The following is a 72,089-nucleotide window of genomic DNA, read 5'->3' as shown; positions in this document are numbered from 1 at the left end:
TACACTTCTGAATCTTCATTCCTCTGATACAGGAGAAGTATTGTGGGGTTTCATTTCCATTTCTCTAATCACAAATGAGTTTGTACATTTTTCATCACTTGAGAACCATCTGTCCCACTTTAATTAACATCCTAAGGAATGGCACAAAAGACACTTGGTCAAAACATCCACTCACCCCAGCTGCACGTAGGCAGAAAGTAAGGATCACAGGTTCTCTGCCCCAAAGGTAGCCCTGTTCTTCTGGCCCTCTGTCTCAGAGCCTTGGAGTGCACTCTGCTGCCAGACGCCAGGCCCCATCTTCTCCCTCAGGAAATTCTAATCACAGACTCAGAAATCAAATTAACCTGGAGTCTTTAAAGCAAATCACCTTTGGACTCTCAGTTTCCTTATTTCTAACATGAGAAAAAGTGAGTCTCTCTATTCCATACAAGAATGACTTAGACAAAGGCATGTGAAACTTCTCCTCAGTACCCAACAAGCAAGAGAGCCTCCTAAACTTCTAGCTCTCTAGGATTGCCTTCCCCACCCCCACAGGCTACCAAACAGCCCATCATGGACCCTGACAACTTCTTGTGCAAACACTCATGAAAGAAGCTTTAATAACAGGTATTTCTTGATTATGGAGCAAGTAGATAGGATGGATTCTTGGGAACCAAAATGTAGGCACTGTGTCATCTGGAGCAAGCAAATAATTGCGGTGGGTGGTGGCTAAGGTAGCCAGATTCAACCAATAAAAATCAAAGATACCTTGTTAAGAAAGACACTGGGATATAATGGTTTCCTAACCTTAGAAATCTCAAGCATTACAAATCTTAAGCATTAAACTAGTTAACGTTGCATGTTGCCTCACAGTCCCAAGTTGACATGGTCCATCACAATGAGAAAGGTATAGCAGCAGGAGCAGATGGCAGTTATATTCTATATCTAGCCCAGAAGTAGAATAAACAGGAAGTAAAGCCTGGCTACGAAAAGCTCCCGTGACGTACTTCCTCCAGCAAGACTCCACCTCCTAAAGGGTCCACAAACTTCCCCAATAGTGGCCAGCAGTTGGAGAGCATATGTTCAGATACATGAGCCCCTAAGGGAACATTTCACACCCAAGCCACAATAAGCACGCTCACAAAAGACAGCCATTCAATGAGACTAAGTTTCCCAGGTGAAATACTTGACCCTTTAATTTGCGTTTTGGGGTGAACAATTAGCTGAGGGTCCTAAACATAGCCTACATATTCAGCTATCTGAAATTCAAATTTAACTGACTTATGTTTTATCTAGAGACTTGAGCAGCAGGCCTTTCCATCTTTCCTGAAAATTACCTGCCTGTTTCCTTACACAGAAGGTAGATGTCCCAATCTGTGTAGACTCTGCATAGACTATTACAGTACCTGATATGCCAAGGCAAGAGAGAAGTGAATTTTATAGGGAATTGTACCAAATAAAGAGATGCTGCCATGATGAAGGCTTAGCAATTGTACTAGGCAGACTCTTTCAGACACAAACAGTGAAATTTAACCCAAGCACCGTCTATGTTATCCAAGATAACACGCTGAAAGTCCAGGAGCTACATTTGGCTTAGATGTGTCAAACAAAGGGGTTTAATGATGCCATTAACAGCCATTGGTGTAGTGGTATTCATCTATAATCTCAGCACTAGGAAAGTGGATACAGGAGGATTTGGAGTTCAAAACTACCCTCAGCTACATGGCAAGCCTGAAGCCAGCCTGGGACTACATGAAAATTTGTCTCTAAAAACCAACACCAAATAAGATTTGCTTTTCCTCCATCTCCTAGATGTGCTTTTCTCTGTCTTATTTAATCAAAGTTTGGTACTTAGTCACTCCTCCAGTACAAGAGAGATTCTCATTGTTAATGAGCCAAGAATAACAGACAGAAAGAATCAACACAGAGATATGATGACTCAGTCGTGATTGAACTATAATCTTCAAAATATAGCAAGCCGACCTTGCACCAGGCCGAGGAAATAAGATAAAGTCTAATAACCCCTTATTCTGTCTTCCCAAAACAACTATGTAGGAAAATATCTTTATAATTTGCTGGACATTAACAGAAAACAAAATGATCTTAAGATTCTATTAGTGCCAATAACCAAAACACAAAGGTACTATCATATTGAAGGAGGTGACTGAAGTCTGTAAAACTCCAAGAAAGAAAGCAAGTATGTGTCTGAACTCTTCAAGATACTCTTGCTTTCATAGATACGTACTCTACAGATGTCCGGTTTTTCTAAAGTGGTCTTCTAACTTAACAGTCATATCCTTTGGAGATTTGTCCAGTCTGAATGGAAGAATTCTATAATTAATAAATGCTGCAAGCCTAAAATTACTTGCTTTAATGGGGGAAGAAAAAAACATTTCCGGAGACCAGTCAGCCCTGAAAGCAAACAAATAGCTTAAAATGATGGCAGGACATAGACACTAGGATGGAGAGAAGGGAGTCATGCCTCTCAAAGGAAACATTGATGGGAACGGACAGCAGAACCCAGGCAGGCGATTATGCAAGTCTGATGCACAGATATCCCTCTAGAAGAAGTAAGGAAAGTACCCAGAGGGTCATCAGTAAAGAGCATCGCACAGAGCAAAGCCATGGTGCACAGAGCAAGCACAGGAACTCCTGAATCACCCTGGGTCTAGAAGTTCAGGTCTCCTTTGCTTCTCTATTGCTGAGAACTCTTTCTCTATAGTAGTGTTTAGGGTATATGAAATCAAACAGAAGGCAAGAGTTGGCCCAAGTTCCTGACCCCAACTGCTCAGAAAGATAGAATGTAGGAGATGCACTTTATAACCAGGAGCATAGTAATGGTTATGAAGTTCAATAAAGGGAAAAGTGGGTGAAACCACATCCCCAGGTACCTCAGCAAAGCTGTTCATAAGTTCTGAGGAGCCCTACATGGGCAAGTCTCTGCATGGAGTTGCATTCAAAGGAAATGGAAGCAGAATTGTGGTAGCATCAAAGAAAGATGCAAGTCTTTAAAGTGAGAGATGATCACAGGGGTTCCGTAGAGATTCCTCGCCCAAAACCTTCCCTGAACCGTTTGTACCAGCCATGTAGGCTCATGGCACTCTCAGTCACAAATGCCAACCAAGGCAACCAAAGTAAGAATAGACAGTTAACCACTCCCTACCTGCAAACTGGCTCTGCAGATTGAGCAGGAATGAGCCGGAGTTCAGATCCCAGTATTGGCAAGTCCCACGGGCATGCATGCTATGACACCCTAATATCCTTGTCCTCTGTGGGTTTGCAAATCAACCAGTCATGAAGACAGCAAGTGACCCTTTCATGTGGTTAATTTCAAACATTATCTATCATGGTTATAAAGAGTGATCCAAGATCTAGGTGCTGGGAGAAATCATACGGCCACTTTATTATGTGTCCTCTCACGACAGATGGAGATGCAAAGTTCTCTGGCTCTACTTACAGAGACACTAAATTCTACCGTGAAGATCCTTCTCTCCTGAGCTCCACAAGCCCTGACTGCCTCCAGAAGACCCTGTCAACAGTGACCACAGCATTGTGAGTTAGGGTTTCAACATGAGAATTTTTGTAAGACACAAATATTGTGTCTAAAAAAATATGTGTATGTGTATGTATATGTATGCATATATATACACATATATATGGTTATATATATGGCTACATATATATATGTGTGTGTATATATATGTATATACACACACACATATTGGTTTTTCGAGGCAAGGTTTCTCTGAATATCCCTGGATGTCCTGGAACTGGATGCTTGCCTCTGCCTCCCGAGTGCTGGGATCAAAGGCATGCCACTAACACTACCCCACTATAAATAATAATTTTAATTCACAAGGTGGCAGAAGTACTCATTATCCATGAAAGTCCTGACTTAATCTTTAATAGATAAGAATCATTGTAATGATTATTCACACTGTGTGTGTGTGTGGTGTTTGCAATCCCAAACCTGCATATGCATGTGGAGTTCAGAAGACAACCCTGGGTGGTGATCCTTGCCTTTAGCCTTGTTTGAGACAGGATATTTTTTTGTTGCTTGCAGCTGTTGCCTAGGACAGGCTAGGTAACCTATGAGTTTCTGAAAACTGTCTTTTCTCCACTTCCCATCTTTCTACAGGTGCCCTGAAGATGCTGATACATTGTTCCCAGCTCCTGGGTATTCGAACTCAGGTCTGAATCGGTTTTAGCAAACACTTTACCTACTGACTCATGTCCCCAATCCCATCACAGTGTTTCTATTCTTTAGCATGCTTATAGTTGATTTTCAAATAGGAGCAAGAAAGAGAACCCCATGTACAATATGGATCCCTGAAAACCCTCCAACTGGAGGCAATCAGCACATTGGTCTCTCAGACATAATATCTTCCTGTTCACATACATCTGGGGCTCAGCCCCTTCATCTATGCGTTGCCCACCCCCATTTCCTTTTTTTGTCAGCTGGGAGCTTTTGTTTCCCTTAGAACCAGAGGAATCTCACTGGATACAGGATGCTTCTTCTTCGTGTCCACTAAGGCTCCTAGACCTAAGAATGTGAGCAGAACTCGGGAGAAGCGCGCAAAGGAAAGAGTCCTTTGTCCTAGGGATGAAGGATAATCTAGTTCTCGCTTTTTCCTGAGAAACAGTGTGACGCCATATGATACCACTCAGTGTATCTCGGGTTCCTCGTCTGTGAAATGCTAAATGATTCTGCAAGGCTTTCCGATGCTGACAGCTTATAATTTTATTTTGAGCTCAGAAAGGGCTGATGGATGTGTTTATTTAAAATTGCTCTGCTCATGTTCCACTCGTACCCTGCAATCCTATGAAGCTCGGTGCCAACCCCTACGATCCAGCCAGAAACGGAGCAAAGAAACAATCCAGACATCGGCATAGGTTTGGAAAGCAGGGTGTCTGGGCTTCCTCGAGCCATGCTTCTGCCTCTCCATCCCTGTAATACATGAAGCGACCTAACTGCATAGGCAGGCCCTTGAACATCAGCGGAGAACATTTGCAAACTCAAAGCAGAATTACTCCACAGGACATAGGGAAAGACGCCCCTGACATCTTTTTTATTGAATTGCTCTGTCTTTCCCCATATTTGGAAGCAAAGGTGTCTACTCATTTCCCACTGTGCTTGCAAAGGAGCTCCTAACATCGTTCCTTCTCTGTGTACCACACCTAAGCAGTGCCCACCAAGTCCTTCTTTAGATTTAAGGTTTCCCTAGTGGGCTCTGAGTCCATTTGTCCTCTATTTGCTGGTTCCGCATACGTTCTGCAAGGTTTCCTGAAATAAATGACATACTAATTCAACCAAAATTTACCAAGGGTAATGGTTCACTTTGTCAACTTGACCCAAGGTAGAATAATATGAGAAGAGTCTCAATAAGGAACTATGTAGATCAAGTTGGGCTGCAGGGGTGAAGAGCAATGTTTTGATCAAGCTAACTGATGGGGGAGGACACAGCCCGGAGTGGCCAGTGCCTTTCTCAAGGATTTGAGTCCTGAACTGTATACAGAGAAGACAAACTGAACAGCAGGCAGAAACGCATGCGTTCTTTCTCTCTCTGCTCTCGGCTGTGGAAACAATGTGAATAACTGTTTTCAGTTCCCGAAACTTTGACCTCCCTGCTGCGGTGGGCCATGCCCTAGAAAAGGGAGGTAAAATAAACTCTCTCTCTCTCCTGAGTTACTCTGTGTCAGACTATTTTATCACAGCAATGGAAGCAAAGCAAAGACGCTGAGCTCTTTTTTTCCCTTATCCATATGACCAGGGGAGAGAGGGTACCACTGGGAAAATGTGAAAAACCACACTTCAGTTACAGAGTTCGATGATTATAAATGCATGCACTCATCAAGCATGTCATACCCCCTAGGCTTGAAGTTAAAGGTGATCTCCTATTACCCAGACTGCCTGTGACTCCCTAGCTGTACCAGTGGTGTCATTGTATGGATGCAAAAGGGACAGCTACTCATCTTGACAAGGTCAAAGAGGGTCTCCAAATACTGATGCTATTCAGGGTAATTTTTTGGAGGGGGAAGGAGTAGTGGGGTTCTTCTGATCCTCTCCAGAAGCAGGTTAGTGACTGACATCAGTCACTGGCTCATGCAGTCTGACGCGTGCCATAGGTGGTAAGGGAATAACGAGAGAAGCAGCTTTTTATCCTCGGGAATTCCATGAAGTCCCCTGTTCTGAGATGAAGCCTGAGTTTGAGACGGCACAGTACTCCCCACACTGCCAGGTGCTCAAGTGACCTTCAGTCTCTGTTCTTGGTGACTGTCCTGCTAAAGGACCATCCCATCTACATATTCACCTGATCTCTGCCTTTCACTGTTCTCCACACTTAAAGGAGAAATTAAAATTCTGTCGTGTGACTTCCCAAATGCTCACAGGATAAAGATCAGGATGCTAACTCATCAGACCATGTCCAGTCTGCCTGGCCACCTCTCAACCTCACTCATTCCTATTCCCAGGCAGCCACCCCAGTCTGACTCAGCAATGCCCTGACTTCTCCTGCCCAGGCCCTCTGTATGTGCTGTTGCCTCTGCCAAGAACATTCCCCTTTAACTACCGTTAGCTACCTCTTAACTCATAGTCTTCCTCCAATCTGGTTGTGCACCTCACTTCTTGTGGGAAGAATTGTTACTGCATGTTCTCATGCCAACAGCGGTCATAAATGAACTGCTTCATTTATATTTACGGTCCCTTGATTGCAGCCCATCTTTGCCACAGAAGAGCAGAGGTTGGTACTTTGTTTTGTTGCTCCACTCTGTTATCCCGCTCTCTAGCACAAAGTGTAATACAAAAGAAGGGAAGGGAAGACTGGAATGTTGATGGCTGCTACAGTGATGTAAGAGGATGCAATTGTGTAAGGAAAAGTGAACAAGGAAACAAGAGCAGCCAGCAGATGGAAGCTGGAAGAGACCACTGTGAATCACGGTATAGAACGTGAATGACCAAAGCACAGAAAGAACTGGCCGGGGGTGGGGGAGATGAGTCGGCCATTAAGTGCTTTCTATGCAAACATGAGGACCTGTGTAAGCCTAAAGACCTATGTTAAAAGCTGGGTCTGAGAACATGTACTAGAATCCTAATACTGGGAGATAGAGGCAGGTGACTCCCACAGGCTGGCTAGCTGGACAGCCTAGCTGAATCAATCTAATAAGAGATCTTGTCTCAAAAAATAAAAGGGATTGTGACACCTAATGACACCTGAAATCATCTTCTAGTATCCACAAGTATGTGCACAAGCATAGCTAGATACATATACCACACATGCAACTGCATACACACATGCAAGACAATGACCAGACAATTATAAGGAGAGAGTACCATTATTGCACAAGTTTCTAAGAGTATGGGCACAGATGTATTCAGATGTATTCAGGGGTGAGACTTCAGGAGAGTGGCAGAGGTGAGAGGCTCAGCCATGAGGACTAGAAGGGACCATGCAGAGAGGAAGGGAAGGTTTTCACTGCTTCCCATCTTTGGGAAGTTTTGGTTAGCACAGGAAAGAAAAAGTGATAGGGGTAGATGAGACGGACATTTTTATAGCTGATTTGAATATACCAGAAGTTGAGAGAGAGGGCACATCAGTAATAGGAAAGGGGAGAAGTAAATGTGTGATGGAAATGCCAAAGGGAAGGCACGTGGTTAGTACCAAACAAGAGGCAACTATTCTTCAAGGCCTGGAAGACTGTCTGGTCACCAAGCACTTGGTCAGTAGAGAATGAATGAATGATGAGATGAGATGAGATGAGATGAGATGAGATGAGATGAGGTAGGGTAAGGTAAGGTAAACATGAACAGACAAAGGTGCAGGATCTAGCTCTGAGATACACTGAGTGCTGTAGTTTGGCCTGAGACCACCCTTCCCACTCCAGGCCCAAATAAAAGGTTTGGTTTCCTTTTTAACACTATGAGGAGATGATGATGCCTTTAGGAGATGAGAAGTCTGAAGAGCTGGCTCTACAGTGAAGAGCATCTGCAGAGGGCCCAGGTTTGGTTCCCAGCCTCCACATAACAACACAAACCCCATCTCCAGTTATTCTTTCTGGTTTGTTAAATACAGGATCATGTCATCTGCAAATAGGAATAATTTACTGTCTTTCTTTCCTGCTTGAATCCATTTTATCTCTTTTCCTTGGCTTACTACTCTAGCTAAGACTTTAAGGAGTGTATTGACTAAGGGTGGGCATAGTGGGCATCCTTGTATAAATTTAGCTAAAGTCAGATATGCATATAATAATATTATTGTAGTACAGCTGCCATTCCATATGTGGCACACTGCAAAAGATCCAAAGTCCCTAGAGACCCCTAAAACTGTCTTCAGATGCACCATCAGATGTCAAGGATTTAAGTTCAGCTTATGTCATGAAACCTTACCTGCAGGCGTATAAATAATTAATAAAATCAGGGGGAGAAAGTAGCATGTGTTCAACTCCATCAGTCAGATTTCTCTCACTTAGACAAAATAGCTGATTATTTTGGCTGAATTTCAGAGACTTCAGAAGACAGTTGCTTGGTGCTATCACTTTGGACCTTGGTGAGGCAGAACACTATACCAGGGACCATTTGGTGAAACTGAGTGACTCACCTTGTAGCAGTCAGGAAGGTAAAAGAGAGCTGGTGGGGGAGGTGGAGAGGGGGAGGGACAGAGGCAGGGAGTGAGGAATGGAGAGAGAGAGAGAGAGTAGAGACAAGATAAGCACTTCAAAGTCATGCACTCTGTGGTCTACATCCTCCAAGTAGCTCCTACCCCTGACAGTTTCCATGTCCTCCTCTAATCCATTCAATTATGAACATATTAATGGAGCAATGCATGAATATTATCAGAGATCTCTGTTGCCAATCAGTCCCAGTCAAGTCTTTAGCTGTCAGGAGACATTTTACATTCATATGTAATTAGTGCCTACTAAGTACTTGGTATATGAATTACCTTAACCTTGAGAACTGGACCTTGATAGCCTCTTTCCTAAAGTTGAGGAAAGGGAAGCTTCAGAGAAATTAGCTAACCTATTGAGAGGGTGGGAAAACCCGACCCTGAACTGCCTGACTCCCAAGGCCCGTGCTGGTTTTATTTGACTCACACACATCAACCTTATAATCACTCTATCATATTCTAAGTTTCTCATCCACAGGCACTGTTTCCTTTGCGCTATCGTCAGAGCAACACAGAGGCATAGAGTATAGGCTGCCTGTATCATATTTCTGTTGAGCAAAGGAGATGCTCAAGCTCCTTTCTATGGGGCTGTAGCAGATTGAGCTCAACCCCTGCCAGTTGGAGAACCTGGGGTCAACACAAAAAGACTCCTAAGGGTGGAGTCACATAGACAGTGATCTAAAATGGGGCCACAGGTAGACTGTAGACTGAGGGAATGAGTGGGAACCGGAGTGAGAAACAGATGATTTGCCCACGACCCAAAGGCAAATGATGGATGAAAGTTGGACTCCAGATCATACCCAGATGAAATGGACACAGAAAGGGGCCTGTGAGGAGAGCTTGGCTTCATTCTGTGAAACTTGTGGAGAGCTTGCAGTTCTTTTTTCATTGTGCTGCAAAACTATGAAGCAGGCCCAGAGACTAAGGGTATGGGTAAACATGAGCCCCTTCCTACCAAAGCCAACACCCTTGAGAACCTGGGAAGGGTTTAGAAATCCGACAGACTCCCAGCCATGAGGTGATGCTGTGCCTGTACTGTCTCTTTGAGATCCAGGTAATAGACAAGAAAAGATAAAGATGAGGATTCTGAGTACTCTGACTCTCATGGATCCTTTTCTCTGTGACACCAGGCTTCTCGCACCAGGACCCTTTGCATCTAGAATCAGTCAAGTTGGCCCAAAGAAGGATGGAGCAAGTATCCGACCCAGGGTCTTGCTTTCTGCCTAGCCTAAGATTGAAATTGCACATGCTGGAATTGTCATCTACAGAGAGACTTCCCAGCAACGGAGGAGCTGCTGACAGAACTTATGAATCCATCATTAGCTCTTCGGAAACGAGGAGGTTATTTCTTACCGACTCTCGGCAATGAATGTGTGCACCACACATGCTGACAAGCATCTTTCTCAGTTTATAAATACCAGAGCACATGTTCCCACTCCAGTGGGAATAGAGCCCGTTTGCCCGCTGCAGACGAAGCACAATTTCATCAGCTAATTGCTACCGGAGCAGCAGCTCTGTGCATGCTCTTGTACATCTGGCTGTACAGTACCATGAACTTCTCAATATAATGCACACTCACGCTCGTGGCTGGCAGGATGCTCTTGAAAGGAAAGCCGGGCTCTGATGTTACACATGTTGCAGGAACCACATGTTCTGTTTATTGATAAGTTTTGTTTATTTGTTTTCAGTGATGCACTGAAGTCCACTGGGAACCCAACATATAGCTGTTTCTCTTCTTTGTCTTTCTTATAAGCAAAAAAATGTCTCTGATGGAGTAATACTGTTTACAGGAATACACTAGAAGCATATATCTTCACAACTATGATCCGTTATATATATTAAGACACTGAAGCTTGGAGAGGTGAAGGGGCTACGCGGAGCCTACTCCGTCTAGAACAGAAATAAAAGATCAAAAGATGCTCTGACCCTTGCTTGAGTGATCTTCCCCATCTTTAAGTCAATTGCATTTCTAGCGGTTTTTGGTTGGTTGGTTTGCCTTTTAAATCTTTCCAATTCTCTCTACGGTTTATATTTCTCTAATGGTATTTGTGATTCTGCTCTCTGGGGTTTTATATTTTGTAATTTAAAACCTGCATCAGTGGTTTTTCATACAATTAACCCTATTCAGTTATCTTTGTCTTGATGCCTGTAATAGTTTCAACAGGTCCTGAGCCTTCATGAGCACCATCTGAGATAAGCTAACTGAAGCTATATATTATATCATGTAAAGCCACTTCTGGATATATACTGTATGCCAAACACTACACTGGGTACTGTAAACAGGCTACCCCTTTAATTTTTTTCTCATTCTTATAAGATGATTGGTATTATCCCTATATACAAACCAAAAATACCGGCTCATAGAGGCCGAAGAACTCGCCCATCACTGTGCCCACTGGTGTAACAGAGGCATGACTATTATGGGGTTAACCAACTGTGAGTTCTGCTTCACAGGAGTGCACACACACCTGGTCAAAAGCCTATGGTTGAGGATGTCGCAGGCATGCGGCTCAGGCTTTCCTAATAGACAAGCAGCCTAACTGCCTCCTTAACCTAACACGCACACTCAACCCACAGACTAGTGCCGCTGCCGCTGTCGGCCTGGACCGGAGAAGCTTCTTTCTGCAGGGGGCAATCACTGATGGAAAGACTCACAAGTGCTCAGATGCTGAGGACAGGTGAGACTGAGTGCTTGGCCCTAAACAAGATCCCCTACCAGGCAGGCCCAGAGGGCATCACAGAAAATGGGTTAGAAAGACTTCAAGAGCCAGAGAATGGATATGAGCCCTATGAAATGCTGCCTTCTGGACATGAAAGGATCATTACAATAGGGAGCATGCAGAGGTCCTTACCTGCACAAAACCTGAACACACAAAAAGACACAGGGGAAGAGGAGAAACTGGTGGGGAAGACAGGAGTCAGAGTGGAGAGGGGTAAGGGTATTGGGGGTGAATATGATCCTAATCAATCTTACTAAATAAATAACAGCAAAGTTTTAAGGAGAACTTGCCCATGATCAAAGAGAGTGCAAATATTCAAATACAGATTGTGCGATACAAAAACCTGTGTTTTAATTATCACTGCTCCCACTGTTTGTCGTTTCTAATAATTAAGATGCAGAGATGCTAGCGCACCCCTAGAATGCAAGCTGCTTAGTGGTTGCATATCTACCATGAGTTGTCCTCAACTCCGGATGTAGGAGCCTTTAAAGACATCCAGGTCCCAGTCTCTAGTAGCTGTGACTGTCACCCTAAATCTCAAAAAAACTGCAGATGGGGTTAAGGTTTTTAGGTAGAAGTAGCAAGGAGGCGTGACACAGAGATGTGGAGGCAATGCAGCCACGGAGAAACAAACTCGTGTCACTTGGCAGCAGGCCAAGGATGCCAGCAGCTGTTGGAGGCTGGCAGAGGCAAGAAGCAAATTGTCCTCCTAAAGTCTCCAGCAGAACAGCACCTGAGTTTTAATTCCTACATCTCAAGTTCAGAATCACAAAACAAATCTCCATTGCTTCAAATCACCCAGTAAGTGGTAACTTATAATAGCTGTAATAGAAAACACATAGGCTTGGGGAAGTTGGGAAGTCAGCTGAAGCACTGACCTCATTTGAGTGTTCAGAAAACTGGGGGAGCTTGATACTCTTGCCCTTCTTTTTGAAAAAAGAATGAAAATACTGGACATCAACCGTGAGGCACAACACATGTGTGCAAATATGTGCACACACACAAGAACATGAACACATCAGTGTATAATGTGTGTGTATGTGTGTGTATGTTTTTAAATAAGAAAGAAGAGGAAAGACAGGAACTAGAGCTGTGTCTATGAAATAACTAGATAGTAAGTGTCATACACTACCTAAGACTAGTAGTCACAATACCACCGAGGAATTATTACAGTTTTCTGTTTTATTGATAGCTTTGCAATTTTGTTCAGACCAAAAGAAAAGAATTCTTTACAAGAAGTTCACTGAAATGGTTATGGATCAAAGGATTCTTGCTTCCAAATAAACACGGGAAGGAAGAAGTGTTTATTTCGTACCATGGGAGGTATGAAATAAGTTTCTTTTATTTTATTTATTTATTTATTAAATATTTCTGCCTCCTCCCCGCCACCGCCTCCCATTTCCCTCCCCCTCCCCCAATCAAGTCCCCCTCCCTCATCAGCCCGAAGAGTGATCAGGGTTCCCTGCCCTGTGGAAAGTCCAAAGACCACCCACCTCCATCCAGGTCTAGTAAGGTGAGCATCCAAACTGCCTAGGCTCCCACAAAGCCAGTACATGCAGTAGGATCAAAAACCCAGTGCCATTGTTCTTGAGTTCTCAGTAGTCCTCATTGTCCACTATGTTCAGCGAGTCCGGTTTTATCCCAGGCTTTTTCAGATCCAGGCCAGCTGGACTTGGTGAGTTCCTGATAGAACATCCCCATTGTCTCAGTGTGTGGGTGCACCCCTCGCAGTCCTGAGTTCCTTGCTCGTGCTCTCTCTCCTTCTGCTCCTGATTTGGACCTTGAGATTTCAGTCTGGTGCTCCAATATGGGTCTCTGTCTCTGTCTCCTTTCAGTGCCTGATGAAGGTTAATATTCAGGAGGATGCCTATATATTTTTCTTTGAATTCACCTTCTTATTTAGCTTCTCTAGGATCATGAATTATAGGCTCAATGTCCTTTATTTATGGCTAGAAACCAAATATGAGTGAGTACATCCCATGTTCCTCTTTTTGGGTCTGGCTTACCTCACAAAGGATAGTGTTTTCTATTTCCGTCCATTTGTATGCAAAATTCAAGAAGTCATTGTTTTTTACTGCTGAGTAGTATTCTAATATGTATATATTCCATATGAAATAAGTTTCTAATGAACTGACGTGATTGCTGAAGTTGGATAACAGGCATGAGGAAGCATTTCATGTCATTCTTGATACATCAAAACATACGAAATTTTCGTAACAGAACGAAAAAAGGTGGGGTGGAGCTATAGCTCGATGGAAAAGGCACTTGCTGTACAATCATGAGGGCTAGAGATTGGCTTTCTATAAGCAGAGAAAGTATGGTAGGCACCTATAATCTTACACTCAGGAAGCAAAGACAAGGGACCCTTGGGAAATCTGGCTAGCTGGAGTAGCCAGAACTGGTGAGTTCTGAGTTCAGTGAGACATCTGCCTCAAGAAACAGAGGATAATTGAAAAGACACTGGATGTCAATTTTGAGACCACACATATATACAATATATGTGCACACACACACACACACACACAAGAACATGCACACACTTATACCATATATATACCTATGTGGAATATTAACTTAAGAATGTGTTATGTTTGTTTATGCTGTAGAATATTTGTTTAATGATACAAAGATGTATTGCATTCCTTTATTTTGCATTTGTTTAACTCTGTGACGTTGTATTACTTTACCTGTCTAAAACACCTGATTCTTTCTAATAAAGAGCTGAATGGCCAAAGCTAGGCAGGAGAGAGAAATAGGCGGGGCTAGCAGGCAAGAATAAATAGGACAAGGAAAAGAAAGAAGGGGAGGAGTGAAAAAAAAGGAGAGGAAGATACCACTGACCAACCACCCAGCTACACAAGCAGCTGTGGAGTAAAGAGCAAAGAAAGTAGAGAGAATAGAGAAAGGTAAAAGCCCAGAGGCAAAACGTAGATGAGGTCATTTAAGAAAAGCAGAGTAGAAACAAGCCAAGCTAAGGCTGGGCATTCATAAATAAAAATAAGTCTCAATGTATTTATTTGGGAGCTAGGTGGTAGGCCCCCAAAGAGTTAAAAAAAAATCAACTAAAGTGTGTATGTGATACAATTTTGTGTGTGAACAAAATTGCAATGCTATCAATTAACAGTAGGAAAGGACGGGAAAAGGCAGGAGCCAGAGCTGTGACTATGTTCTAGTATGGATTTGGTCTTTATGTTGCTATATGATCTTGAGCAATTCATTCCTGTTCATCACTATAAAATTAAGAGTGGTGTGACCTCTGACCCCCTCCAAACTGCCCCAAGTAGTCAAGTCCCATGGCCTTAAGCAGCGCTTAACCATCTAAGACCTTTTTTCTCCCAGCTCAGCCCTCCTCTCTCCTACTCCCCTAGATGCTCTGGCACCCTGCCTGCGAAGGACAAAGTTAGCAGATGCCGCAAATGACCAAGGTCAAGCTACCAGTGATGCGAGAACAAATCAAAGTCATGCACCCATGGTTTCTCACGAAACCTTTCACCCAGCCTGGCTCCCAGAACTCCAGAAGCCGTCACTCCTGCCGCCAGACGCAGAGGTGGGCAACCTTCGGCAAATGCATTCGACAGCTGAAGCCTTAAGGTAGCCAACTCCCAGGGCCCCAACGACAGAGGACAGACCTCAAGGGCTAGGACTCCACTAGCTGAGGGTGAAAGATTAAAACTGATTCTTATTATGCAAATCTATAATGTAAACAAAGTTGGAAAGAACAAAGCCAGCTTGGAGAGAATGTAAATCATCAAGTGCACAGATAAGAACTCCCCTCCAGATAAGAACACAAGCCCTGAGTGTTCCTCACCTCCTGATAGATACCACAGCTACGAGCCATGGGGTAAATAGGAGACTCCAGGCTTACTATGCTAGCACCCACACTTTGTCTGAGAACTTAAGAAATGCCTTTTTTTCCTAATAGAAGGCAAATTCACAACACTAAATTGAACCATATTGAAACTGCTGCTATCCTATATCAGAAATAATAGATATTGACAATCCCATAAGGTACAAACCACCCTTTTCTGGATGGTGGCCAACATTGCTTAACAGTGCCGTGAATCAACCCTTAAAAAAATAACAGCAGAGGTCTCCAAGCCCCAAGGCAATCACTAGCATAGTCAGATGAGGACAATGGCAAGTGCTCCCCCAAATCGGTAGAGTTAAATATGAAATTAACACAAGATGGAGAACCGACATGTACATAGCATGCGAGAAGACTAAACAGTTGTAAGGAAACAAAAGCAAGCAAAACCAGAAGGCCGAGCAATCAAAGCTCTACCTACAACTGCACAACCGATCCTCCACCAGACAAAAAGGAGTGGGAGGTAGGAACACCACAAGGTGAAAGATACTGCCACAAAACCGGGGGTTCAGAAAAAGGGGAGAAAGAAAAAAATGTAGGTAAAGATTAGCAAGCCATGTATGCAGTGGGAGGCAGCCTATGAGGGAACAGGGACCTTTGATGACACCAGTAAGGGTTTGGTTGCCAATTGAACTCAGCCAGGCTCAGGACAGACACCCCCAAACAGCTCTGGTGTATCAACTCCTCAGGGAAGCTGCCCCCTCCCTCCTTCCTCCTCTCTCACCCTACTCATCCTTCTTTTACTCTGCCCCCAGGGTGAAGAACTGGGGAGGAGATGGGCCCTTCATGGCCATTCACATCCCTAGTGCTGATGATAAAACAAACCAAACCAAGCAGAAAGAGTTCATAGAGTAAGAACAAAAAAAAAAAAAAAAAACTGAGTGAGTTATAAGGTCACAAACACTCCCTGAAACCATCGGCTCAAATGAACCCCAGGGTCATCAACACAGAAACAGCATGGAGTTTGTCTGGTTTCCTTTGCTGCTAGCTCAGGCCCTTGGTCATGCTGTGAGATGGGTGTTTAACCACCAAGTCCACCCTTCCAGAGAGAACAGGCCTCTTTGTCTCTCTATGGGAACAGGGAGATCTCTGAGTGATGTGGGAAGAAGGGAATGAATGAGGTGAGGGAGTACAGGGGAGCTGGAGAGAGGACCAGAGGGGAGTCCAGCAGACACTCAGGCCACGGGGTAACCACTGCAGGATGCCTCGGGAGCACAGGCATGAGCAGTTCAACTTCATAGAGACTCGCAACCTCCCCTCGGCTCCCGCCGGTTGAAATCTACTCAAATTCCCAGAGAACCAGTCTTTTTCACTGTGTCTCCTGCTCGATGCCCCTCGGGGCCTGTTGTAGCATCACCGTTATTCTAGAAATGCCTGTAAATAACTCTGTCTGGTTTCAGGATAAGCAACGGAAAGGTGCACAGGCCAGGATGCGCCTTTGACTCGGGCCCTGGAAAAAATCAAACTCTGTGGGCACTTGCTGCTCCTCTGCTCTTCCGTCTTCCCTCTTCCGAAGTGGAGCAACCAACCATTCCGTGGTTACAGCAAATGCGCTACCCCACCCCCACCCCCGGGGTGGGGGTGGGGGTGGGGGTGGGGGGCGGGGCAGTTCAGAAGCCAGCTTTGAAATCTGAGTCCAAGCCCAACTACGTTATCCACCATAAAAACTTACCAAGCCAACCTCAGCTTCTGTATCTTGAAACGAAGGCAGAAATAAACTCTAGGTGCTGGCAAAATTGCAAGAAGATAAAATGAGATTACTTCAGCAAAATACTCACTCAGGTCTCTTGTTTTGCTGCTGATGCTGCTGTGCCTACCATTACTGTAACAATGGCCACATAAACAGGCTTCGGTTACTTCACAATTAGTCAGAAAATTTTTCATAAAATAGGATCCCAACTCCTACTTTTATGCTATAAAACTGTATTTATGACATCAAAAAGGCATTATGGTTGAAAAGGTTTTCCCAAATGAGTAGAATTCTGACAACACACTCGTGTAATAAACATCAAGTTCCGAAGCAAACTATTTCTTTGTGTCTATCTCAGACGTCACAGACATAGTAAGTAGAACAAGGAGTTCTATAGGTTCTGACAGACTATAGATAGGCTTTCAATGAGATGCATCTCCACGCATAAAATGCTGCCCAATAAACCCCTGTGGCTTCCCCATTCGAAAGATTTCAGCCAGCCTGCCAGGACCAGTTAGCTTCTTGTTACATCTCCAAAATGGAGTCTGAGGTTCCATTCCCTCTGCGTGGGATGGAACTATGCTATTGGTCTGGCAATGGTTAGTGTGTCTCCTTTTGTGGTGTGGTGTTTCCGTATAAAAGCGGTCTATGGCCCTTTGAAAATGCTGGCTCATTTTCTGGCTGCAGGCACCCCTGCCTTAGAGACCCGGCGCTCACTACTCTGCATGATGCCTATCTGTGTGTTTGTGTACTCCTCCCTTCCCCCAGGTCCCTCTCATTTTCAAGTTTTATCCTGAAAATACAAATTATTATGGAATTCAAACTGCACTGGAAATACACCTAGATAAGGTATATTGTTCATTTATATAACTCAAGCACCTACGTGTTTAATCATTTTAATTACTGTACATGTAACAGAACAATTTGATTATTAATGTGTTTTTTCTACCTGCCTAACACAAGCATCTGGAACAAAAAACTAGCATATCATTGGGTATATTCAAAACAAAGCACACATGCACATGCAGATACACACGTGGGGGGTGCACATGGGTACATATGTATGTAAAAGTCAGACGACAATCTGGGGTTTCATTCTTCAATGCCATCTGCCTTTTTGACACAAGGTCTTTCACTGTTCTGTGGTTCCTCAAGTAAGCTAGGCTGCCCAGTCAATGAGCCTAACTCTGCAATCACACACATGTAATACCATGCCTGACTTTTTTTTTTAACAGTAGGTTCTGAGGTTAGAACCCGGGTCCCCATGAGAGCACGTTACCAAGCTATCATCTCAGCTGCCATGAAAACATTCTTGATGTCGCAACAGGAGCATTTCCCTTCTGTGGTGGTCGGAATGAAAATGGCCCCATAGGCTCACAAGGAGTGTGAGGTATGGCCTTTCTGGAGTAGGCGTGGCTTTGTTAAAGGAAGTGGGCTACTACTGGAGCAGGCTTTAAGATTAAAGAAGCTCAGGTCTTGCCTGTGTGTTTTAGCCTCCTTCTGCCTGCAGATCAAGATATAGAACTCTCAGCTCCTTCTCCACCACCACGTCTGCCTGCATGCCACCATGCTTCTCGCCATGATGATTCTGGGCCTAAATCTCTGAACTGTAAGCCATACCCAATTAAATGTTTTCCTTTTTAAGACAACCATGGTCATGGTTGTGTCTTCACAGCCATAGAAACCCTGAGACACCTTCTGATATTTACTGGGATAATAGGATATTTTATTCCGATATTTATGGGATAATAGAATATATTTACTTGACATAAAACATACAAACACAGCATTCTCCATACTGAATTAGAAGTTTATTGAGCTCCCAATTCCCATGTCTGGAACATGAACATGGATTTACATGCATTGTCTCATGTTGTAGATCTCACATGCATGTCGTCTTCAGTCAGCTGGGCCTCTGCTCTATCGTCAGTAATTTAGAGTTAGCTCAATGTGAGTGAATGGTAAGTACAGAATGATGCATAAGCCGTAGCAATAAATCCTTCCCAATATCATTTACTTTTTTCCCCCAAAAAACCATATTACAACTCTCTCTTGTAAAAATAAATTTCAGAACAAGGCATTTAATTGACCTCACTTGAGAAAAATAAAGATAATTTCTATCAGTTCAGAATTCAGCAATGAATGTCCAACTATGGCTAAAAGGTACACCCTGAGAATTAAATGATTTATTTGAACAAACCCATTAAGGTTTATAAAGCTGTGTTAACCTAATGTCAGGAAGGGACACAAGATATCGGTGCAAATGCCCCTGCTCACTTTGCGGTAGAGTTCTCCAGGGATGCGGTATTGTAAACATCCTCATTGTCTTCGATGCTAGAAGCGTCTGTGGAGTCAGGCTCGCTGACCACGATGCCAATGGAAGACAGACTGGTAATGAAGGCATGAACTTGCTGTGCATAAACGTCCCTGATGTTAAAGTAAGGTAGCTCGGGGCACTTCTCCGGTGGGTCCTCACTGCACTGGTCCACATCCATGTCCTTCTGCTTCTGGTAGTACTTGGAAAACTTGTTGAAGATGATGGTGATGGGAAGGGCCACCACCAAGATGCCACAAATAATACACGTGCTTGCAATGATCTTCCCGGCTAAGGTGATCGGATGGGTGTCTCCATAGCCCACCGTGGTCATACTGATAGTAGCCCACCACCAGCAGATAGGGATGCTGGTGAGACTTGATGCAAGTTCATCCTTCTCCACAGAGTAGATGAGCACGGAGAAGATAGAAATACCCACCGAAAGGAAGAGAAGCAGTAGCCCCACCTCATGGTAACTGTGCCTCAGCGTGGCCCCAAGAGACCGAAGCCCTACCGAATGCCGGGCAAGCTTCAGAATTCGAAAAATCCTCATGAGTCGGAGGATTTGGACCACCTTGCCCATGTTCTCAATGTCCTCACTCTCTTCTTCCTTGGTGTCCACAGCCAACGTAGCATAGAAGGGAATAATGGACACGAAGTCGATGATGTTCAGAGGGTTTTTCCAGAACTTCTTTTGAGAAGGGGCAGCGACCAGCCGGATGGCCAGCTCACCAGTGAACCAGGCAATGCATGCAATCTCCACTCCCTCCAGCACAGGGTCATCCACTTCTCCATCCTCATTCTGGAATTCGGACATGCTGTGCACGCACATGGCCACGATAGACGCCAGCACCACACTCAAGGAGGAGATGGCGATGAGCTTGGCGGACAGGCAATAAGCTGGGTTTTCCATTCGAATCCAGATTTTCTTTCGGAGCTGACCAAATCTCAGCTCATCAAACTTCTCCAGCTCTTTCTCAAAGAGAGAGGATTCTTCGAAGGAGGAGTCCGTGCTCACATCGTTGCTTTTCTGGTCCCAGTCTTTGTCGTGGCTTTCTTCCTTCCGCTCTTGGTAACGGCTGCTGCAGCAGGAGTCAATGAAGAGCTCGTTGATACCCCAGTACTCGATCTCCTGGCAAAAGGAGAACACGCACAGCTCCTCCATGACGTGCAGCTTCCCCGTGTAGTAAAAGTTCAAGACGTATCTGAACAGGGAGGGGTTCCGATCAAAATAGTACTCTTTGTCGGCCACACTGTAGTCATCACACAGCTCCAGTATGGCCTCCTCAGAATGGCAGGTCAGCAGCTTCCCCAGCCTTGTGTGAGGGAACCGCAGGAGGGTACTCTGGTCCACAGACTGCTTAAAGCCCCCCACGTTCAGGTTGACAAGTTCCTCGTCTTGTCCAGGGCGATGGAAAAACTCACCAAACACCATGATGGATAGAGGAGGCAGAGTGCTGGCCAGGAAGGGAGATGCCCAAGATCACATTGCACCTGGAAGGAGCACAAGACAGTATTAGCCTGTGCCCAGCCCTGCGCCATCGGGACTTATTTTTAATCTGCCCTTTCCAGAATGATGAGCTGACTGAAGGCAAAACAGGAAGTGCATTGAGAAGAAGAAAAGCACATTCTGGGGGTCTCTGGAAGGGCTTCAAAAACTTGAGCTTAGAAATCTAGTTTTATAAAAGAAAGCCTGCAGCATCATTTCATGAAGCCTAATTCCCTTTTCTCTATTAAACACTCAAATTTCATCTTCTGTCTTTCTCATGAGCTCACTCTCAATCTCTCTCTCTCTCTCTCTCTCTCTCTCTCTCTCTCTCTCTCTCTCTCACACACACACACACACACACACACAGGAAAAGAGAGAGAGACACTAAACAGCCATGTAATTTTGATCATTTACTTGCACAATATAAACACATCTACAATCTTGACCCTGACGTTCTTGATAAGTCAGTTACTGTAGGGCTTGTAGCCTACATCTGTCCATCCTAAACTTAGCTGCCCACCCAGAGAGCACGCTCCTCTTCTCCACATTTGATCCATGGGAGACAGAGATCAGCTCTTACAGAGCCTGTGAGTTTCACGTTATGCTCCCGCGATGTGCTGCTTTAGGAGAGCCCATTATTTGTGTTTGGACACTGACACTCAAGAGGATATAATTATCTCCCCGTAATTAAGCACCTTATATCTTGCAGATATCATTACACTTTCCAGGATGGGGTTTCAGGGTTATCAGTGTGGAAAGAAACTGGCTGGGGAAGACCTTTTCAAGTTAAACATACTCTGTTTCCTGACACACACCGCTTCTTCTTCCATCTCTGCCCTCTTCTCATAGTTACCTGCACAGCATCGTCCAGAACTATCGCTCCATCGATGGTCTACACTGGTTGGGCAAATGACCCGCTTCTAGTTCTAACAGCAAAGTATATCAGATCCATTCCTCAGAGAGAAAATATGGGGAGGGACTAGAGGAGTAAAGATCTGTTTTTAATTTTATGAATATATATATGTGCCACAAGTGCACAGGTCCCCTTGGGAGCCAGAAGAAGGCATGGATGGCCCGGAGCTAGAACGTCAGGCAGTTGCGCACTGCCTTCTATGAATGCTGTGAACTGAACCCAGGTCCTCAACAAGAGCAGCACAGCTGATTAAACAGAATGGGAAAGGGAGCTCTCAGCAGAGGATTATCAGAGGTGGGCAGCAGGAGGGCTAGGATTTTATTCTGTTGGCAAGACTATAATGAACTGAGTTCCCATTACAACCTGACACTGTCACCTACATAGTTTATGCTCAAGAACCATGGAACTGAGTTACAAGGGGAAAAAATATATATCTCAGTGTTGGTATCGGAGCCACTGTCTTGAATTGTGTGCAGCCAACAGGCTGCAGGTTGGACATGCTTACAAGTAAAGGGTCTTGCTTGACAAGTGTGCTTGTGACCGTGACTTAGACCCGCTCAGACTCAGCCTTCCGAGAACAGTCCATGACACTGTACACAGCCCTCACCATGCTCCTTGGACACCAGATCCATAAGTAAAAACAGCTTTCTTTAAAACTTGAAAACCAGTAATAAAATATGGGTTCCACTGGGGGAAAATTGGAAGATCTCGACAGGAAAAGGTGACGAACATGAGAAAGGGGTGCACAGCACCAGGGTAAAGTGGGGACGTGAAATGGATGTGCTGGGGACACTGAAAAGAGAAAGCATCAAGTTCTGGAGTCTACAAAACAAAACTGACAGGACACAGCAATTGGTGGAAGAGAAGACAGAAATGCATAGGCAGGGCAAAGGAGAATATACTCGCTAATTTGCTTCCACTTGGGGACAGTAGTGTTATTCAAGGACACAAAGATCGGGAAGGAATGTCTCCTACAGTCAACAAAAGCTGCCAGCAAGAGGAAAGGCTCCTGATCTGAAAGAGAGAGGGATTCAGCACAGGTCATGTCACAGCCTTGAAACAGGGCCTCTGCCATCCAGTCCAAGAGAAAGTCTACAGTCATAAAAAATACTCAGGTGTTTGCCTCCAAGACACCAGCGCTTCATGAAGCCAAAGACCAGGGCATGGCTAATGTATCTTTAATAGATCTGCTGACCCCTTCCAAAAATTCAATTTGCCTTCCTCGGCTTGCTGTTTTTAATTAGGGATCTTCTTTGAAAGGCCTAAGTCAGGGCTGTTGCCTTGGTCCAAATATTTATGTAACGTTAGGTCTCCGCTGGCCAGGGCAGGCTAATGGCACAAAGAATTGGAAAATGTTCCTAGGAGCTAGTTCAACTAAGCTGACACTAAGACTTTAATGGAAGCTCTCTTCTGGCGGATTCTTTTTCATCTTAGGTGTCCTGGAATCCCACAGTGACATAACGTTTCATGACACTACGGGCATATAAGGGTCCCTTAATCAGGGCTTGTGATTCACCTCTCTAGTCTCTCCCTAGTGACTTGTCTAAAGAACATGATCATCCATGATGCCTATATTCCCACCATGTCCTTCTGCTTTGTCCTCCCTGGTGAAGGACACCTTTAGTCCACACTGGTGAAGGAAAGCTCATCAGGAAGTCCATCCATCAGCTCCAAAGAGTCTCATCATTAAGAGCAACACACGTCATAAAACCAAAGATCTCACTGTGGAGAAAGGGGCTTCCAAAAAAGAGACAGAAGAAAGCATTGCCTAAACAGCTCTAACATGGCAGCTCTAACATGGCAGCTCCAAAGGCTCCGAATGTGCAGTTAGGACTGGATTCCTGGACTGCAATCGAACCCACAGCAGCCCACTTGGAGCAGGGAAGATGAAGTTTCTACCTTTACAAACTGAGAAGCCATTGATAAAGGCACTGGGACTTGTTTCTACTGCACTTACTGGCTTTTTGGGACCCTAGTCTATTTGGATGCAAAGCTTCCTAGGCTTGGATTGGGGGGGGGGGGGGGCTTGGACTTCCCACAGGGCAGAGTTCCCTGCCCTCTCTTAAGGAGGGAGGGGTAGAGAGGAGGGGGAGTGGGGGAGCGGGAAGGGAATGGGAGGAGGGGAGGAAGTGTGAGTTTTTGAATGGAAAAAAAAATTTAAAAAAAAAACAAATTGCACATAGTTAGAGTCTCTATGTGCACAGTCTTTCTTCCAATTATGGTGCATCCTTAAATGCTTTTTTTTTCTCATCCTAGGAATTAACAGATAAGGAAACAAACTGAGTTGAGAAGCAGAGGCCTAAACAGGGAGCTTGGTACTCTCCGTGCTTCCATGTTCCGGCTTGCACGCTCAGGATCACGTGGATAAAGCATGCTACTGGGACTGGAGAGACGGCTCAGAGGTTAAGACCATTGCCTGCTCTTCCAAAGGTCCTGAGTTCAATTCCCAGCAACCACATGGTGGCTCACAGCCATTTGTAAAGGGGTCTGGTGCCCTCTTCTGGCCTGCAGGCATACACACAAACAGAATATTGTATACATAATAAATAAATAAATAAGCATGCTACTGTACAGCATCACTTCCAAGGATGCTGTAGTCAGGCTAGCATTTATTATTTTAATTAACTTTTTTTCTTTATTTTACATACCAACCACAGTTTCCCCTCTCTCCTCTCTTCCCGTTTCTTCCCCCAACTCCCATTTCCCTCCTCCCCATCCACCCTGTATCTCTATTCAAAACTGGGCAGGCCTCCCATGGCTTTGACTGTAACATGATACATCAAATTTGAGGTAAGACTGAACTCCTCCCCCTGTATAAAGGCTGGGCAAGAATGGGAAACAGGTTCCCAAAAGCCAGCTAACCACCAGGGACAGGTCTTGATCTCACTGCCAGGAGTCATACAAATATACCAAGCTACACAACTGTCACACACATGCAGAGGGCCTAGGTTGGTCCTATGCAGGCTCCCTAACTGTTGGTCCAGAGTCCATGGGCTCGCATGACTTTAAGTCAGCTGTCTCTGTGGGTTCCTCTTTTGTGACCTTGAACCCCCTGCCAGGTATAATCCCTCCTCCCTTTCTTCACGAGGACTCCCAGAGCCCAGTCCAGGGCTTGGTTGTGGATCTCTGCATCTGCTTCCATCAGTCACTGGATAAAGGCTCCGTGATGAGAATTAGGGTAATCACCAATCTGATTACAGTAGATGGCCAGTTCAGGTACCTCTCCACTACTGCTAGGGGTCTTAGCTGGGGTCATTTTTGTGGATTCCTGGAAGCTTTCCTGATACCAGGTTTCTTCCTACCCTCTGTCCCACCCCCAAACTGCCTCTTACTCCCAGACTGCCCAACCTGCTCCCTCAAGTTCCCACGCCCCCACCCCTACTCCCAGTTTACCCAAGAAATCTCTTCTATTTCCCCTTCCCAGGGAAATCGATGCATCTCTCTTTGGGCACTCTTCATTATTTCAGCTAGCATTTATTAAAATCCATTCATTTGCTCCTTTCAGAAAACATTTAGTGAATCAAAGGTACTACATGATACAGCTTATATTTATATACATAGGCAGTTACATACACTTGGCTCTCCACATCTATAAAGTTCCACACTGGAGAATTCTACCAAGTACAAATCAGTGGGTGAAAGTACTTGCTGCTAAGACTGGCAATGTTATTTAATCCTTGGGACCCACATAGAAAAGAGAATCAGCTCCCACAAGTTGTCTGCTGACCTCCGTCCACAAATGATGGCATGTTTTTGTGCACACACTAAATAAATAAGCCCTTTTTAATTAAGAAAAATGCATGTATTACAGTGCTATACACAATGAAAGATAATTTAAATTTAAGGTAAATATAAATTATATAAATATAAAACTCAATTCAAATATATCAACTTGAACACATTTCCATTTTTTTTACATTGGCACAGTAAAATGTCAAGAAATATGTTTAATCATGTAAGATTTGGATTTTATGCCCCACTAGTAACATCCGCTTTCTTCTTTCTTTTTTTTCTTCTTCTTTTTCTTTTTTCTTTTTTGTTTGTTGTTTATTGTTTTGGGGGTTGGAGGGGTTCGAGACAGGGTTTCTCTGTAGCTTTGGAGCCTGTCCTGGAACTAGCTCTTATAGAGCAGGTTCGCCTCGAACTCACAGAGATCCGCCTGCCTTTGCCTCCTGAGTGCTAGGATTAAAGGCATGCACCACCACTGCCTGGCCAATATCTGCTTTCTTAACCATGACAATGTCATCAAGGTGCTGGGTTTCGAGACTGAGGAGATGGCTCTGCAGGTAATGCACCTGCCTGAAAAGCACATGTACTCAGGTTCAGATCCCAGCAGCCAAACAAAAGCCAAGTGAGTATGGCAAACCATCTGTAACCCCAACTGCAAGAGAAGCAAACATGGTGAAATCCCCAGAGCAAGCTGGCTAGCCAGACTATGTGAAACCGTGATCTCGGGGCTCAACACGAGATCCTGACTCAACATATAAAGGTGAAATTTCATAGAGGAGGACACTTGGCATCAGCTTTTGGCCTCCATGCACACACAAGTGCACATGTACCTGCATATATGGACCACACACATAAACAAGTATATACACTCGCACAAACATACACACACATAAAAATATATGCAGAAGAAGGAAGGAAGGAGGAAAGGAGGGAGGGAGGGGGAGGGAGGGAGGGAGGAAGGGAGAGAAGGAGGGAAGGAAGCAGTTCAGTGTTTTTGGTTCTGTTGGTTTTTGAGACAAAGTCTCCCTATGTAGCCTTGGCTGGCCTGAACTCACATAGACCAAACTAGCCTTGAACTCATAGAGATCCACCTGCCTCTGCCTCCTGAGTGCTGAGATAAAAGGCCTGGCCCAGAAGGTAATTTTTTTTTTCATTTAAGAGTTATAATATCTTATAATTAGGGAAATGTGAATTTTGATGTATGGTTGGGAATTAAAACATAGACTAAGAAACTTAAAACTGCATGTACTGGATATGTGCACAGCTTTCTCCTGCCACTGTTCTCTGAGCAATAGAGCAGAACAATGATTGACACAGCACTCACAGCATAGGAGCTGTCGATCATCCCCTAAAGACCATGCAAGGCATTCAGGAGAGCATGCATGGGCTCTATGCAAATACTACACCATTGGTGAGCACCTGAGGATTTGGGTACCCGGAGGAGTCCTAGAAACCAATGATGTCATTATACAGCGTGTATGTGCACACGTAGATATATAGTGAATCATACATCCACTAAATACAAACACGGACCAACTAATTTATGAGCCATAAATAGGTAAATTTTTTCTGATTCAAAAATTCTAGTTATGTGAAAGTAATTTTGTATGGGGAACCACAGCAACATAAAAATGAATTATAGGAAAGAATGCCACATACCTCACACGGAAGAAATTGTAATGTGCTTAATATATGAAGAGGGCTTATTTTTTAAGAAGAAAATGAACTATGACAATGTGGGAAATGGACAGGAGATGGGAACAGACAGTTCATAGACGAAAACCACACGTGAGACTAAAGTCAGGAAAATGCAAGTTCAACCTTCCTCAGGAGTGTGTGTGAAAACCACACTGAGGGCTGGAGAGACGGCTCAGTGATTAAGAGCACTGGCTGCTCTTCCAGAGGTCCTGAGTTCGATTCCCAGCAACCACATGGTGGCTCACAACCATCTGTAATGAGATCTGGCGCCCTTTTCTGGCGTGCGGGTATATATGGGAGGCAGGATGTTGTCTACATAATAAATCTTAAAACAAACAAACAAAAAAAAAAAACCCACACTGACACATCACATCTAATGCACCAAACTGGAGCAAGACCCAGAAGCATGTTGTCTCCATGGAGTGTGGGCCAGTCTGTGAAGCAAGCCTCTTCATGTTGTGCTGGGAATGCAAAATGAAGGGGAGCCCCCAGGGAGGGGAACTCTTCAATATTTGATGGACTGGTGTAGGCTTTTACCCTCTGACCTGGTAATCTTGCTTCTAGAACTCTCTTCCTGAAGTGAGACAAGGAAACACTTGTGTGTAACTGGAAACGGTCCAAATGTCCATCAATAGAGGAATGACAGAAAATAAATTATGGTCTACTTCTACACACCCGTGCGCATGCATACACAGACACACACACAGATTAGATGTTTTAGGTGGGAGGGAGAAAGCAAAGCTTGGAAAACTGTCAGTAGTATGCAGCAATTTATCTAAGAAAGAAGGTAAAACTGGGCCTGAGAGATGGCTCAGCCAGGGGAGCAACCTATCACCAAGTCTTACAACCTGACTTTTGTAGATAGATAGATAGATAGATAGATAGATAGATAGATAGATGATAGATAGATGACAGATAAATCGATATTTTAATAAAGAAATCAAGAGAAAGTAGTGCAATTATATACATACATGCATGTGTGTATTTACATATGTATGTGCTTATAAAAAGGAAACAATAGTAATGTAAACACTGTGGCTTGTGCCTGGAACTCACAAACTCGGTCAGGCTAACTGGCCAGAGCCTCAAGGATCTGTCTGTGACTGCGTTCCCAATGCTGAGATTACAAACACACACCACCACGTCTGACCTTTTAAAATCGGTTCTAGGGACTGAACTTGGCTCCTCCTGCTGGCATAGCGCTCCCTTTGCTGATAATCTCCTCAGCCCCCATAGCAATAATTTTTAAAAAGGAGCACAGTACCTAGGTTACTTTTGGACCCTACTCAAGAACCAACTCACTATTTTGTGAAAGTAAAGAGGAAAATCTAAAACTTTATCCCGCCTTCCTGTGAGGATTATACTTTAGAAAAATAATACAAGAGTTAATGAGGGAAATTTTTCTTCACAAAAAAAATCCCAATAATTTGAAAACACAGCAGTGGAAATAACCTAATGGCATAATAAAAAGTAATTATTTATATTTTAAAATAAGTTGAGATTTTAACAACTGAAAAGGAGTTGGTGTGACTATACTGAATGTCACAAAAAATAAAATTTAAGATAAAAATTGTTACCACAGTCAAAGAACATTTCTAGTAATAAAAATGCCAATCCATCAAAAGGAAGGCACAAGTACTATAAACATACTTAGCAATAGAGAAAAAAAATATGATGTAAAAAATAATGGCAGAATGTGGGAGAGAAATCATTGGAATTTCTATATCCCACCTTCAATAACATATGGAACAATTATACAAATATCCGCAGGGAAATAAAGACGATTCAAACATGATGGTAAGCCAACAAGATCTGACAGAGACTGAGCACTCCAGCTAGTAAGAGTTCATTCTCTGTCTCTCTCTCTCTCTCATGGACATAGAACACTCTCTAGTACAGACCGCAGCAGCTAAGTCATAGAACAGCCTGGATAGATTTTAAAGGGCACTAGCCGTCTCTCATCACTCTGACAAACTATTGGAAGTAATCAACTTAAAAAGAGAACAGGTTTGTCTAGCTCACCATTTCAAACATTTCAGTACATCATCACTTGGCCCTGGTGTCTTGGACCTATGGAAAGACAGACAGCACAGCATAGTGGGATGACATAGGTCAGCCTCAAGGCAACCAGGAAACAAAGCCAGTAAAACTGAGGGGGGTGTTAATATAATATCCTCATCAATAGCACAACTCCAGTGTACTGCCTTCCTACCACCGTCTCACTTCCTGATGATGAAATTACCTCTCAATAGTTCCATAACCAAGGACCCAGCCTCTATCTGACATATACATGGTCGTTTGAAGACATTCAAGATTCAAATTACAGCATAGATAGATAGATAGATAGATAGATAGATAGATAGATAGACGGATAAACAGACAGATAGAAAAGTACACCAACCACAATGGGATACAATTATACATCAATAACAAAAGAAAATCTGGTAATGATTTTTCAGTGTGGAAACAACACTCCTTAAGGACCAATGAGTTAAAGAGAATTTTTTTTAAAAAAATGCAATAATCAAAAACAAAAAATCAACAAAATTACAGGGTGCTATAAAACAGTGACTAGGAAGAGCATACAGATTTATATACCTATATTTAAAGAAAGAAAGAACTTATATTAAGAACTCTCTCCCTGAAAACCACAGGAAAAGATGAATGCTAAGGCCAAATTTAGTACAAATAAGAAAATGATGATTTTCTTGAAATGAATGAAACAAAATAAGAATAGGAATACAAAAGATTCAGAAGGCCAAAAACTGGACATTTTTTCCCAAATCAATAGAACTGACCAATCTGTAGCCACACTAAAAAGAAGGAAAGGAGGAAAACCCCAATTAGCAGAATCAGCAGTGGAAGAGGGTATGCCGCTCACTGTTGGCCTCCTAGAAGTAGGAAGAACTGTGAGAGCATTCTGTGAACAAATTTATTGCCACACATTAGATAACCTATGGTCTAGAAAAAGTAAATTGCTAGAAATAGACAACTTCCAGAATATAACTCAAGATGAGAAAGCGAATCTTAATGAGCTTGTAAGATACTTAATTGGCAACTTTACAACTCTGCGTAGAAAAGCTGAGCATCAACAGCTCTGTTGAGTCCCATCCCTCCTTAGCATGGATTCTTGAGCAAACTTTTCCAAAACCACAAAGAGGAAGATGCCCTCCCCAACTCAATAAAGTCAGTACTCCTGTCTTACCAAGACTACACACAGACACGAGAAGGAAACTCAAGACCCTTGTCTCTGTGCATACGGATGCAAACATAATCAATAAATCCCTAGCAAGCCAAATCCAGTAGCATGTCCTGGTAGGGTTCCATTGCTGTGATGAAACACTACGGTGAAAAGAAACATGGCTTCTAACAGTGCATGTAAACAGCAGCGTGAGTATAGGAACCCAGAGGCAGGACCTGATGCAGAGACCATGGAGGGGTGCTGCTTACTGGCTTGCTCCTTGTGGCTTACTCAGCATGCTTTTCTGTAGAACCCAGGACCACCAGCCCAGGATGGCACCACCCACAATGGGCTGGACCCTCCAATGTCAATCACTAGCACCATACAGACGTGCTTACCATCCAATCTTATAGAGTAATTTTCTCAACTAAGGGTCCCTTCTCTATGAGGACCCTAGCTGATGTCACGTTAACATAAAAGCTAATCAGCACAACATATAAAAAGGATTCTACACTTTGACTATTCAGGTTTAGCTGAATGCATGGCTAATTTTTATATGTAAATCAGTCAGGATATTAAAACATACTGCCATGTATAAAGTCCATTGTCCATAGAAATGCCATAATACATTGCATCATCAAATATGAAACATCCCCGACAAATAACACATACAAACAGGAAGTGCATTGCTGGTCACTTGGAGCTGGAAGAAGGGAGAATTGGGATTGTTAATGGGTATGGATTTATTTTAGGAGTGATAAAAATATGTTGGATAAGAGAGCCATCCAACCTTATGAATATAGTAAAAACAGAATTATACACAAAAGTAATTTTGTACATACATTATTGCCTAGATTCTGCATACGAGAATCACTTCTCCACCTGAGCCATCTTGCATGGAGGGACACTCATACAGATGTCTGTAACAGTTGATACTCCAGGGAAAGAGTTTTAGAGAATTTGAATGGACTGGGTCAAGCTCCCAGTTCCCTCCTCCTGGACTCTCTTGCTCTGTTCAACTTCAACAGTCCTTTGTGTCTACTTTATATGAGCGTTTATCATACGGTAGTGTCACGCCTTCTGTACCCGCGCCTTGCTCTGCACAAACGCTGAACGTCTAGCCCGTCCGCAGCACTCGGCTATCCTCTCTACACTGTAGCCTCTTTTGTTAATGACCTGTCCTTGTCTGGTAAAAGACACTCATTTTTATTTGAAAGAATTCACAAGAGCTATTTCTGCTCTCAGGAAGAGCGATAGCAGAAAGATCTAGATCAGGCCTGGCGAAATTCGGAGGCTCCAATGGCCAACCAGTGAAGCCAAGCAAATAAATGGACAGTTGGGGGACTATAAGGCATTCTTCACAGTTACACAGGGAGACACTGCACAGCATCTCAATACTTTGGGGGGATTCAAGGACAGACTTATCAGTGTTCGTGGAGAAACAAAACTCTGATTTGTATGTAGGATAGCTGAGCTGACCCACTAGGCTTTAAACACTATACAACTCTAAAAGAACTGTGTTTCTAGGCACACTGTGACCTGAGCCAGTCTCCTGACAATTCCAGTTCTGTGACATCCATGTTAAGTTAGACATAATAGGATCCTTACTGCAAGAGCAATAGTGATCTTTCTTCAAGTCCAAAACTGCAAATGTTAAGAAAAAAAAGTGGCGCATGGGGGAAGGAATATGTGTAACACACTAAGTTGCTTTTTTGCTGTGGTTTTGTTTTTCTGATTTAAGATACTAAGGTAGGGCCTCATGTAGGTCAGGCTGACTTCTGACTCACTAAACACCAAGGAAAACTGAACCTCTCATCTTCTTGCCTCTGCTCTCAAGTGCTAGGAGTACAGGAGTGTGCCGCCATGCCGGATCTGTATGCTATGCTAGAGATCCAACCCAGGGCTTTGTGTATGACAGGCGAGCACCTTGAACCATTGCCAGAACTTTCTAAATCTGGCTTCTAGTATGATCACAAGCTGATGTAACCTTTCCAGACCCCTGTTTATTTCATCTGTCCATGAGATGTTACAATGAGAAGAACTTCCCCATCTGTGAGGAAAAATAAGTTCCTCTTTTTCACTACGCTGTAAAATACTTTCCCTTCCTCTGATGACAATGACCGACTGTCAGAGAAACTGATGCAGAAAGACAGCGCTTACCCTCGTGGTGGTGATGTCACACACTCTGCCCTCATCCTGCACAGTGGAACGTCCATTGTCATCCGAGAACCTTCTCCCTTCTTCCCTTGCTGGAGACTGGGGTGCACACAGGCATTGAGCGGCTCAGAAAAGAGAAGCGTGTGGTCCTCAGGTTGTACACGCCAAAGTAGATGCTGTGAAGTCAAGTTCACCTGCAGAGGAAAGCATCAATCAAGCTGTCACTCCAAAGTGGAAACAAAACCAAGCCATTTGATCACCAGCTCAGTGCTCTGGGCATGTTTTACTGCTTAGATGCAAACCTTCAAGCCCCATGGAACGTCTGTGGAGGAACTGGTCTCTCTCAGTTAAAGAATGCAAAAATAAAAATTCCCAACCAAGTAAGCCTTGCCTCATGGTGACATTCTCCCATAGGTCTATGCTGGCTGTCAAGCATCTATCCCTTGATTTTTTTCATTCTTTCCAGTCAACATCAGTTCTAACGGGGGAGCGGGTAGTCATGGAGAAGAAACTATTGATGTAGAGCAGAAGACAGGCAAGAAGTGTCTGCGGCTACATCAGGCATTAAACAAATGCTCAGTGTGGTTGAAGACCTTCTAAGGCCCTGGGATCTCACAGGGCACATAGCAACCACTGCAGCACCCCCAAGAGCTCACAGGCCCTAGACCAAGTAAACATGTAAAAACAAACATGTCTGAACAAGATCCTGGGGACAGTGCAGGCTGGGCCAGGGAGGAACACAGTTTACAAGCTGGCCCCAACGGGGACACAGCTCACCCTGACACTCTACGGGGCTAAATTTCCCCTTGTAAGAGACAGTCATGAGAACAAATCTGAAGTGAAATGCAGATCCACATCAGGTGAACACCTCAGGCGGATCTCTTGATAGGAAAGCAGAGAAATCTCTTTATGAGGATGGAGAAGAGGGCTTGAGAAGTTAAAGGCTCCTTGTCCTCCTCCTGCCCCTCAGCCTACACTTCTTCCTCTCCCCCCTTCTCTTCCCTGCCTCCTGGCAGTACCATAGACATTGGCCTCCCAAGCAAAGGCAAAAATGCTACAGTGCCTAATCTTTCTACTCGGATACCTTTCCAACTTCAACATCCTGTAAGAGAAAGGAAAATTAACCCTGAATAGCTTTCATACTCTATACTCATTACCAAAGGAAGACAATCAGGAGTACATGGGCTCTCGGCTAGAGGTCCATTGCTTTGGCCCAGTACGGAACTCTCAGGTCTGACCCAGGGACACATGGGGAGGTGAGCCAAGCCTATCCTCTAAACAGAAACCTGTACCCAGGGAGGCCTTACAGTTGATATGTCATGAATAAATGACATCCCAAACAGCAACTTCCTCCCTGCCACCTAAACTCGAAATTTGTGTGCCTTCCTAAATTTTTCTATCACCCTAATCACTGTCGAATGATGGAAACTGGGGAGATGGCTCAGCTGGTAAAGCCACTTCCATCTTAAGCATGAAGACTTGAGTTTGATCCCTAGAGGCCATGTAAAAATGCAGGGTGTGGTATCCTATCTTTATAATCCCAGCAGGCTGAGATGGGAAGATCCCTGGGCAGCTCCCGGTCAATAAGAGCCTCTGCCTCAAAGGAAGTTGTCTGCATTTGTACCAATCCATACCATTCTAAGATCATTTGTGTTCTACATGAACCCAACGAGAAATGATAGCTAGCATTTTCCGAGTCCCCTACACGACATCAGGTACATTTGTAAGGCTTTTACAAACGTCTCCGCAACCTTCAACCACGGCATATGCCAAGTATTATCCTCAATGTAGAGGTGGGACATCCAGACCCAAAGATGCTACCTGCCCGCAGTTCACACAAGAAATGACAGGACCCAGGTTCATCTCACTGTAAAAATCGAAGCTCCTCTAGTTAGGGTCAGGGAAGGCTGACGAAGGATTGAGGGAAGTGCGCCAAACATAACCCAAAGCATCAGACTTGGGGGAAGGAAGTGTGGACTCACTTACTCTCCCCTTCCTGTTTCACAACCCCACCCCACATTAGTTGTTCCTACCAAGGTCATCAGGGTTGATAAGTTCGAACAAAGGTGTCAGAGGTTGTGATTTAGCACAGAACAGGCTTCTGACTTTGCAATACAGTCCGATCCTGGCAAAAACCCATCACACTCCCTCAAGGCCCTATTCTCTCTGCAGAATGTCTCTTTTCACAATAACTGAATTATCTTTGCCATTTCCTCCAGCCTGGCTATTTTTCCTGATGAGTTCGCTACAGCATTCAAAAATGTACACAACGGCAAACTCCATTATTGAGGGGAAAGGTGAAGAGTAAGAGACATAGTAGACGCGTCCCTCATCCAGACCCCTGACATCCAATCTTAGAGCCAAGGCCAGAGAAATGGAAATGGATTGCGAACAGGGACACACAAAGGGTTCTACGGATTCCCTGGCCCTCACCGTAGATATGCAAAATTGACCTGGTAAATAAAGAAGAAACTCCTTGTGGCACTGCAGTACTGGCCTGTGTCCTCTGTACCCATGCAGGACTCCGTATGTCCCCATCCCTGCTACACCACATTCTTCTGAACTGTTATCTAGACTGAGAAAGCCGCCAGTAAGGTATAGCAGCCCACGAGTGAGCTTCATGCTAATTATCCCTGTCATACAGCTTTGCTTCACACATTTTGTTCAAACCAATCCCCCTCTCCCAAGCCAACAAAATTAGAGTAAATTAGAAGGGAAAAAAATCAATACAGATAACGAAAAGTCACTAGGCAGAGGCAGAGGAGGTAACTGGGCAGGACAATATGACTGCCAATACTATCCACACACACACACACACACACACACACAGGAAATGCAAATTAAATCATCCCATCCTGGGTGCTCAGCCCATTCTGCCCCCACAAAGGAGCATCTCAAGGCAAGATCAAAGGTCAAAAGTCAAACTCTCAGAGGTTCGGTATTCCTATTTATTTATTTAATATGCATACAATATTCTGTCTGTGTGTATGTCTGCAGGCCAGAAGAGGGCACCAGACCCCATTACAGATGGTTGTGAGACACCATGTGGTTGCCGGGAATTGAACTCAGGACCTTCGGAAGAGCAGGCAATGCTCTTAACCACTGAGCCATTTCTCCAGCCCCAGGTTTGGTATTCTTAAATACTCCCAAAAACTCCCTTGCACTGACACTAGGCTCCAAGAGGCACTTCCTGTAAAACAGAGACCTGTGCACCTTGCCAACAGGTAACATATGAGCTACGCAGACAATATAATCTCTACCCTTAGATTTACCAATGCATAGAATTTAGTAAAGTGGAAGGAGGCTTATTTAAGTAAGTTTTCATGTAAGTCTGTGTCTTCGTCAGGGTTTCTGTCGCTGCTGTGTTCCCCTGACAGTGAACAATTTGGGGAGGAAAGGGTTTATTTGGCTTACACCTCCACATTGTAATTTATCACTGAAGGAAATCAGGACAGGAACTCAAACCAGGCAGGAACCTGAAGCAGGAGCTGAGCAGAGGCCATGGAGGGGTGCTGCTTACTGGCTTGCTCCCCATGGCTTGCTCACCTGCTTTCTTATAAAAGCCAGGACCACCAGCCCAGGGGTGGCACCCCACGCTGGGCCTTCCCCTATCAATCACTAATTAATTAAATGCCCTACAGCTGAATCTTGTGGCCTTTTCATTTTCCCTCCTTGTAGGTGACTCTTGCTTGTGTCAAGTTAACATAAAACTAGCCAGCAGGGTTTGATCAGGTTTTTGATACCAGAAAATGAGTTTCTGAAGTTCCACAGCTGGCCTTGATCTGTGACAAGTGTTCTACTCCTGATCCAGACAACATCTTGATCTTACAAACTTCCGCAGTAGATGTCTCCACCTTGGAACTGCTGCTTCTAGAGAGTGGGGTGATTGTTTCTTGGGATAGCGCCCCACAGATTGTAGGATATGTCACGGTACTGATACCACCTACTGTATATAATAGCAAGGTTAGGACAGTGTGGAATCTCTCCCGAGTTGGCAAGATATCGTAGCAGCTAAAGGTACTTGTCATGGAGGCCAGTGATGTGAGTTCAGTTCCCAGGACCCACACCAGAAGGAGAGAACCAGCTCCCACAAGTTGTCCTCTACCTACTACAAGCATGCCATGGCATATGCATGTGTATGCACACACACACACAAAATAAATAAATAAATAAATAAATAAATAAATAAAGACCAATAAGACATGCTTTTAAATGTCTCCAGTGCTCTGCTTAGGAATCAAATTATCTCCAGTTGAGACCAGAACTCTAGAAATGAGCTAAAGGTTCAGACCCCTGTTTGCAACTGGGCATGCAGTGACCTTCCCTAAGGACAGGACCCAGGGACTGTCCTCCAACACCTATTTCTTTAGAGTCAGTCATGTCGTTTCATGCCATGATGTCAGTCAACAGAAACTTTAAAAATAAGGAAAGATAAGAGATAAAGGCAGGGAAGATGGCTTAGTGGGTAAGGTTCTTGCCACACAAGCATGAGCACCTGCGTTTGGATCCCAAACACACACAGAAAAGCCAGTCATGAATGACATATACCTGTAAACGCAGCCATGGGGAGGCAGAAACGGGCAGGTTCCTGGAGGTCACTGGCCAGTCAGCCTAGCCAAGTAGCTGAGCCCCAGGTTCAGTGAGAGACCCAATCTCAGAAAATCAGGTGGTGACACCAGCCAGGGTCTTAGTTGATGTCCGTGGTTCCCGTTACCATGGAGAATCATGTGGATACGCGTGTCTGATCAGCCACCTGAGGTCATGCCAGTGTCCTAGAATCATTCTGCTGCCGGGGCCATACTGATATGGGTGGCCAGCACTGCCACCAGGGCCATGGTGACATCCAGGCCTGAGGTGCAGCCAAGGGCCATATGTAGGCCTGTGGACCTGCTGCACCTGAGGTCTGTATTGATATCTGTAGCCCATGTTACCTCAGGAGACTATAGGAACCATGCGTGTTGAAATCCGAGGGCTGTACTGAGCCAGCATTGCCCTTCGATGGTCCTGGAAAAGCTGACCCTGTCCCTCACTGGCCACTGCAGCTGAAAAGTTGTCCCCACCCCTCACCACAAGAATGGGAGAGCTAGCCTTGATGGCTTGGGTGTAGAAGAGCTGGCTCTGCCTCTCGCCTGAGTGGGAAGGCAGTCGCAGTGGCCAGAATGACCAAATCAGCTACACCCAGACCCACATCCGGGGCTTTGAGTTGGCACACCCCAACATCTACCCCATCTATGACTATGGCCTGTGGGAGCACACGAAGGGACTGGCCCTGTGGAACTACAGTCACAGGATCTCCATGACTCAGGGAAACTGCAGGATATCCGAGAGGAGTTTCAGGGGACGTCCAGCACTGAGTGTACTGGAAGCCAAAGGCCTTGAACCTGACCAACCATACATTACAGTGAACATCTGCAAGTAACGCTGACTGTCCAGGGGGTGTTGTGTGTGACACACTGCAGCTTCCAATGACACGGGGACAGTGAAGAGGTGTGGAAGGGGCAGTAAAGATGGAGGAGCAAAGTGTGGTTTTGTTTGTTTGATTGCTTGCTTTGTTTTGTTTTGTTGTTTTTAGGTAGTTCTTTTAATTTTCTTTTGGGGGCACACTATGGGGTAAGGAGCAGATATGGAAGGACTGGGGTGCATGATATGAAATTCCCAAAGAATCAACTGAAAGAAATTACACTTAAAAGAAATAATGAAGTGGTAAATTGCTAAAGATAGCATCTAACATTGACTTCTACCCTCTATCACACAATCACACAAGTGTTCATGTACCCACACACTCAAACATGTATGCACACATGTGTACACACATGCACACACAAATGCACACACACATAAACACACACATGCACAAAGCAAATCTAAGCTTCCATTAACTCTCTAAGTATATGTGACTTAAGTATAAGAATAGAGGTTTATCTCTGTGAGAACCTGCCTTGTGTTTTCTAGGATGACATCCCATGCCCATACACTCATATGGCTTCGAGTATATAGCCTACTTTCTGCAATAACACCGCTCCTACTGAATATACCCACTCTTGGACAAAGCTCTCACCTTGTAGAAACTCAGTGAATATCTTGGAGGGGAAGAAAGTTCAAACACATGTCAGTTTTGTGGCCTTGCCGCCACCATCAATCACATACCTATTTGTAATAAAACCTGAGGGTAACAAAATTATAGGAATAATAATGGAAGATGAAATTCCATCCTGCCTGTGTCTTGCTTAACTAATGAGAATTTTCATCCAGTGCTTTGCTCCAATAATATTAAAATATCACAATCAGGCTTCCATAATTGGATTTACTGGGCTCGGAGAATTGGACTGCTATTTTAATCCGCTAATCCAAAGCCATCAGAAGAACACACCTTCCAATCCATGCTGACAGTGGGTCACCACTAATATCCCTGAACTATGATCTTCCTTCAAATCATCAAATCTCAACAAGTATTTTAATAAGAAAAAATCTTAAATTCACATGATAAAAAAAAAAAAACTCTGATCAGCCCCAGAAGGAAAATGAAAGCTTCTCAGGGTCTAATATATTCAAGGACTAATAATAAATTCATAGACATTCTGGTTTTCAGTGAGTAGCCTATTGAATGCTTCCTAAAGCGAAGTCTCTAAATTCTGCTTGAGAGATGAGTCTAAGTTCTGTTTCTCTCTTGAGGATGTGGAATGAGTGAAGGAGAAAGCATCTCCAGCAGTCCCTAAGGCCTGGAGCATGCGTAACTAAACACCGCCTTCTCTCCTCGGGTTCTGTTTCCAGACAACCTCCCCTGTGGGACAGAGGAGCAGCAGGCACACAGCTGAGTCACCTCCCCAAGACAACCAGGGAGAGAAAAGCCGAGACCACCAGGCCAGAAGCTGCCTGGGGAGGTGTGCCCACATAGATAGATCATCACACAGACACTGACCCTACTCAGTCACCCCTGCGTATTAACAGGGCTCTTAAGTCACTCTGATAGTGGTCTGTGTGGCTGCCACCCTTCCACTGGCCTCAGGAAGGAGCTCTTTTGGCTTCATGTAACCAACCTTGCCCGGGTAGCTGAAGAAAGAGGTTCCCACCGCAGGCAGGAAGGGAAAACAGCCGGATTGGAGGCCTGAGATCTTACACATCCTAATCTTAGCCTGGTCTCACTCCCTTTCAGTGCTATGAATGACAAACCACGGTGCTGAATCACTGAAGAACAGAGGAAGGGAGAGCCAACAGTTCTGCAGGGTGCAGGGGAACAGTTTAACATGACAGTAATAGCAGTGTGTGTTTACTGTAGGGAGGCTTTGCCTGGGGGCAGTGTAGCCAGAAGGCCCACCGCTCACATTTTCCAGTAGCATCCTGTGCAAATAAATCATCACAGTGTTAAAGATGCGTGTAGGAAGATGTCCAACGCTTCATTTATTATTCATAAGCTTATGCCAAGAGCCACCTAGATGTCCATCAATAGGCAGACCCAATAGCCTGGAGACAGCCGTGGAATAGAGCCCTCTGCGCTAGTCAAACTTGCTGAGAGAAGGATAGGAGTAACCTCTGGGATCAGGTGGGCCCTGCTCTGTGGGTTTCCATTCTAGGCTCACTTACTCTCCATCGCTCTCCTGTCTTGGTTTTGAGTTTTAGTTTCTTTGTTTCCGAAGACAGGATCTCAGTATCTAACCCTGGCTGGTCTTTAGGACACTCTGAGTTCCAATCTGGCCTTGTTCTTGTAATGTTCCTACTCCACCTCCTAAATACTGGCATTGAAGGTATATAGGCACAAAGACACACGGCCTGCGAGTAAACGGGGCTTTTGCAATCATTTTACAGGTTGGGAAAGCAGTGAACAAGGAAGTTCCTAACTCTCCTGAGTCAGTGACTACTTTTTAAAAAAAAAAGAAAAACAAAAACAAAAAGAATCTCATGAAGACAAAGGCTGATATCAAACTCACTTGTCCAGCTTCAGCTTCTGATCCTCCTGGCCTGCACTAAGGTGCTGATCCTCCAGAAAGGCACCGCCTTACCCGGCTCATCACAAACCCAGAGTCTGTGCTGGCAGCAAAGTCACTCCCCCTACTAAATGAGCTGCAAACCCACCCAAGAGGCAGCAACAACTACTGCATCACTGCTCCATGATCTGAGCTCAAGCCATGTTCCAAAGTCATTCTCCTAACCACTACAACAATCGGCCCTGTCAGAAAAGACAACTGAGATACCCTGTATGGCGTGGTCCTGCTTTGTAAATGATGCTTGAGTTGACGATAGAGTGACAAAAAATCTGTGATAACACACACCAAAACGATGTGTGCATTTTTCCTGGATGATAGAATTTGGCACGATTCTTGCCTTTGACTCTGCATTTGTCAATATTATGTAAATGTCTTGAAGAGTGGTAAGGCTTATAAAATACTTGGGAAATGGTTACATCAACATGGAAATTTAAAAGGAAACAAGAAGCCTGGGCCAGGAATTGAACAGGAAGGGAACGAGACATAAACTGGGGGAGATTTACGGCATGAGGGTAACTTACAGATGTGCCAGTGGTAGGCTCCTCCACCAGGGTGTCCCTGTGTCCTGAGTAGAATCGCCAGCTGCTTTAAATCATTGAAAGCTGCTTTACCTCATGGGCTGCCTGGAGAAACAGAGGACGAAAGGCAGTGTGGAGCTCACCCTCAGAGCTTACAGGAGTCAATCACAAAGCAATCAGGTAAATAAGGAACTGCCGCAGAATGCAGAGGCCTGTCAGTTCAGAAGGGGGATCATCCCTGCTAGAGGAGGGTGGGAACATTGGGGCCAAACCTCGCTGGGCACAGCAGGTGTGATCAAAGGACACAGGATGAAAGGCAGGTCCAAATGGGAGAGGAAGCTCCTGCCAAATCAAGGAAGAGGAAAGCCTCGGGTGGGTATGAAGCGCAGGTAAGCATGGAGTTCAGCCGCAATGGAGCCATGAACTCAAGACCCTGACACAGTTTCTCTTCTTAAAATGTCCAAGGAACTCCACCTGTGTGGGTCACTGCTTTCCTGAGCTAGGATGAGGGATGTCCCAGGGAGAGAAAACTGGCTTACTTGAAGCCATACAGACTCCCCTGAAACAAGGAGTCCATACTGCCGACCTCCAGAAATGCCTATCCATAAGAAATGGCACACACACACAAAAAAAGATTCTCCAGGCATAAGTGCTGTTCCTTGGATATCTATAATAGAAAGTGCCCTTGGGTACCTCAGTCCTCAGGAATTCCTGGGATCTGAGAGGGTCAATGACTAATTCCAGGACAGCCATCAAAAAACGCATGCAGGAACAAAACCATGAACTAGTTTCGATAATCCAACCCTCTTCTCATAGCCTCCTCTGTCCACAAAAGGCAGCACAGGGATCTTAGACGGGGTATACCTTGACTTTTACTAACTCTAACTGAAAATGAGTGATTCCATTAAAACAAGCTTGCCATAGTATTAACAATATGGCGCCTGCAACAATAGATATTCTAGATAAACCCCAGCTCATAAGGGTTGCTGCAGGCTCCAAGAAACACCACTCAGGCTCATAATTATTCTGAATTCACAGCCATCACATACCTACTTCTAAGTCTTCTATAATGACTTCATAAAGAAGCACAAATATTGCTCAATCATAAATTGGTTTTAGTATTTTGATGAATGCGTTTCAATAGGTTGAGAGTCCTTTATATCCTGTGGCTTTTCTGTTTTGCATCTTGTTTTGCATTTTAAAACACTGTTCCAAAGAATGATCCGTCGCTTCTCTGATGGCCCTCCTTGACTTATTTTACTCATTAATATTTGTCAGTCCTTAGAATATACTTAGAAATCAGGCTGGCTAGGTGGCTCAATAAGTAAAGGGGCCTGAAGCCAAACCTAAAACCCTGAATTTGATTCCTAGAACCCATGTTGTGGGAAAAAAAAAAAAAAAACAATTCTCACAAGCCCTCTGATCTCCATTTGCAAGTCATGGCACACATGTATGGGTGTGTGTCAAACGCATGTGCGCGCACACACACACACACACACATACACACACACTAAATAACTAAAAATGCAATGAAACAAAAACTACAGTCTATATACATACACTAAGAAACACATGCTTTCTACTTGTTTATCTTGTTCATTAGAATTCTTAGTTTCTTGTAGACATCACAACACAGCAGGTGCCTGCACCCCCATCTGAAACAGAATAGGCTCTTAAAAATTATTTGCTGAATCAATTGACAAAAATTTTTGGTGAACTTTTCACACAGCTTGGTCATAAGCTACTGCCATTCATGTTAACTTTTAAAGTTCTCTTGCCCCTTAAGTTAAATGAGAGAAAAGAAGAAAAAAAACCCACCACCAATGTGCTTTTGAAATTATGGTCACAACTTCAAATAGAAAAACAGCTTATTTATCAGGTACTGCAGATGGGAAACACATTTTCCCTTCATCAAAGGCAAGTCAACTGAAATGCACACACACATATACACATACACACACATACACACATACACACACACACATACACACGCATCATTGAATCAAGTGTATTGTCAAATTCAAACAAGTAAAAAAATCAGTAATAGGAAATAAAACCAATAAAAACACACTTGGCATTTTGTAGCAAAACTGGTTGACAAAATCATCACACAGAATCTACCTGGCACATCATAAATGAAAACAAGCAGTGTTTAGATTCGCGGCGCTGGTAATAAACCATCACCATGTGCTCATATAAATTCATAGTCACCACAGTGAACTAGAGATGCCATGGGAAGATCTAAGCCAGCAGCATGGGAACACAAAAGCACCTCATCTCGTCTGTCTCCAGAATGGTTTTGTTTTAATAGCAAAAAAGAAAAGAAAAGAAAAAAAAACACTTCTCTTGGAATTCTCCACTAAACGTTGCTAGGTCTGGACTCCTCCGATTTTCTTAGAAAACATAGCCAAGGGCTTCGGGTGTGACTCGGTAATAGAGTGTTGGCCAAGCACTCACAAGGACTTAGGTTCAGTCCTCTGGACTATCACACCCCCAAAAAATTGTTAGTCAAGGACAAATAAAGTACTAGATGACATCAGTCACAGATCTGCTGATGAAGATGTTCTCAGGTCCTTCAGATATGAAACACACACACACTGAAACCTCACAGCAATACATCTGTATAGATGTGTGTCTACATGGGTGCACCTATGTGGTCAGAGGCAAACTTTGGGTATCTTCTTCAGTAACTGCTCATCCTGTGTTTTGTGACAGGGTCTCTTATCAAACAAGGAACTCAACAATTTAGCTAGGCCTGTTGGTGAGGGAGCCCCAGAATCTGCCTATGTCCACCTCCCAGAGCTGGGATTATGTGTGTGCACCACTGTGCCCATCACTGTGCCCGTCTTTTTATCTAGGATTCTAGAGTTTGAGCCTCCGTTTGCGTACTTGCTCAACGAACACCTTCCCGACTGAGCCATGCCTGTAGCTCTGCAACACAGCTTTCTGAAGTCATTTTCTATACTCAACATTCACTCTTCTCCTGCGACTCCACGCGAGTTTTTGCTGAGGGCGTCTCCAAGCAGCCAAACCCCAAAGCTGCTTCCCAGTCTGCATGGTTGACAGGACAGTGGCATCCGTCACTCTGGAACTCCCTAGGCCCTGCCATTGCCTAACACTAACACCATTCTTAACTGTCCCTCCCTCTTCTCTAATGACATTTATAAGTCCCTAGGGAATTCTACCTCCTGTGCTCAAACTTTAAATCTAAGGCCACAAATTAAATACCTCCAGGGACCAAGCAGATGCCCAAGATAAGAGGAAGAGGCTCCCTCACCACTATGAGAAGCAGGCTGAGCTCACCCTAGCTCACTACTGTCTCTCACCCATGGGTCTCAGGAAGCCATATCGCCCAATTTGTCAGGAACACTCACAGATCTTATTTTTAAAATTTTTTTAAACATTTGAAACTATTGCTGCTCATGCTTTAAGATCATGAGCCAAAACAAAGATATTCATGGCCTGGAAACAACTCCTAGGCCAGCACATGGTCTTCTCTATACCCTAGTCATTCCTAATGACCCCGTTCTGTACCCCCTCTTCTTCTCCGTGGCCACTTTTGTCTAACCCGCATCTAAAGACAGAGTGTTACAGAGTTGATTTGCAGCCTCTGGGTGTTCTCTCTCTCTCTCTCTCTCTCTCTCTCTCTCTCTCTCTTTCTCTCTCTCTCTCTCCCCTTTCCTCCCTTTCTCTCTCCCTCCCTCCCTCTCTCCCTCCTTCTCTCTCTCCCTCTCTCTCTCTCCCCTCTCTTTTTTTCCTCTCTCCCCTCTCTCTCTTTTTTCTCCCTCCCTCTCTCCCCTTCTCTTGCCTCCCCACTCCCTCTCACACAATACACACACACATTCTGGGCCTCTAACCTACCCCTACTGGACTTCTCTATCTGAATAACCCCCTGGGGCCTTAAACACATCTCAGTCTTCCATTCATTCTCTGCTTCCACCGCAGCTGAATTGCAAGTTAGACATTCCGAATTCATGTCGGCCAGAGGCAGATATTCCCCTTACCACCCACACCAGTGACACCAAGCCAATACCAAGGATAAACGCAGCCATGTTCTCTCACACCTCCACCTTTCTCTGGCCCTCCCTCAGATATCCTGTGTCTTTCTACTGGTTGACCACAGTAGATTTTGACCATGTCCCTTGCTTTCTACCCGTCTTTATTCCTCACCCCCAAATTGAGACCGGGGTTGGATTTTGTTACACCCACACACAGTAGGCTCTTCAGCCTCCAGGACAAGCACTAGATACAGAATGCTTAAGGGAAAATGCAGCTTCCCCACTCAGAGAGAAAGTGGTATTAGAAAAGCTGGTTAAGCTGTCTTGGCCTCAGGTTCTTGATTATTAAAGTACAGGTACTGAACACCGATCATATCTCACATGGAACAACTAGGAAGATAAAAGAGGTGATAGACATAGAGCCCCCTGTGCTTACATAATAAACGATCAACACGATTCTATAGACATTGTCATCATTCCTTATCCATTGTCCTCATTTGCCTCAACCCAACTCATACCCTAGGACTAATGAAGAATTACTTGAAATTTACCAAAACATCCCTGGCTTCTAAGGACTCCAGGTCTCTACACTTGCTTTAGCTGCTCAAAGTGCTATTGTAGGAGGGGGCAGGACTGCCTGCTGGTGTGGCTCCAGCTGATGGAGCAGGCCCACCAGCCCCTACATCCATGATCGTCACCTCATTGTGGAGGATGAGGACGGTGTAGATGCAAGAGAGCTCAGAGCTTCTCCTCTGGGGCAGCAGCAGTGATCACTACTTGGCCTATTAGCTCTAGCTTCTTATTAGCTAACTCCTACATATTAATTTAACCCATTTCTATTAATCTGTGTATTGTCATGTGACTGTGGCTTTCCGGCTAAAGTTCTGGCGTCTGTCTACGGCGGCAGGGCTACATGGCTTCTCTCTGACTCTGCCCTTCTTTTTCTCAGCATTCAGTTTAGTTCACCCTCCCCCCCTACCTCGCCTAGCTCTGTTCCCCTATAGCTCTTCTATAGGCCCAAAGCAGTTCCTTTATTAACCAATGGTAATCACAGCATACATCAGAGTGTCCGCCAAGACTCAACTCCATCCTGTTCTCCCTGATCTCAAGTTCCTCCCCTACTCCCTAAACTGTGCCTGCTTCACCCCCTACAACTACCAGCCTCTGTCTCCTTCTGATCAGGGTATTTAATTTACTCTCTCTAGCAGATTATTCTGTTTCCAGTGCCCCCCTTCACTGGAAATCCCACAAAAGCAAGGGGGTCTCATCTTCCTTAAGCTTTGTATCCTTAATGCCCAACAAGAAATAATGAATACGTGAATAAATTAATGACCCATTTGAATTCCCAGATCATACCAGAAAGACGAGCATATTCATGGTTCACCACTCACTGATGGGTAAGGAAACTGAGGTTCAAAATGGTTGAGTCCAGGGGCTAGAGAATGTTTCACTCGGTGTGACGTGTTTACCATATAAACATTAGGATCTGAGTCTAGTTTGCCAAACCTAGGTGAAAATGCCAGGCATGGTGGTGGTGGTGTGGTATGTGCTTGTGATCCCATCTCTGGGAGGTAGCTTGTGAGCCACACAGTTGGTGAATTCCAGGCCAGTAAGCGACCCTGTGTCAAAAACCAAGTGCCTGAGGAATGACACTCAAGGGTGATTGCTAACCTCCACACATGTACACATGCACCCACATACAACTGTGCACCCACAGAAATGGACATGCACACGTACATACACACAAAGAGCAGAGTAAGTGAGACCAGAGCCCCCTGAAGCCATGCTAAGGAAATGAGTAGAAGGATACATCATTCTGCCCCATTCGCTGATGACTTCTCTGTCCTCATATGCCAGTCTCTTGTCCCTAAACAAACTGACTTAATCCCCCTAAATGAGAATGGGAATGATATACAGGACTTTTTTTTCTATCACCATACACCATATGATAAGCTACAAAATGCCGACAAAGCACCAGAGATCAACTAAGAGAACTGTTCTAGCAGAGCCTGTCACTGAACAGTCTTTCTTAAAGGCCTAAGTATACATTGCTTACCTTGTGCCAAGCCCTGCATGAATTGCTCTTCAGATGCTGCATTAGAAATGTAAGACAAAGGTTATTATTGTTATCCCCATTCATCGAATAATGAGACCAGAACTAGAGGTTAAATAACATCCCTAGCTAGAAGAGGAAGGGAGCTGATTCAAAGCCATGAGGAACAGGCCCTATAACCAGTCTGCTGCCATGTGAATACCAATCTGCTGCTTCCTAGCGGTGTGACTTGAGGTTTCCATAGACAGATAAAGAGACAGACATATGAGTCGTAGTTAGGATTTCTATTGCTGAAACGAAATGCCAAGACCGAAAAGCAAATTGGGAATAAAGGGTTTATTCAGCTTATATTTCCATAGCCCTGTTCATCACTAAAGGAAGCCAGGACAGGTACTCAAACTCTGAAGACAGGAGCTGACACAGAGACCCTGGAGGGGTGTTGCTTACTAGCTTGCTCCCCAATGCTTGCTCAGCCTGTTTTCTTATAAAACCCAGGACTGCCAGCCCAGGGATGGCACCACCCACAATGAACTGGACCTTCTCCCATGAACCACTAATTAAGAAAATGCCTTACAGCTTGATGTAGGAAGTCCTTCTGTGTACATGTTGCTTTTATTGGTTAATGAATAAAGAAACTGTCTTGGGCCTGAGCAGGGCAGAATAGAGGTAGGCGGGGAAAACTAAACTGAATGCTGGGAGAAAGAAGGCAGAGTCAGAGAGAAGTCATGTGACCCTGCCAGAGATAGATACTTGAGCTTTACCTGGTAAGCCACAGCTTCATGGTGATACACAGAATAATGGAGATGGGTTAATTTAAGATATGAGTTAGCCAGAAATACACTTGAGCTATTGTACAAACAGTATTACAAATAATATGGGTTTTGTGTGATTATTTCGGGGCTGAGCATCCAGGAACAAACAAGCACCCACACTCCCTACAACAACAGCTGGATCTCATGGAGCCATTTCCTCAACTGAGGCTCTTTCCTCTCTAAGAGCTCTAGCTTGTGTCCAGTTAGCATAAGACTAGCCGGCACATAACAGAGAGGTAGATGATAATGATAGATAGATAGATAGATAGATAGATAGATAGATAGATAGACAATAGATAAATAGACAGACAGACAGAGAGACGGATAGATAGATAGATAGATAGATAGATAGATAGATAGATAGACCTAGACCTTGTTACTTCTCTCATTGCTGAAATGAGTTTTCTGAACAAAGCTCCCTACAGAAAGAAGGGTTATTTTGCCTTACAGTGTGAGGAGAAGTCCATGATGATGGAGAAGACACAGTGGCTTGTGTGAGGGACAGAGAACTGAGTCCTCAGGCAGGAAGCAGAAGGTGGTGAATCTAGTGCTCAGCTCCCTTTCTCCTTGTCTTCAAGTTCAGGACCCCAGCCCACTGAATGGTGACACTCACAATTAAGGCAGGTCCTGCCACCTCAATTACCCTAATCTAGGTCATTCCTCAAGACATTCCCAGAGGCTTTGCTCATAGATCATGGTTCTCAACCCATGGGTCACGACCCCTTTCGGAGGTCGAACAACCCTGACACAGGGTCACTTAACATCATCAGAAAGCATGGGTATTCACATTATGATTCATAACAGTAGCCAAATTATAGTTGTACAGTAGCAATGGAAATAAATTTTATGGTTTGGGGGTCATCGCAACATGAGGAACTGTTTTAGAGGGTCACAGCATTAGAAGATTGAGAACTCAAATGTTAGATCTTGTCAAGTTGACAATATTAATCATCACAGATAGTAGATACATAGGTACACAGATAATTAACAGATCAATAATAAAAACCTTCTAATACAGATACACAGGTAGGTAACAGGTGATAGACAACAGGGACTATAATAGTACCTACAATCAAGCATGACTACATAGGCTAAAACAAACATCATATTGATATGAACATCTGGGGTTCTGTAAGTTCTACATCACAGTTTACTATGTTTATCCCTAAATACTACAAGAACCCTAAGCAACATCTAAATAAGAACTAGAGTCCTAAGAACCTAAGAGTTCCCTGCACTTACCTGATGCAGATCTGAAAGGCTCCAGGCATACATAGGAGAAGTCCCTGCAGACTAAGCCTGGGGAACAGCAGCGTGGGTCCTTAGGGACCCTGTTTTCTCAGTACATTCCAGGCATCCCTGGCTCCATTTCTGCAAAGAACCATTTTGAGCTTCATCCCGCTCCCGTTTAGCTCAGTGGGAGAGGCTAAGGTGACTTTTAAAATGTTGTGAAATAGGCCTTGAGCATCTCTTACCTCCTCTGGGGATCTACGGACAGATATAACAGGAACTGGTTCAGACCAACCAACACTAACATCACTTTTTTTTCCTTTTTCAAATGACTCCAGGACGCTCCTAAAATCAAAGAAGGTGACCCCACCTGGAATAAGCAGAAATCAGGCCCTCCAGAAAAAAATCAGAAATCACTTAGTTAATAGAGCATGTAACTAAGGCCATTCACCTGCCCGCCCAATGGCTTCACTGTAGGAAGGAACAGGAAATCACTCCATTGATAGAGCATGTAGCTAAATAAGCCCATAACCCCTGCCCACCCAAGGGCTATACTACAGCACAAACCAGAAGCTGAGAGCAGGAACTTCCAGGGAACCCCAGCTGTTACTATCCACCCAGATAACATCCAAATAAGGACAAACAACTGGGTCAAGAAAAGGCAGATAGGCAGCAAAATCTCCACTCAACCCTCTCCCAGAAGAGTAAAGGCTGTGGAAGGACGAGGGTGTGTGTGTGTGTGCGTGTGTGTGTGCGTGAGTGTGTATGTGAGTTTGTGTGTGCACTCATGCGAGTGTGTGTGCGTGAGTGTGTGTGTGTGTGTGTGCGTGAGTGTGTGTGTGTGTGTGTGTGCGTGAGTGTGTGTGTGTGTGTGTGCGTGAGTGTGCGTGTGAGTTTATGTGTGCACTCATGCGAGTGTGTGAGAGTGTGTGTATGTGTGTGAGTGTGCGTATATGTGTGTATGTGAGTGTGTGTGTGTGTGTGCGTGAGTGTGTGTGTGAGTGTGTGTGTGCACTCATGCGAGTGTGTGAGAGTGTGTGTATGTGTGTGAGTGTGCGTATATGTGTGTATGTGAGTGTGTGTGTGAGTGTGTGTGTGCACGCACGCAAGTGTGTGGGTGTGTGTGTGTGAGTGTGTGCGTGTGTAAGTGTATGTATCTGAGTGTGTGTGAGTGTGTGTGCGTGAGTGTGTGAGTGTATGTGTGTGAGTGTGTGTGTGTGTGTGTGTGTGTGTGTGTGTGTGTGATTTCAGCCATCAAGGAACAGAGGCCCCTTTCCAATGCCTCTCAGATCATACCAGAAGAAAAGTGAATGAAGTCATCATGTTCTCACTAATGCCCGTACCCTCTTGGCATGTAGCCAGAGGGTCTTCCCTGTACGTAAGTTAAAACGTGCCCATATCCTATATACACCTTCAGGGAAGAGAGTGAACTCACAGTTCAAACAAAACTGCTTCTGACTTATCTGCCCTCAGTACCCACAAGTCTACTTCATGGCCGCCCCCATTTGCAGCCCCAACAGACCATTTACCATTGCCAATGACACAAATATCCTCCCATTGGTTCCAAATTGTTGAACCAATTCCCTGTGACGGGAATCTCCTTTGTAGGTAAAGTTTGGGTTTGATTCCCAGCACCCACAAGGTGGCTCACAAACATCTACAACCCCAGTTCTAGGGAATCTGGCACTCTTCTCTGGCACACAAGTGCACATAGACACACATACAAGCGAATTAGACATCAAGTTTTAAATTTCATTAATGAAAAGAAATCAGCTGAAATGCCACCTCTTCCACGTGGTGTCACTGCTCCCTTCCCCTGACACACACAGATCCCAGACTTATCAGGTAGCCCTACAAATCCACCTCTGCGGAACCCCATTTCCCAGCAATATTGCTGACATTTCATGATATCTGTCTGATTCACAACAGACAAGTGGGAGAAGTCTGGGGAAGATATGACTAAAGTAATGTGCTACTTTAAAAGAAAAGAAGAAGCCGTGGGGGTGGGAGAGATGGCTCAGTCTGCAAAGTGCGTGCCTCTCAAGCAGAAGGACCAGTGTTCACAACAGAAAAAAATAACGACATCATATTGAATGAGGTAACTCAGACCCAGAAAGACAAATATCATATGTACTCACTCATAAGTGGTTTTTAGACATAAAGCACAAAAAAAATCTCAAATAATAAAATAGAAAAAGTGTATTAGGAAGAATTTTAAACAACTACTGCAAGGGATACATAGGACGGAGGAAGAAACAAAAGCACACTTAATACCGTTGGACCCTCAGTGACTCGACAGCTCATTCCCATCACTAGACTGTTTATTTATTGTCCATGAGTTACCACCAGGGGTGTCGCACAGTTTCACCTGCTTATCACCCCACTCCATAAGCTTTCTCCACTCAGACATGCTTGCACTGGATGCCTGGAAACTCAAGAGGGTTTTTAATCGAGTGGGATGCCTGAAAACTTGATTTTTTTTTAAATTTATGTTTTATAGGCATTATTTTGTCTAACTATTTTTACATTTTACAGGTATAACATTTACAAAATTATTTGATGAAATACAATCATTAAAAAAAAAGGACCAGGTTCAGATCCTAACACACATATAAAAAGCTGAGCATTGCAGTAAGCATCTGTAGTTACCACCCTAGGGAGGTAATGACAGGAGAATCCCTGGAACTCAGAAGCCAACAAGTCTAGCAGAATCAGTGAGTTTCAGGTTCAGCCAGAAAATCTGCCTCAAAATGCAAGGTGGAAAATACCGCCATCAATCTCTGGGTCCACATACGTACATAACAAACACACTCGAACACACATTCACACACACAAAAAAAAATAATAATAACAAAATTAAGATTCAAAAAAGAGCTTCCCTGGTCAAAGTGGAGCAGAATAGAGAAGGCTCCTCCCTAAGTGACTTCACACAAAACCACCTTTCCTGGGCTCCAGAAGTGTGTTAAGAAGTCAAAATTATTTTTTCTGCTGTGTAGTACTCCATTGTCTAAATGTACCACATTTTCCTTATCCATTCTTTGGTCAAGGGGCATTTAGGTTGTTTCCAGTCTCTGGCGATGACAAAGCTGCTATGAACATAGTCGAGCACATGTCCTTGTGGCACGATTGAGCATCCTTTGGATATATACCCAAAAGTGGTATGACTGGGTCTTGAGGAAGGTTGTTTCCTAATTTTCTAAAAAATTGCCACACTGACATCCAAAGGGGCTCTACCAGCTTGCATTCCCACGAGCAATGCAGGAGTGTTCCCCTTTATCCCACAATCTCTCCAGCATAAGTTGTCATCAGTGTTTTTGGTCTTGACCATTTTTAGAGCTGTAAGATGGAATCTTGAATTTTTCAGGAAAATGGATGGAGCTAGAAAACATCATTTTGAGTGAGGTAACCCAGACTCAGAAAGACAATTATCATATGTACTCACTCATAAGTGGTTTTTAAACATAAAGCAAAGAAAACCAGCCCACAAACCATAATTTCAGAGAACCTAGACAATGGAGGACCCTAAGAGAGACATACCTAGATATAATCTACATGGGAAGTAGAAAAATACAAGATCTCCTGAATACATTGGGAGCATGGGGACCTTGGGAGGGGGTTGAAGGGGAAGGGAGAGGCAGGGAGGGGAGCAGAGAAAAATGTAGAGCTCAATAAAAATCAATTTAAAAAAAACTGCCAGAAAAAAAAGTCAAAATTAGGCCCGCACACTTTCTGCTGCTATAAAACACCTGAGACTGAGTCATTTTATAAAGGATGGGTGTTTCTTTCGCTCATAGTTCTGGCTGGGACGTTCAAGAGCACAGTGCAACATCTGACGAAGCCCTCTGTCTACATGACAGCCCACCAGGAGTTGCACAGAGTGAACCAGTGTGCAAAGTCATTACTTTCTTTCTCTGCACCAATGCCGTCACAGGGATTCCATCCACATGACTTCATCTTATCTTATGCCCTTCCAAAGATACCCACACCCCCAAATCCCCTCCACATGAGAATGCCAGTCAGCTTTGCCACACTGTTAATATCATCACAATTACAATTTTGCAAGACGGGAATTTTGAGAGTCATATGCAAACCATCATAGAAGTTCCTGTTTCTCCATACCCAGTCTGAGCCCTGACATGTTATGGCATTTCCAGAGGGTTTCAGAAAAATGTTTATTGCTGCTAAACGAAAACAGAGCATGTTTGCCAAACCATAAATCCTCGGTATATTTACAACAAAATTCTCAGAGGGCCAAGTGTCTTTTGCTGCAGCGAGTTGCCACGGTGACTACTCCGTGCAGTGAAAAACAAGTTTTACTTAACTTCTTAAAAGATACGGTAAAATTAATACGATGGTTTGTGTGGTATCCACACCATTATAAAAAGAAACGAGGAGGAAATGTGTTTATGCTTCAAAACATCCACATCCAGGTAGGTGTTGCAAACCATCCTGGAAGGATACTTTTAATGCTTTGCCCAGTCTGCTACAACTAACTCTACACTTTATGAATATGAAAAAATTATAAAATAATGAGATCCCCAGGCAGTGTAAGTTAAGAAAAAATTCTTTTAATTTGACTTATTAAAATGAATTCTCATACCTCCTCTCTGCCAACTCATTTCCGATATGCATCTATCCCTCTCTGGGTTTCCCAGCTCTTGATATGAGGAAGGAAGAGACAGTAGAGAGCTAGAAGGCAAAACCAATCTGCAGAGTGCTGTGCTCGCCAGCCGGCAGGGACACTGGTGGCTCAAGGCCTAAGCACTTCCTGCCCGTACCACCATAATGCAAGAAAATCTTCACCACACAGGAAACAGAAATGCATGCTGAACAAACAAAAGCAGGTGCCGCAGAGTAAAATGTGGTGGCTTTCTTAACCTGATTTGCACAGAGGTTCCCATCTGTGTGCTTCCTACTTCAAATACGTAGGAAAATTCACAACGGCTCTGCACTCACCCACTGGAGTCATTCCTAAAGAAGTTCCCGGGGGGACGGGGTGGTCAAAGCAATGTTCACGAGACCAATCTGGATAAAATGGTGCAATGCTCTCTGAGGTTGTCTACTTGTGTCAAATCAGCTCACCAGTTGACAACCGTGAGCACTGCTGTCTCCTTTGTTGTGTTTGTGGGTTCGGGTCTACAGCATGAGTGCACAACCCTCTTCCGGTGGTTCCCATGAGAACTGTCGCCCATAGGCTCGGGTGTTAGAACACTTGGTAAACAGTTGGTGGCACTGTTTGAAGAAGCTGTACAGCCTTGCTAAAAGAAGTACATTACTGGGAGTGGGCTTTAAGATTTCATAGTCTCTCCCCACTTCCAATTCACTCTCTTTGCATTACGTTTATGGTAGTAAGTGTGATCTGTTAGCTTCGTGCTCCACCTGCCTGCATTCATGGTTTCCCCCACTCTCATGGACGCCCCCTCTGGAACCATAAGCTGTAGTAGGAGCTGCAGGCTGTGTTCCTGCTGCCCGGCTCCCAGCCACCGGCTAGCTTTACCCAAAATAACAACACACAAACTGTATTCATATAAACACTGCTTGGCCCTTTTCTATTAATGTGTGTAGCACCACGAGGTGGTGACTTATCTTGCCTAACCCATATTTAGTAATCTGTGTAGCACCAGTCTTACAGGGAAAGATTCAGCATGTCTGACCTGGTGGCTTGCTTCATCGCGTCTGCCCCAAAGAGCAGAGGCATAGCGTCTGAGCTCACTTCCTCTTCCTCCCAGCATTCTGTTCTGTTTACTCCACCCACCTATGTTCTAACCTATCAGGCCAAGCAGTTTCTTTATTAACCAATGACCTTCCTCCATCAATAAGCCAAATAAACTCTTCCTTCTGTAAGTTGCTCTTGATCATGGTGTTATATCACAGCAGAAGAAAAGCAACTGATACTTTGTCTTACAAGATAAAGTTACTTCCTCCTTTTTATACTACATAGTACCCTAGGCCCAGAGCGGAGGATTATTTGCTGAACAAAGCTGGGCCCCATTATCTAATGCTTGCCTGAAAATGGGTTCTGAGCTGTTCCCAAGGAACAGACAAAAGCTAAATATGTACTCCAGTGCTCTTAACTCTTTCAATAAAAATGGCTGATAATGTCAGGCCATGGTGGCATATGCCTTTAATCCCAGCACTCACACTCAGAAGGCAGAGACAGGCGGAGCGCTGTGAGTTTGAGGCCAGAACCTAATCTATAAAGCGAGTTCCAGGACAATCAGAGCTGTAACATAGAGAAACCCTGTCTAAAAAAAAAAAAAAAAAAAAAAAAGATTGACAAAATGCATTGGTCCCACTAACATTTAATGAAACTGTGCACAGCATCCTTTTATCCTCTTCATTTTACCATCCCATAGGAAAGGAACTAGCATATGAGACAATATGTGGAACACCTTCCAGAATGTAAGTCTAGAAGAGCTAGGAAAAACTCAGTGTTCATCACCAAAAAGACACAGCACCACACTGGCATTCACTCTCAAACCAACACAAGATGTCTGTGAGCCTGCTTTAAGGGCAAAGTTCTCAAAGCACAGAAAGGAAGTTTCATGATGCTACTACTTTCCCATCTTAAGATACTCCCTTTCCACAAAGAAAAACACTGTAATCTTGTCTAGCAACTGTTCTTAGAGTATTAAAGATTTTTTACCTTTATATTGTACATGCCCTACAAGTTTCAGAAGATGGTAACAAAGGATAATGGGATTTGAGGAGACAGTAAGAGGATATGGAGGTGATTGGTGACTTTTAATGGTTTTGGCAAAGACAGGGGTAAGCTAATAGACATGGATGGTGGATGGATGGATGGATGGATGGATGAGGGATAGAGGATGGATGGATGGATGGATGAAGGTTGGGGGAATGGATAGATGAATAAATAGATGGGTGATAGATGATGGATGGATGGATGGATGGATGGATGTATGGATGGATGGATGGAAGTTTGGGATGGATGGATGGATGGATGGATGGATGGATGGATGGATGATAGGGGATAGATGGATGGACCAATGGATGGATGGATGAAGGTTGGGGATGGATGGATGAATAGATGGGTGATAGATGATGGATGGATGGATGGATGGATGGATGGATGTTGGGGGATGGGTGGATGGATGGATGGATGAAGGTTGGGGATGGATGGATGAATAGATGGGTGATAGATGATGGATGGATGGATGGATGGATGGATGGATGTTGGGGGATGGGTGGATGGATGGATGGATGAAGGTTGGGGATGGATGGATGAATAGATGGGTGATAGATGATGGATGGATGGATGGATGGATGGATGAGGTTGGGGGATGGGTGGATGGATGGATGGATGAAGGTTGGGGATGGATGGATGAATAGATGGGTGATAGATGATGGATGGATGGATGGATGGATGGATGGAGGTTGGGGTGGATGGATGGATGGACGGACGGACGAAGGCTGGGGGATGGATGAATAGATGGGTGATAGATGATGGATGGATGGATGATGAGTGATAGATGATGGATGACGGATGGATGTGTGGGTAGATTGATATATAGATAGATAATTGATAGATGATTAAAAATAGATATATTATTGATATATACATGGAAGATAGGTAAGAGATGATAGATGGGTAGATAGAGTCACAAATATGTAAAAATGAGTAGATTAGTAGATATATTTCAGATAGATAAATGGAAGGACAGATGCTAGGTATTTGCCAGAATGATGGTATGTGACAGCTAGACAGACAGACAGAAAGATAAATAGACAGGTCAAAATGAGAGAGATGATAGATGATAAATTGACGCTATTTTATGTGGCATCTTCTTTTATACTTTTGTCCCAGAAGAAATAAATTTTTAAAAAAAAACAAAGAGGCTCAACCCCAGAACCCAGTCTTACAGCTGTTAATTAGCCAGGTAAAATCTAATTGCCAAGGTGGTCAGAAGGGACCGTTGTTCGTGAACATAGGCTAGTGCCACATCCCTGCTACAAATCCATTCCTGTCTTCCTCCTGCCCTCTGGATAAGCCATAACACCTTGAACTTGGCTTAGAGGCCACAGCATGATCTAGCTGCTGCCCCACTCCCCAGGCTCCTCCCAGAAATTCTTCTACAACCTTCTCCCAATGCTTCCCACTCAATTCTCAGCTTGGGATTCTCTTGCTCCAATCCTTCCTAAATGAATTCCTATTCATCCCTTAGAATAAAATGTCTTCTCTTCAGTGATCTCAAGCAGTCCCCACACTTATAAAACTGACATCATAAAAACCCACAAGACAACCACTGCCTGGTGTGTGTTATTTATTGACCTCAAAGACCAGAATGTGGAAACCTGCTTGCCAGACCCGAGCACAACCCGAATGCACAAACCACAGCCTTTAACCACAAAGTCTCCCATTTCTTTGGCCAATTATCATTTTTACCTCAAATAAATCATAGGGAATGCTTTTATGTTTACCTTGGCACATGAATCAGAGTTTTAGGAAGCCAGACTTTTCCATAGCAGAAGAAAAGGAAAAAAGATGCAAGCAGCCAGATGCATTCGGCTGGCTACTTTATATCTGCAAACACTACTTGTTGGTTTGTGTCTTCTTGACCAAAAATAAAAAAGTCCCAACACACTGGACATGGAGGCTCACATTAATCCCAGGCAGAGGTGGGTGTATCTCTGAGTTTAAAGCTAGCCTGGCTTACATATCAATTTCCAGGATAGCCAGGGCTGCATGGAGAAACTTGCTGAAGAAAACAGAAGAAGAAGGATGAAAAACAGGAGGAAGAGCAAGAAGGAAGAGGTAGATGACACAGCAAATGGATGGAATGGTTCTTTGTATCTATTTCAATTCTATGGCACTAGCTCGCTCTCACTACCTATAACCTTAAATGGATCACTGAGAGCCCTGTCTTTAAGGAACAGCAAGATAATGGTGACAGTCATGATTGACCTTCAGGTCAGCACATTTTGTTAACCCTGATGTGATGGTTAGTTTATATATGTCAACTTGACTGGGTTACTGGGTACCCAGAAATTTAGTCAAACAGTTTTGTCAGCATTTCCATGGGGGTTTTGATTGAGATTAACATTCAGACGAGCAGCAAATTGCCATCCACTGTGTGCTGGCCTCATCAAATAGCTTAATGTCTGTCTCTCCCTGTGCACGTGCACGCACACACCTGCCTTTTCGTCTCTGTATCTGTCACCTTTACCACGGGATACCCAGATCCTAGCAAAGTATACATCACCAACCAGGTACTCAAATTCTTGTAGATCAGAGATCTGACCACATACAATAATGATTAGTTTTAATGAGCGTCCAATAGATGATCTGTTAATGGTAAACAGGACATTTCATTCATTTGGAAGGTCCCCAAGCTCACTGAAGTCAGCTGCTATAAACACGGATTGCTTAATTGTAGCACTGTTGGCTAAAAGCAAGCAGACCATAAGCCTTTATCATTCAACACTTGTGCAATTAAAGGCAATATTTCTCCAGTATCTCTTCCAAGAAAACCGTGGTCTAAGACTGTGCAGGATTCCAAAGAAAGTGAAGCAACCCCCATCCCAAACAAAGAAGAAAAATCTTTACAATCGAGGCTAGTAACTATTTTTAGGTTATTAAAGATTACTTTTATAATGTGCTCATCCTGCAAAGTTTCAAAAGGTAGTGAAGAGTAAGCAGGCGGGAGTTCCCAGTCAGCTTTTGTGTAGCCTTACACATTCTGAGCATTTTACAGTGCTCATCCTAACTCTTATTCCAGCACTGCTTCCTATAATAGCAGATCCTTGAAAAAGGAAAATAAACAAACAAACAAACACATTCTCTTGGTCCTCTCCTATTTATTATTCCCCTCCCATTGTCCCCACTCAGCACCAGACCAAGGTCGGAATGCAAAAATCAGCTTTCTGGGCTGCTCATCTGGTGGAATACTCGCCTAGCATAGGCAAAATCTGGGTTTCCTTCCCCAGCTCTTCATAAGTAGGGCATAATAGTAGATGCTTCTCATCCCAGCACTCGGGAGATGGAGACAGGAAGTCCATGAGTTTCAAGCTATGGGTCAGCTACATAATAGGTGTGAGGTCAACTTGAGATACTTAAGACCCTGACTCAAAATTGAGAGGAAAGTAAAAGTGGGGGAGAAAAGTTGACTTCAGAATAAAATCCACCTCTAAGGACTCTCAATTGGAAATGAGAAAAAAGTGGGGTAGAAAGGTACAGGGGGAGGAGACATTTGGCTATGTCCATGTGCAAGCCTTGTCCCCTCGATCCTACCATCTCTACCCTGTTGTGATTTATCATAATCAAGATGTCCTGAGGACTGCGATGAGACAAGCCTGTGGAAAGATCCTTCGAACACTAAGTTAAGGAATGTGGCTGTCACCGTGACTCTAACCAGGTATTACGCAGTTAGCATCCTGAGCCATGCGCATATTTACCTTGAGTCTTCAAATCCACAAAGATCACATCTCGGATGCCACCTGCCCTCCATGCCTGAGGCTCTGAATTTAATGAATTTGATTCAGAGATAAAGTAGTCTATGGTTTTTTTTTTTCCTAGGTTTCTCATATATTAACTGGAAACAATGGTAATGTTTGCCTAGATGGTGATTTTTAGGTCCTGTTTACCTTCCATTCAAATGGGGCAGTCAGTAGTTGAGAAGCGACTCGGAAAGACAAGAGCTTTTAAATTTCGATCAGCATGGTTCCTCTTAAGGTTAAGACACAGAACGTGAAGTCACTTGATAACCACAGACCTCCTCTGCCGGTCAGCCCACCAGACTCAGTGTGAGATCCCACTGAGGGAAGCCTCGGGACTGGACACACAGCGCAGAGCCTCCCCGTGGCTCTCCAGGAAGGCTGCTGCGGACAGACTTCCAGCTTTACATCTCCCTAGCTGGGTGGCTCTGTCTCTCATTCTCCTCATGTAAAACAGAGCAACGACAGAAGCTGACCTCCTGTGGCTATCCTTGGGAATGAAAGGAGTTACTACGCGTAAAAAGCCTTGGTAACAATATTAGCAATCTAAATCTTCGGAGCTAACCGGAAAGGACAAGTGACCCCCATCAAGGAGCCACAAAGAAGCCTTCACCAGGGTTGGTCGTCCATTCTCTCTGACTCCTTATACATATTTCACACAAGAGGGCTCGGGACATAGCCCAGTTGGTAGAGTGCTTGCCCAGCACCATATAAACCAGGCATGGTAGCAAGCATCCGGAATTCCAGTATTCACAGGCCAGTCATAAGTTCAAGGTCATCTTTGACTATATAATGAGTTTGAGACTAACCTGGACTGCAGGAGACCCTGCCTCAAACTTTTAACAGGGATATGTCGCACTAGAGACACGCTAAGGCTCCACCTTCCCAGTGCCTGAGAAGCAAGAATAATAAATAACATGACCCATCTTCCTCTCTGCCTGAACCTATCCTAGACAGCTAGTGATCGGTTCCCTCCTAGTGAAACCTCAGGCCACCATCTGGCTGGCCTCTATCAGACTCCAAAAACACCTAGAGGACTGCCATGCACTGCAAGATCCCACATAAAGACTGCAGAAAAACAAAGCACACAAGTCCTCCAACTTCACATGAGACAATCCCCAGCAAAGCACTTAGCAGAGTATCAGGCAGCCAATAAATGTTATCTATTTCAAATGTTACCTATTTTAAAAGGAAGAGGAGGAAAGCCCTGGGTTACCTGCTCTCCCCAAGCTAACACACATCCCAACACCACATACCACACACCCGAGAGCAGACTGGAGTCTGTAGAAGAGAGAGAAGCCATGCTTTTTCTGTAGAGGGTTACTTCCTCTACAAGGAAGACTTCCTCAGACAGAAGACCAGGAATCTCCTTATCTCCCCTTCCCAAGAAGAAAAGGGGGAGAAAAGAGAAGACCCTTAGTTGTGCCTTTGCTGGCAAACCCATATGTGAGAGTTACTTTTAACTGTCAATTTGTCACAGTCTAGAATGACCTGGAAGAAGGACCTCTGAAAATGTCTGTGAAAGACTGTCTCAGTTAGAGTCATGGATGTGGGATGACCTGTCCACTGTGGGCAGCATCATTCCCTGGCTTGGGGTCCTGCACTGAATGAGAAACCAAAAAGCTAGCAGAGCCCGGGTAGATGTGTCCCTCTTTGTGCTTGACGCTAAATATAAGGAGACAAGTTCTCTCTGTCGCAGGCTGCTGTGCCTTCTCTGCCACAATGAGCTAGAGCTATAAGCCATATACACTGTCAAGCTGAGTCACATATCAGAGTATCAGAAAAGCCCAGAATTTTAACAGTGCTGAACAAATTCAAGACAGCTTCGGACTTTCCAGCTTATTCTCCTAGGTAAACCGCACACCTAGGCTGCCTTCACTCATGGCTGAGTTTAGGCAGTGTCGGCTCCCACACAAAATCCCGTTAATTTCCTTAGCATGATCACACAACAGGCTTTAGATGCAGAGATCTTAATCACTTCAGTACACCCTTGTCTCCATCCTAACCCTGACAACTTCTGGTCCTGAAACGACAAACAGTGTAAGAGGAGAAGCAAGGAAGGCAACTGTGAGGCCGGACTAACTGGGGCGTCCGTCACTGGGGCTGGCCGCGTGCACTCTGAATGAATCGGCCTCGTGAAAGAGCTCGGGACCCGGGGACATAGTTCAAGTCCAGAATCGGCAGATATTCTTGCAAACCAGTATCTTTAGCAGGAGGCAAAGAGGAGGGGGCAAATGCTTGCTTCCTGCTTACCTGGACAGGTATTTGCAAGGTCTAGAGGAGTAACCCACAGTCCTAACCCGACGGTTATGCAAATAGTCTAAGCAAATAAATGCAAAGGGTGGGAAGGTTTCTCTCCAGATTCCCTCCTCACCTGCCTCTCTGCCTTCAGTAGACAAAGCGAAAGAGAAAACTCAACAGCTTGGAAGAACCACAAACCCACTCTCCCAATTAAGACCAGAAGGAACACCTCCGTCTTTCTCCTTAAACACCAGGGCCCCTCAAGTCACTCTTACGGGTGGAGGGAGTTCTTGGCCGAATTCCGTCTTTGCCAAAGGCCGCTCAAATTGAGCTATCGCCTTGGATGAGACAGGTGTGTACGGAAGGGGAAACCAAGGACGCAAAGGGTGCTCCTATCCCAAATCAGACAAGAAGGATGGGGTGGGGAATAGAGGGGCACAAGGGGACATAAGCTCTGCAATGCGAAAGGCGTCCCAGCCAGGCTCGCCGCGGCCCCTGCCGGCAGGTCTGACTAGTTCCAGGCACCTCTTGAGGTCTGATAGGAGCCACCAGCAAAGATGAAAGAAATTAGAGTTCCTGACCCTGATGGCCCACCTCGCGCCACAACTGCGGATTCAATTGCGGGAACTGTGGAGACCATTCCATAAGAGCCCAGTGACCCCCAAGCCGCCCCGCCTGGAGCGCACTGACTGTTACCGGGCACAGCTCTGCACTAGGGCAAGAGCCCTGGGTACGCTCTCGCCTGCAACTGTCGTGGGGCGCCTTGTAACACTGCAGGGCAGAGGGGAGGGGGAGAGATGGCAGAGAAGGCGGAGCGGGAGGCCCGGGAAACACTAACATTTGCCAGGAAAGCGCCTCCTCCCGAGAAAGGAAAGGAAGGGCTTCCCGGCTTAGGAAACGCCCCGGGGATGCCCCCCACGCGAGGTGCCGCCTTTCCTTGGCTCACCCATCCTCTACCCTCCAGTCGGTCCTGCACTTCACCTCCTACCTCAAAAGCCGATCCTAGCGCCCTTTCTCGGGCGTCCAAAGAGACCCACACTCGGTTTGGGCAATCTGCAGCTTGCGCAACAGGCAGAGTCAGGTTCCAGCGACGGCAGACTCCCGGCTCCCGGACTGGAGGATGGGGAGGAAGACGCTAGCCAGGCGCCCAGCAGGATGCAAAGTCCCTAGTCAACAATGACCTGTGAGGTCGTGCACCCGCCACCTGAGCCACCAGGGACTGGAGCAGCAAAAGATAGGGAAAGGTACAATAAAGTTGAGGGGTCGCATGGAAAAGTGACACGGACGCACGGGGAGGTGGGAACCCGAGCAGGTACCTGCAGGAGTCTGGAGTCCTGGCGCGTCTGGCTGGCTGGGCTCTGCGACGCCGCCTGCCCGCGCTGCAGGGATCCGGCCTCTCCGCGCGGCCCCGCGCCCGCCGCCGCGGCGGCAGGAGAGCGGGTTAGCCCGCGCGGGTCGCTGAGTCCACGGATCCCGCCCGGCGGGAGCTGGGTGCGTAGAGAGGCGGGAGGGACCGGGCGGGACCGGGCGGGGCCAGCCTCTCAGGCAACGCCCCGCTGCTCTGTGCTCCTCCCGCCGCCTGGCGTCCAGCTCTCAGCCAGGGTTCCCCCGGCCCGAGGCGCGGTGCGGCGCTCGCGCACACGGACAAATTTGGATTGAGGGGGTCCCACTACGAGCCCCATGCACCGATGGTTGGACCCAGACACAGCAGTGAGAGACTAGCACGGCGATTCAGCCCCAAATGCAGAGTCACCTCGCGAGTGTCCCGCCCTGCCCCAGAGGGAGGTCAAGGTCACGTCCCACGCCACCCACCTTGCGCGCGCCTGAGAGAACCGCAGTCCAGCTGAAGAATAATAACCTCTCCCATGGCAGGAACAAAATGCCTCTCGAAAGTCGTAGCCAAAGCAACACTTTGCAGAATTGCCAGGGTTTTCTTGAGCTGTTACGAGGTCCCAACTTGTTTTACAACAAAGTGTGAAAGAAGAAACGACCCCGTTTCTGCCACTATTTGCCACCACCCGCTCCCTGAAGATTCATACACAGTGTGGAATGAGATGATTTGTTTCTTTCCTCGACTTACCAAGTCAGAAGAAATGGCTGGACACATGCACCAAGCGTATAAGCAACATAAGGAGAAAGGAAAGGAACTGAGTGGAAAGGGGAGGAATGGGAAAGGGAGTCACTGGGAGATGGCTCCGGCCAGGGTTGAAATAACAACCAAGGACCTCTGCAAGGGCAGCGTGTGGTCCAGAAGACACGCCTGGCCGCTCTGCACTGGCACTGAGCGAAAACACAACCAACAGCCCGGAAGAGAAATGGGACGCGTGGGGACCCACCCCCGCGCTCCCCCTCCCACCCCCAAACTGCAGATTTTTTAAGTTGTGCAGACACGCAACCGTTCGTCAAAGCCAGCTGCTCGGAGTTGTAGGCTCCCAGTGTTCTCAGGGTTCCCACCAGACATCACAAGCTCTGCTGGAGCCCAGCGCCCCTAACCCGGACTTGATGACAATCACCTCAGACAGGAACCTAGCCAAACCTGGCATCTTTACAGGAGAGACAAGAGGGATCCACACAAAGGAAGAAAGATGCTTTTCTGACCTCGTAGAAGCACCCTGTGGTGTCTGCGGGCTTTCTGTTAGTTCCTTCTCTATCAAGACCCATGTTGAGAGTCAGCGGGGAAAAGAGCACTAGGATTCAAACAGGAGAAGCCGACATCTTACTTTTTATTACATTGTATTTATCTGTATGTGTAGGTGTGAATGCATTCACACCTTAGCATGCGGAAGGGAAACTCGGAGGACAACTTTCAGGGATTGGTTCCCAGCTTCCTGTGGATTGAACTCAGGTGGTCAGGCTTGGGGGCAAGTGTCTCACGAGTCCCTAACTTAGAGGAGAGGGTCCCAAGCAGCTGGTAGAAGACACTGAAAACCCTGGAGACCCTGGCTTAGAGAAGGCAAAATGAGGATGCAGGCCACAACAGAGCTTATTTGGACTTCTGTCCCTAATATCTTCATTATTTGGTCCCGCTCAAGCCTCTTCCTCTGGAGTCACAGGAAATCGAAGGCATTCGTCTGCTCTGCTCTTGCATGTGTCTGTGAAAGGTAATTTTCATAAACAATTCACCATCTTTAATCTAAGATCTAAATTATTCTAAATGTTTGCATTATATCAGCATCATGGAATCAGTGCTCCCTGATCTCCCCCAGCAGTTAGCTACCCGAGCTTTTGAAAGAACAGTGTTTAGCCCCCCCAAGTCCAGCCTTGATTGCCTCAGAAGGACAAAGACAAATCACCAGTGCGCGGCCTGTGGAAGGCCTCTGTAGTGCAGAGTGGGCAGTGGGTCCTTCTCCTGAGATCTGAGTGGCACCAGTGAAGAGAAGAGATTGCACAATCAGACATTGTCAGGGAAGGTCCCTTCAGGAGCCAGGTACAGAAAGGGCAAGCATGCTTGAGCAGGGTGTGCAGGAGGCCACCGGTTTGAGTCAGTAGGTCTGCCACTCTCCCTCTCCTCTTCCTGGATCCCATGTGAAGAAGCCACACAGTCCTTCAGTTCTAGTTTGTCACCTGTAAGGGAAATTACTTCCCACCTGGGGCCCAAGTAAAGTACATGAAGCAAGAAACAGGAAAGTGCATTTGCTCCAGAAAGTTCATGCAGACAGATAAATTCATTCTCTCTCTCTCTCTCTCTCTCTCTCTCTCTCTCTCTCTCTCTCTCTTTCTCTCGCTCTCTCCATAACCATGAACTCATACACTCACATCCGTCCTCCACCCACACAAACTTGTCCTTGATTTTTCTCTGTCAAAGTCCAAATAGCAGAAAGCAAACCCGACATCACCCCTGAAGGTCAGACGGTACCAGTTCATCTCTTAGATAGGGACAGGTCTACAGGTAGAAATGAAGATGTTCTCATTTCAGGCAACAGGGAGTGTACACTGGTAACAATGCTCAACATGTTGGTGCCCCTTATTTATCCCCTCCACTCTGTACCCTGCTGCATGAATGTCACTGTACCCAACGGGAGTGCATAAAACGCCCCCCTCAAACCACCAGGCTACTGGGGTCTGCCTGCATCAGTGATACCTTATTCCCAATTGCCTAGTCCTTCCCTGCACAGATGGCTGATTGGACCCCACTAACAATTAAGATCCTCTAGGATGTTCCTTCTCCCTCGTGGGCTATGCATCTCCTCTCCACCAGACCTCAGCACCCTGGGCTTCCCCGCTACACAGCCCCTAACAGGCTGATTTTTAACTGTCTATCTTCCCCTGGTTAAGGAGCTCCTTGGTAACCACATTTCAGGGACCTTCTGGAGGATCTTCATGTTCGTGCAGTGAATGACTGAAGGCTCTGTCGCGGGGCCCACAAGTTCCATCTGCTCCTCGTGGGTACTTCGGTCTTTTGTTTCTATGCTGCCTTTTGCCAGGTAGAAAGAAAGCATGAGCCTTCACAACTCTCATTCTGCTTGGTTGCTGGGAAGCTCGGAACTAAATTTATATAAATTAAATTTAGCTCTTAATTAGCTGAAGTGTTCTTGCTACAGATTATTTCAATGATAAGCACGCCTCCTTTACGGAACAATGGTACACTTACCTGTTGACTTTTGATGTTGTTGTTGTTGTTGTTGTTGTTTTAACAGACTTTAAAGTTTCATGTTCTTAAAGGTCCAAGGACTTGAATTCTAATTCCCCTTTGCCTCTGACAAGCTCGGCAGTATTTCTTCCCTGGCTAGCTCTTTGGATTTGGACCATATGATATTCATGGTCTTTGCCAGCTCTAAAAGCTTTATACTTCTATAGATAAAAGGAGAGAGAGTTTATAAATTCTTAATGAAAGAACCCCAGGACAGAATATGGCTCAAGTCTCTAGGCACAAAGGAATATACCCCTTAGGTACCTGGAGACGCCCTTCAAGAACCCCAGAGAACTAGTTAAGGTGAGTTCTACAGAGCATAGTGCCTTGGCAGAATACCTTGGTTAATACACACTGCACTCCCTGGGGAGGGGGGGTATCCTTTGCTCACTGGGCCAGACAAAGACTTTGACAGCCAGGCCATGAAATGCCCTAAGGTAGTGACCCTTCAGGTGGCTGCACTTGACTTATAGCCACCTCTCAGGCTTCTCACATCTTTCTGTCTGCGTTGCTCAGCCCCCCATTGGTCTTCCTATGTCAGCCCATCCTGACCTCTGAGCCTTGGCCTTGCCTCTGCCTTGCTTTTTAATGTTTCCCTTCTGCACTTAAAAAGAAATCATACTTCATGCGCAAAGTAAAACCCAGTGTCACTCATCCGAAATGGCTTTCTCTCACTCGTTCTTATGGTGTAGATGGGAACTGTCCCCCAAAACTTTTTTATGTTGAATGTTGTAGCTCAAGACCCTGCTGAGAGTTAAAGAACCTTACAGGATGGGTTCTACACCTTGGGATAGGAAGGAGCCCCCATCCCTGTCTCTCTTTCTCCCTGTTTCCTGCTTCCATGTACTTTCCCACCACCATGTTGTTCCACCTTGCCACAGGCCCAGAAACAATGTGGCTCAGAACACTGAAATGTGAGCTAAACTCATCAGTCCCCTCTAACTCATTTATGACAAGGGTTCCCCCCCCCCACAGAAATTACAAAAGTAACTACTACTGCAAAATTGGTTCCAGAAGCAAGGTCAGGCTCAGGCTGTGACTAAGCCTGGCCATGTGGTTCTTAGGACTTCATAAATGGTTTGGGGAGGGGATAATCTGGTAGAACTTGGAGAAAGAGCCTTAAAAATATTCAAGACTGTTGTAAATGTAGCTTGAATATGACCTTTTGTGGAGGTTTGAGAGTTTCAGGACTCTGATAAAAGGTGGGTGGAAGCACTGGGCTCACATGGGGCTGCTTTTGTAAACACACGCAATGCCAGTCACCAGGTCATAAAGGTTTCCACACAGATTTCAAGGGTCAGTTAGAGACCAAACACTATACGACAGCATCAGAGTCCCCAGAGAGAAGACAATATATAACCTGCAATAGAAATGCCAGGATATTGGAGATGCCAAGTACATGCATCAACCACCTAGCCAAGTCATAGGCAAGAAGTGGAGTCAGCTTAGAAAAAGACCATGTGGGCTATAGCCACCAAGGCCATAGAGGGGGCTTTTTTTTTTTTTTTGGTTTTTCGAGACAGGGTTTCTCTGTGGTTTTGGAGCCTGTCCTGGAACTAGCTCTGTAGACCAGGCTGGTCTCGAACTCACAGAGATCCACCTGCCTCTGCCTCCCGAGTGCTGGGATCAAAGGCGTGCGCCACCACCGAGGGGGCTTTTTCAAACAATACTCAGGAGCTCCCGTCATGACTCCTTGTACCCTGGATGCTAGACATGGAGCTGCAGGATTTAGTGTTTGCCATATTGGCTTTTGTTCTTAGTTGGGTCTCACCCTTTGGTATTTTCTTATTCCTCCATTTTGAAATGAGCATGACTACTCTGTGTTTGTATGTCTTGGAATAAAACCTTTCTCCTTCACTTTACAGGGAATCACAGCTAAAAAGGTTCCTTGGGTCTCAGCAAACACTTTGGACTTGGCCTTTTGAGTAATGTTGGAACTTTTAAGACTCCGGGGACTCTAGAAAGTGGACTAAATACATCTTGCATGATGAAAAGCAACCATTCTTTGGGGGCCAGTGGTGGAACGAAATGCCTCCTGAGGGTCATGTTTTCAGCACGTGCTCTCCAGCTTATGGTGCTATTTTGGTAAGCGGTGGAAACATCAAAGATGTTTAAGACGGATAAGGAAAGTCACTGTGGGTATTGCATTGAAGGTTACATCTGATCCCTGGTACCTTCTTTGCCCTGTGCATCCTATTCGCTATGAGATGAACCACCTACTCCTTTACATGCTCCAGCCACCATGATATTCCTCCTCACTACGGCCTCAGAATCAAAGATGCTAACGGCTATGGACTGAAGTCTTTGAAACCATGAGTGTCTTGGTGAGTGTTCTATTGCTGTGAAGAGACACCATGACCACAACAACTTTTTTTTTTAATTTATTTATTTATTATGTATACAATATTCTGTCTGTGTCTATGCTCGAAGACCAGACCCCATTACAGATGGTTGTGAGCCACCATGTGGTTGCTGGGAATTGAACTCAGGACCTTTGGAAGAGCAGGCAATGCTCTTAACCTCTGAGCCATCTCTCCAGCCCCACAACAACTTTTATAAAGGAAAACATTCAATGGGGGTGGCTTACCTTTTCAGAGGTTTACCCCATTATCATCATGGTGGGACATGGTGGTGTGCAAACAGACATGGTACTGAAGAAGTAGCTGAGCGTCCTGCATCTTGACTTGCAGGCAACAAGAAGTGGTCTCCGACACTGGGCGTGGCTTGAACATATATGAGACTTCAAAGACGTCCCCCACAGTGACATATTTCCTCCAGTAAAGCCATACCTCCCTTAGTGCCACTCCCTTTGGGGGGCATTATTTTTTTAAACCACCACAATGAGCTAAACTAAATCTTTCCAGGACTGAATAAGTGACTCAGCAAAAACGAGCACTTACTGCTCTTGCAGAGGACCCAGGTTTGTTTGCTTTTTCCAGTACTTTGGTTAGGTGACACAGAGCCAGTTCCAGAAAATTCAATACTCTCTACTTCCAACGGCACTTGTACCCATGTGATACACATGAACTAATACAAGCACAAGCACACACACAAATAACGACATTTTTAAAGATAAATCTTTCCCCTCTTGTGTCATTTGTATCAGTATTTTGCCCCATCAATGAGAAAACTAACTGATGTCCTCATGGGAAAAATGTAATTGTTTTCTCTACTCCTCACCCATTATACTTTATGCAAAACTCATTCAAGTTACCCTCTTGTATTACTGTGCATTTTTTTTTCATTTGGATGGAGTCTCTTGTGTTGAATTATGAGCTCCTTAAGGGCAGGAACTATGTGATGCCATTTATGTCAGTATCTTCAGAATCCATTACGGATGCTCAGTGCAGTAAGAATGAAGCAGATGATGGATAGTTGGATACATGGACCTTTCTGAGACTGCATCGAAAGATTCAGAAAATTGCATATGTTATGTTGTTAACTTGTTGTTTTTGTGGGACTCCTAACAGTGGGAGCAAGGGTGTCTCTGACTCTTACACCTGCTCTTGAGATCCTTTTCCTCCTACTAGGTTGTCTCACACAGACTTAATATGAGGGATTGTGACTTGTCTTATTGTATCTTTTTAAAAATAATTTATTTATTTTTATTTTAGGTGCATTGGTGTTTTGCATGTATGTTTGTCTGATCTTGGAGTTACAGACAGTTGTTAACTGTCATGTGGGTTCTGGGAATTGAACCCAGGTCTTCTGGAAGAACAGTCAGTGCTCTTAACAGTTGAGCCATCTCTCCAGTCCCATCTTATTGTATCTTGCTCTGCCATGTTCAGTTGATATCCCTGTGCAGCTGGCTCTTTTCTGGAGGCAAGTGGAGGAAGGGTGGTTCTGGAGGAGAGGAGAGGGGGACTCAGAGGAGTAGAGGGAAAAGAAACTGTGGTCAGGATGTATCGTATAAGAAAAGACTAAATCTTAAAAAGAAAATAAAATTATGCAAAAAATCAAGTCAAGGGCATCAAAGGCCACCAATGTTATCTTCCTAATTTTACCCCCTAAGGGAGTTCTGCACCTTTAATAGCCTTCATTTGTGGGCTGGGACTTAGGGTCTAGCTCTTACTCTAACTTCAAGAGTGAAGGGTATCTCTAGGACAGAGACTGCAGAACACATCCAAGCGGGCTTTCTGCTTTCTCAGTGGCACTATCTACAGTCACTGCCTGAGTGACTGATTCTTCCCTCTCATCTGGAAAGATTCCAGTTTTAAACTGAAAGTCCAACATCCCAGGAACAGCACCATCAGTCCAGGGCAAACTGGGACAGTTGGCCATCCTCCTAGGTATATTTCTGTGGAAGATAAAATTTTCATATCCTGGCATTCCATGAGCTGCAGGAAGGCATATAACTGAAGTCTTCGCAGTGGGACATTGGTGGAAATGGTGAGTTCAGTTTCTTGAACATATCCTCAGAGGAAGTAGGGAAAGTCCCTACTCCCTTCAGACTTCAGTCTCTTTGAAATGCAAAAAAGACAGCAGGACATAAACTTGCTATCTGGATCTACAAGTAAAAGCCATGTAAGAAAGGAAGGCAGTGCAAGAACACAGGCAAGAACTGGGTCATCTGAGCCCTGAACTTCCTTCATTTAACCAAGGGGAGTAAACTTATACCATATTTAAATTATTGCTCTTTGGAGTTTTATGTTACTCGTGGATGAATTCCATGTGCTCCTGTAAGTGTGTCTACATGTTTGTGTATGTACAGGTGTATGTGCATGTGTGCTCACATTTATGGGGAGGTCAGAGGTCAACATCATGTGTCTTCCTATATTGCTCACTACCTCATTTTTTTTGAGACATGCTATCACTAAGCCTCAAGCTCACTGATTCAGCTAGACTAGCTGGCCTGTGAGCTGCAGGGATCCTGCTGTCTCTGGGTTGTCATACATAAATGTTAGCATTTGAACTCAGGTCCTTAGGCTTATATGACAAACACTGTACAGACTGAGCTATCTTTCCCCTGCCAAAGAATGCATACACTTTTATATACAGAGTTCTCCTGTCTCAAATAGCCAATGCAGAGACTGAATATGAATTATAAATACTCGGCCAATAGCTCAGACTTGTTACTTGCTAACTCTTACAGTTAAATTAAGCCATATTTCTATTTTTGCTTTGCCACATGGCTCATGATTTGTTACCTCATTTTTTCACATGTCCTGCTTGCTGGGCAGCTGGCTGGCATCTTTCCTGACTCCATCCTCCTTCCTATCATTCTCAAGTTTGGCTTTCCCTCCCAACTTCCTGCCCAGCTACCAGCCTATCAGCTTTGTAATTAACCAATGAAAGTAATACATATGGATAGTGTAAAAGAGGATTGTTCCACGGTGTATTTTTAATTCATCTAAGTAGCAAACTGTCTTTCATCTGTCTCTTCTCTTGGGTTCCATTAAACGCGCTGGGATGTTTTAACTCTATCCCTAGTGCTCTATGTATAATTACTCAGTATCATTATTATCATGTGCCTTATCCATACATGGCATCTATTCTCTAGTGATAGATATATAGAAAATTCCCTAAATTCTTCTTCACAAGCAATCCTGGAACAGCCCTGAACACATTACCTTGTATACCTGTGAGAATTGAAGGGAAATCTATATCCAGAAAGGAGACTAGTAGTCATAGGGTAAGAGTGTGGTTGATGTGTACAGTAAACCATTTCTATATTGATTGATCAATAACCATGTCCTTCCACCTCTCAAGGATCCTCCTGAATTTTCTACCATGCAGAAACCACAAGGCTAATATCTGCACCAGCTAAGGCTGAAGGTA

General features: G+C 44.7%; 1 protein-coding gene across 4 annotated transcripts; it reads right to left on the bottom strand.

Annotated features, from left to right (window-relative positions):
• Positions 1 to 18,677: 18,677 nt before the first annotated feature.
• Positions 18,678 to 63,331, bottom strand: Kcns3 (potassium voltage-gated channel modifier subfamily S member 3). 4 transcript variants are annotated; one of them, XM_041639393.1, is made up of 4 exons: positions 62,998 to 63,331; positions 40,899 to 41,000; positions 32,399 to 32,589; positions 18,678 to 20,722 (listed from the first exon to the last, which is right to left on the bottom strand). In XM_041639393.1, the coding sequence occupies exon 4, from the start codon at positions 20,661 to 20,663 to the stop codon at positions 19,188 to 19,190; it is 1,476 nt and encodes a 491-aa protein (XP_041495327.1). In that variant the 5' UTR covers positions 20,664 to 20,722; positions 32,399 to 32,589; positions 40,899 to 41,000; positions 62,998 to 63,331; the 3' UTR covers positions 18,678 to 19,187. The 4 variants fall into 4 exon arrangements, with proteins under 4 accessions (XP_041495327.1, XP_041495328.1, XP_041495329.1 ...); XM_041639394.1 differs by lacking the exon at positions 40,899 to 41,000; XM_041639395.1 differs by lacking the exons at positions 40,899 to 41,000; positions 62,998 to 63,331 and adding an exon at positions 62,670 to 62,871.
• Positions 63,332 to 72,089: the final 8,758 nt, after the last annotated feature.

Source organism: Microtus oregoni, unplaced genomic scaffold (assembly GCF_018167655.1).
Source record: "Microtus oregoni isolate MIOR12 unplaced genomic scaffold, Mior012 000058F_ref0000040, whole genome shotgun sequence".
NCBI classification, from domain to species: domain Eukaryota; kingdom Metazoa; phylum Chordata; class Mammalia; order Rodentia; family Cricetidae; genus Microtus; species Microtus oregoni.
The sequence above is the reverse complement of the archived record's forward strand: the minus strand, read 5'-3'. Positions and strand labels throughout refer to the sequence as shown.

What these genes read in the sequence shown, in the direction of transcription:
- Kcns3 (XM_041639393.1), bottom strand. Translation starts at nt 20,663, where the DNA reads ATGGTGTTTGGTGAGTTTTTCCATCGCCCTGGACAAGACGAGGAACTT.